The sequence below is a fragment of the Haemaphysalis longicornis genome, unplaced genomic scaffold (genome assembly GCF_048455015.1).
Source record: "Haemaphysalis longicornis isolate Haplotype H1 unplaced genomic scaffold, Haemaphysalis longicornis Haplotype H1 scaffold_6, whole genome shotgun sequence".
NCBI lineage: Eukaryota > Metazoa > Arthropoda > Arachnida > Ixodida > Ixodidae > Haemaphysalis > Haemaphysalis longicornis.
The window spans coordinates 137,240,730-137,301,917 of NW_027526407.1; the positions used below are offsets into that span (position 1 = coordinate 137,240,730).

General features: G+C 46.3%; 1 long non-coding RNA gene across 1 annotated transcript; it reads left to right on the forward strand.

Moving 5' to 3' along the window:
• Window positions 1–18,313: 18,313 nt before the first annotated feature.
• On the forward strand, window positions 18,314–30,923 carry LOC144141952 (uncharacterized). Its single transcript, XR_013316772.1, has 3 exons — window positions 18,314–18,444; window positions 18,523–18,599; window positions 30,846–30,923. It is a non-coding gene; the product is annotated as an uncharacterized LOC144141952 (long non-coding RNA).
• Window positions 30,924–61,188: the final 30,265 nt, after the last annotated feature.

Genomic DNA, 61,188 nt, shown 5'->3' on the forward strand with positions numbered 1-61,188 from the left:
GTGCTACATCGGCAACAAGGGTAGCGAACAGCAGGTGGCGAGAAACAAAACAGCAATGCAGATTTTGGTGTAATCAAATACAGTTGAATACCTATACGTAGCTCGTGTATCATTAAAAATATTCTTACATAAGAATTGAACAGAAATATACCCAACAGAAATCGTACCAAATACATGGCAAAGAGAATGGCAGAGGTAGGTTTAACAAGAAGACAAGATAACTACTGAAATATAGGCAACCGAAGTAATACATACACTGAAAGCACCTTATAAAACGAAAGTTTTTATCTGTTGGTAGGATGGCAAACGATCACAAGATTTGGGGAGACCAAATTTATTCGGCAGAGTAGGCAGCGCATAATTTAGCGTTTGAAATCCGTAATTAGTCCATGGGTTAGGCACATACCAGCGTTCATGATGACGTGTTTGATTGGAGTGTGTGTTCTTTCGTAAAGTAATTGTTTGCTCAAGAAAAGGCGCTCGACGTTTGGATAATGATTTGTACAGTTGAAGCAGGCGGAAATCATAGGGAGAAGTAAGTTTAATTATGTTATATTTTGAGTACAACTTGTCGGAAGAAGATATACTTGGCGCGTTTGATATTGCATTCAATGCACCGTTCTGTAACACCGAACGTTTACTAATATTGGTTGCAGTAGTGCTACCCCAGATTAAACTGCAGCATCTTATATTTCACTCAAATAATGTGAAGTACAAAACAAGCTTTGTTTTAACCGGCAGGATTTGTCCCAACCTCCTAAGTATTCCGACTGTACGAGGAGCATTAAATTTGGGTGACGTGCGAATGAGGAGCACACTTAGTGCTGACTTACAAAACCACGTTTATTAACCCAAAAATGTTCTGTACAGGTACCTTCAAAACTATTTGGAACACGCCCTCATGCATGTACATTAATTTCGTCTCCTTGTAACTCATTGGCAGCATTGGTGTGTGTTTTAAAGAAGTCCTCCTTAAAAGAAAAATGCTTCCTGTAAACCGGTAATGTCTGCCATAAAGCCAGTGAGACAAATATTTTGCAATATATGACGGTACCTGTACATGCAATTTGTTGCACAAAGATAAACGTACAAACACAGTACACTTGACCATTTAACTGGTGTGATTATGCGTAATCTACAGCGGATTAGTTTACCTGTCACTTACCTGTCATCGGATGAGGTTACAGCGTGTCACTTCCTCAATGCTGTCCGTTGATCTGTGGTATAGAAAGCATTTATAATTTGCAAAAAGCCTGTTGTGTGACAGCGTGAAATATATGGTTGCGGCCAGTTTTTAGCAATTTCGATAAGCTTTCTTCGAGCTAACTGCGTGGCTCGTGAAAAGTTGCCCGAAATAAAGATATTTTGTGCTTCAGCTTTGGTGGGGTGGCTAATACGTATTCGCTTTATCTAACGTTGACCAGTTTTATGATGACGGCAGGGTATTTCGTTTCGTCAAACATACCGAAGAGATGTGCGTGCTACACTGCACTCTCTGGGAAAACTTAACCAGTCGCAGATGAAAGAACACCTTACGTTTTCCTTCAGAATGCTGCCGTGTCTCACTCGAGTCAGGAATGCCATGAAAAAAAAAATTAGCAGTTGCTTAGCTCGGCTATCCCACGATATAGGTAGCGTGAGCTAAGGTTCAGATAGATATCCTTAGCTTTCCTGGTTGTGTAGAATTGTCGTGAATATCATGCTTACTGCTGCTTCAATGGCACGCACACGGTATACGCATCATGTGCCATATTTTTATCAAGCGGCTCTGGCGCAGCGTCACCACTCGCGCCAGAGCTAAACTGTTTGCACAGGTGCATGCCGTTGTTGCTGCGACCCACGACCCATTGGTTCTACACCCGGCCACGCCACATATGATCATCAAGTGGACCCTGCCGCCACGTGCGAAACGGATGCCGGCGAAGACGGTGGGCGCGTTTTGTGTGTGAGAGACGGCTGGCCGCGAGCAACGTTCTGTGCACTGTGTGACGTCTCTCCTTCTCGCGCATGCTAAACTGCTAAACCTCGGCCAGTGTAGCTCACACTACAAAATTACATTGCTCCGCATTGAGCGATTCCCAAGATGATCAAGCGGAGAGTGTAGTAGGACTGGCTACACCGCTACTCACTCTGAGGCTTATTTGATAACCCCAATTTTGTCTTTGTAATCAAAGCACGTGCAAGCTTTACTTTCAAGACATTCAAGACGCCGTGACATGTCCGGCAGTTTCAGTTTTAAAGAGTGATTGCTTGGTTTGAGTGCTTCAACATTAAATGTTGCTTCAGCTTGAGATTTACCCATTTGCCCATTTGTGTTGTCTTTTCGTTATTTCTTTAAGAAGTTGAAGTACAGTGTCATATCCTTCTGGCTGAGCTTCGTCCTGAGCTTCCGAGTCAGATCGTAAAGTCGCCTTTATGGTGGGCCGGCATTGGTCTGCACATCCTCTGATACTAGGACCAAAAGGGCCCCATCAATACATTCACACAACCTCTCACATAACACCTGTTGGCATGAGAGCAGTAAAAGAACGGTTTTCGCTTCGTCCAGCGAAGATAAATAAGCAGTTACTAATCCGGGGTACGAAGAAATGATGTGCCTGAGGCGTTGTACCAGAAGCGCTGCTCCCATGCCCACTGAAGGTGACATCATGGTGAAACCACCTTAAGTCCATGCTGGCTGTAGGGGTCGCTCCTAGTGGCTCCGGTTCCCAAAAGGAAGCGGATTTTTCGCACATAGCGCTCAGTCGAGGGGAACAGTAACGACGTTTGGTGCCCGCGTAAACTAAGTGGGAACAACCCGACAGTGTGCATAGCTCGTGCAAATGCCCTTTGTTGTAGAACCGTAAGGATGTGACTAATAAAGACACCAAGATGATGTCATGGCCAGGAAAACCTGCGGTCTGAGGAAAGGATGTGAGTGAGGGATGGGGCAACGAGTACTGCTCGCATGCGCAATCAAACTTTAATAAGGTACCAGAGTAGGTTCGGGGTTCTTGAGGTGCTAGGCCTTCCATATAAGCTCTCACACGTGCCAGGTCAGTTTACCCGGCTGAGATGCGGAGCACATTTGGCTGCCTCAACGTTTAGATTGATTATACGAATTCTTATTTTGCACTGGTGTCTATGTCGCTTACGTTTTCGGAGTACGCTGAGCCTAGCGTCCAAGAGGTCAAGTAAAGGTTACTCACTGCCGGGCTTTGGTCAGACGTTTTGAATAATTTTGTGGACTGTATACGTACTGTGCCCACGTTTTTATATTTACTATTGGTGCATGGGGGTCACTGCTCCGTCCCTTTCGTACCACGTCCGAGTTTGTTAACATTGCCTCTCAGAGCTTTCTTCAATAGTGGGCCACCTGGACTGTTGTGTTAATGATCCCATGATCACTCCCAAAGTTATTGTCATGGTTCTTTCAGCTAGTGCGCGGGGAACAAGCTGTAAGAGTTAGGTCTGGCAATGTATGCTGTTTTGCAGTGGTGGGGATGCGCGTTGCTACGTTGCAATTTGTATAAAGAGTTAGCTTGTCTTCGCGCAAATTTCTCAGAGGTTTCTGACTCGTTTGTTTTGGTTGTTCTAGCCCAATGCTTCATTTGCGGCGTTGCAGTCCCTAGGTATAATAAATTGATTGGAGGCTGCTAAACGTCTTGCTTGGCGGAGAATGTCGGCTCAACCTGGAGCGTTGCTTTTTGATCAGCAGTAGGTATTGAGGACAAATATAATCTTTTCCTTTGTTTTCTAGGAAAGGAGTGCCCTGAGAATGTCGTTGCGTATATTTCTCGAGAATGTTTGTTGAATTGCTGAGCATCCCGCATTTACAATGATGAAAACGACAAGAATGTAGGTTGTTGTTATAGGTTTTGTTTCGTATTTTAGTTTAGCATTCAGTAAAGAAAGGCTCTTTGTTGAAATAAGAATGAACTTTTGCGCACTTGTACCCTTACAATTTTTTTTAGGTGAGCTCCCCGATACCTGTGCATGACATTGTTACTATTTTTGACGCCTTTTCAGGAATGAAGTTTTGAGACGTTAGCGGAGATTACCAACAAAACATATACAAGCAGTTATATACCAAATATGGCGAACTTCCGCATTATCAAACTAAAGGATTCCCTATACCCTGCTACAACTGTGGTGACGTTTCTAGTATGGGCACATGTTCTCGTTTCGGAATCACGTCCCTACTCCAAGAGGCGGTCGCCCTACTCCCTAATATTCGAAGTAAGTGCAACACATTTCTTCATTTCTTGGCGTATATGAGATTATACTTGTTCTAGAAGCAACTTTCTCGCACAGTTGCACATTTGGTACCTAGGTTAAGGTTACCATTTTAATAGCGGAGCTCTAAACCACCCGCTTCTGTGACATCCCTTCGCGTTCGGCGTCGTTGTAACCGGGCTACCGAAAAAGACGCGAAAGATAAGCAAGATAAAGCGAGCAGAAAATGGAGGAGAAATAAATGTATGGCGAAGGTGTAAGGGGGAGGGTGGTAAGCTGAAGTAGCGCTAGACGTGCTCTCAGGTGGCGGCGTCCTGGAAGGTAACCCAGAAAATGAACAAGCCACCGAAGATAGCGCCAGCAGAAAAGTTGAGCATAATAGTATGGAGAAACAGTGGAGGGACGGAGGTTTACGAGGTGATGCGAGACATAGTTCCGCGGGGCGAAGCGCAAGAACAGAAATACAGACCTTTGCGCTGTTCGCTGATGAGGTGATCATTTCCCCCAACGTTGCACCTATGCGCCGTAACCGCGAAGACTGCAGTTCACGCTGCACTCTAATTTCGCATTGGAGTGTACTGTATTCGTCATTGGTTTTTTTGTCGATTTTATTCGCAAACAAGTAACTATAAGGACGCTTAACTGTGCATTGTGTATGCTAGGGCCCTAAATAACCTCCTCACATCCCGAACCCAGGGGGTAGAGGAGGGTAGACGAACCATTTGCATTCGGTCGCAATGAACAAAAAACGGCCATACCTCCTATTCATGAATAACTTTATCCCGAACTACCGCTCAAGTAATAACGGAACAAAAGTGCAATGCGGAATGTAACTTGTTTCGTTTGGTTATGACAGCAAAATGAGCTAACCGTAGTTTTTAGAGAGTGTGGGCTGCTTCAGTTTGTTCTCCGAAATACCTGAAATATATTTTATGTTTTTCTTTCACTTTTTTATACGTGATTCGGCTCAATACACGAAACATCGGCTGGGTAATGTATTTTGACAGTATACAAAAAGATGGGGATAATAGTAGCTGATTTTTTGCCAACTTATTTTTCCTTTCTTTTTGCGGAATGCGCCGCTGGTGGGCAAAGTCTCCGTGCCCTCTATAACCGAGACTCTTGTGTGTGCACATACTTCGCAGCACACAATAGTATCCTCACGTCGAATCAAGACCTAAGCAAGAAGTGAACAAAAGAGTGAACACTTAACTGGGCTACATTTTTGGGTATAAAATTAAGTTATAGCATATTTAAAGTCTGACCCTCGGGGACAGACCTAGCGTGTGTTAGGCAACTCCACCACTTGCACGTCCATCGGCGCCAATGCGTCTGAAGTGATGAGTGCCTTAAGCTGTCGGTCTGAAAATAGAGTTGAAAATAATTTTGCTTCAATACACCATATTGGTATTTCTAGTCGTTATTGGGAGGTCCACTGTACTAAAAACAGCGTCTTTAGTCTGGGAACTTTGTTTCGCAGCATACTTTTCTTAGTCTGGTACAAAGCAAAGAAGCGTATAATTTTACAGCATTTTTACCTATAAAGACTCTAGAAACATTTGTACTTAAAAAGCGCTTCTCATCAATCGCTGCTTCTCTGCTTGTAGAGCATGCTTAAATATTTCCCGACACATAAATCGCGACACCAAAATAAGCATTGATCGCGAAATAGCCTGTCAAAAAGAGAAGTACTTTTATTGTGCTTCTGATGTCGTGCTCCCCGAGAAGAAGTTTCGATAAAACGAAGGGAGATGATTACAAAAAATTGAATTATGGTGTATATTATCCGGATTTCGTAATTGAGGAAAATATAGTGTTTTTTTTTTTCATTATCTTCTGAAAGCAGTTTTATTGCCGGCTGCATCTGGATGAAAGAGAAGGTCGTAACGAAATATTCTTGAAATTCTGACTCTCTTTTGTGTCGCCAGTTAAGTTGCCGGCCAGAAAGAGGCGCAAAAGAACTCGAAGGAACATGACCTTAAATTTTGTAGTTCAAAACACATTTTTTGTAACACTCCTAGATGTCGGTGTCGCGCTGAATGCTTGTGAAACGTTCTGTGCCTATGTTCTTTATTCAACCACTATATTTTATTTACTGCCAGAAAATACAAACCCATAATCCTCAGGGAGAATGTAATAAATGTTTTTTAATTAGAAACGTGATGCCGAATTGTAACGCAGATACGGTCGCACCTTTTGCAGTTTTTACGTAGTAACAACTAAAAGAAAAGCTCACTTCTCAAAGGTTTTAATCAGTTCAGTCAGCAATCTGAACAAAAGCGTTTTCCCTTTAAAGAGCTGCTTTATAATATGAAGGCACGAAAACGGCTTTTGTTTGTAGTGTTATCAATAAAAGAACCATACCGCAATATTTTAGTGTAACGATACTACACTAAGATGAAGCCTCAGATAAACGCGTTGCTAGTGACATCTAAGTTGAGTGGTTAATAAATATTTCGCAATTGCACTACTACCACGTCGAAGGAGCATTTTTAAACGGAGTTGGTGCGTTTACCATTTATTTTTTGCCAAGTACCTAAGTTCAGTGACGGAACCTCGGTTAGTAACGTTGTTTGATGCCGGCGGCACAGGAAATGCTCAGGCCACCTACGCCTGTGTGGTTTAAGATGTGGGCGTGATAGGTTGCGGCTGCGGGGAGTTGGTCAGTTTGAGCGAGATGGCAAGAGGGTCAGTTGCGACAACTTCATTTTCTAGCGTCCTGGAATGGCAGATAGGCATAGTTTTATTACAACACACACACACACACACACACACAGAGAGAGAGAGAGAGAAAGAGAAAGAGAGTGACGTTTGTGAAGTAAATTTTAGTGCAAGTTTTGGCAAAGGGGGTGAAGTGGTAGTGTAGCATAAGAATGTAAACCGAAGTCCAGGGCTCAAAGCCAGCTGACGCCGACCCTGAGTTGACGAGATGATCAGATCGAATCTCATGAGTCAGTTTAAAAGAAGCATTTATTGTTTTAAATATCATTGTTTGATTTATCATGACGTTTACGTGCCACAGGCGATAAGGCGTGCCGTAGTGGAGGGCTTCGTATTATTTTGACCACCTGGGGATCTTTAACGCGCGCCAAAACTTCGGGCACATAGACGTTTTTGCTTTCCGCTTCCGTCAGAAAAGCGGTGCCATGGCCCGGAATAATGTTTAAGATGTCGATGTTGCGGAGCAGAAGGTGGGTGTTTCCCCATATTTAGCACAGCTTTAGGTAATGTGGCTTGTTTGTGACCAAACATCTTCGCGTATTTAGATTTATGGATATTTGCGTTGGTTTCTATTCCCCGTGGAGCTTGCAATCCTTCGCTGTTAACATCCTTTTCCCGTGATGGGAAAGATGGTGTCCTTAGGTGCCTAAGGACACCATCTGATGTTCTGAATTTTTTTCGTTAGGGTGAGTGGTAATCGTGGTCAACACGAAGCATGTCATGACATATCAGCAAGAACTTCCAGCCTGGCCTGTCTTCTGTGTTTCTTTAACTTTGTATCTGTATTTTTCGAAGGGTAAAAAGCTTTTAGGAAGAGTTTCTGCAATGGTGACATACCATCATGGCGTCTAGCCTTGCTTTCTGTGATAGCAGATACATTTTCGGCATATTGGCGATTGGGAGATCGGTTCCGTCTCATTTATTTAAAGGGGCTACGCAGACAAAGCACGGGTTTGGTTCATTCGAAACATTGCCTCATTAGACTCTTTCTTACACCACATTTAACGCACACTTCCCTCAGAGAACTATTTAATTAGGGAATAATGAAATCGCCACGCCACCCCCCGCTAATTTCCCACGACAGAACCTATGATGTTATATGCCCTGCTCCACAATGGGCTGAGACCGGCAGCACCAAACGCAAATCCTGCATAACTTATACGTTTACCGAATGCGGTATTTGCGCCTTAATGCAATGCATATTCATCTTACGCAATAAGTATGGTGGGGTATACAATGAAAGTTACAAAAATACACGTAAATACACAAGTGCCGACGCGCCCTGTTGTTGGTACTGGGCGCACTGTGCTTTATTTAGCTGCAAAGCTGCCGCCGCTTTGGAGTTGTCTTACACAGCACTGGCCTACTCGTGTAACCGACGTTGTTTTACGTTACCCCGTTTGTCAAACATACCAGTGTTGCCCTAAACGATTACTTTCTACCTTAACAAAAACAAACGATGAGCATATACGGTCGAAAACGAAGCAACGGCGGACGACGGGTCGCGGCTGACTATGTAAGCACCATCTCGGGTGGCTGATGGTAAGCAAAGCTGCAGAGCCTAATGACGCACTGGAAGTTCGTTTGAATACCCGCCCTTATGACTTCATGGAAGACGTAAAGAAAACACACGATGTGGCGGAAAGAGGAGGTGTTTAACCTAAATAAATTACTTTCTCAGTGAATACGTAATCGTTTGCTGTTGAACAATCGCTGGGGGCACTATAAAACGAAAATCTTTAGAATAAAACAAACTTGTATAATGTACGTATGGCCCCTTTGAGATCACGTCATTGATTCTTTAATGACTTTTCCCAGAATCACTTGAGGACGTATGTTTAGGGTTTTTTACATTGTCCACCGGGCACCTCCTATTGTTTCCGGGCACATTTTGTGGTGGCGACCAGTTCGCAACAAATAAAAAAAATGTTTTCTTTAATTCATGTATTTAGCTGCTGTGTACACGGTTTTATTTCTTATTGCGACCCATTTTATTTATGTTCTCTCATAATGAAGTGTTTCCTTGGCTTTGGACCGCCTGGCATTACTCTTTTGTTTCCTTTCCCAGGTAGCTTACGCAATGTCGGTGCCGGTATCAGTTTAGGTTGGAGAGGCCCTTTGGTGGTGCGTATGATTTCTGGCACGGGAGGCCACCATGTCTGCCGAACCATCGCCTGCTGAGCACGCAACTACGTCGCGTAGAATGAGCGTCACTGCGCATGCGAAGCGCCACTCATATCGCGACTCGACCGCACTTTCATTCTCCACCTTTCAGCAATCTAATTTTCACTGCTTTGTGCTCCTTATTCCGGCGGGACTTAGTACCTAGTCGCCCTCGTTATAGGTTCCGGTCAACACCGGGTATGTACGTCCGTGGACGCTTCATGTGCACGGCTGATAGCCGACGGCTGGCAGGCATTATTCACTGCAATGATCAGCCTAATAAACCTATTGAGTGAACAAAAGCATCAGAATCATTCACACAGAACACAAATTAGCCGAAATGGGAGAAAATGGTTTGTCACTTAACTATGTCCCCAGTTGGAATATACACTACTGCTTCCTGTGAGAGTATCAAATAATCCCACCATTGGCGGCTTAATATATTGGAATAATGGTGTAAGGATTTACTGTTACTAAAATGGCAGTCTTCAAAGGGAGCATTTGGAGTATATTATTTACGGTTTCATGACGTTTTCAGGAGGTGCTTTCGGAGAACTGTTTAGCGGAATTCGTAGTTTTTTTTAGATTTAAGGTGTTTTATTGGAGCGCTGCATGTGAATAGATGACGGCGTTTGGCAGTTGTAGTTATGCTCATACCCGGGTTTTATTTCATTTTAGGAGTGTCGAGAAATCGCATTGGGTATATTTTCCGGGGCGGAGAAGGGTTCGAACATTTCAATGGCAATTGTTCTTCGAACCCACACACGATGCTGACCTCCAAACCCCACTCCGGACCATTCAGTCACGATCGATTCCACGCCCGTTCCCCAAGTGCCCTCACACCGTATACTTGGTATGACGTCCCACGCAGATGGCTATGGGGCGGCGATTCCCCCAAAACTTCATGTCACAGTCACCCAGCTCACATATCTCATCCAAAGAATGTGCACCTATCGCCATGGCCTAAATAAACCAGACACCTGCCGTCTTGTTCAAGCCCTACTGATCAGCCGCATTACCTAAGGTACTCCCTACGTCAACCTCAAATCAAAGGAACATGCCAAATTAGACGCCCTTATCAGGAAATCGTACAAAATCGCCCTCGGCCTCCCGGCCTACACGCCTACTGCCCGCCTTCTGCAATTAGGTATCGACAATTACCTTCCGGTGCTCCTTGAAGCATAGTGGGTCCAGCAACACACTCGCTTTACCCTCACCCGTACGGGATCGCACGGTACTGCACAAATTAGGCTACCCCACTCCTCTGCCTTTAAACACCCCCACCTTATCTTTGCGTTACTCCGCGCTAATATCTTCGTGTATCCCATCCCCAAACACATGCACCCTTTCTTCAATCAAGGCAGAAGACAGGCCCGCGTAACCCGCCTCCGAGCCGAATACCACAACAAACCGGACACCCAAAAAACGGTCGTCGCTCTGTATACATCCCGCCCTACCCACGCAGTGGTTGTCGTCGACTCCAAATCGGTTCATATTAGCCCCCTCAGCCTTCTCCACGCAAGCAGCACGACGGCTGAAGACACAGCCAGCGCTCTAGCAGCGACCACGGCTTCATACAACTACGTGTCAATCCTCACAGATTCGCAACAGGCTTGCGGCAACTACTGTGCAGGCCACATCTCTCCCTCAGCGCTGAAGATACTATTCTCAATCAAGGATCACCCCACATCCAGATTGTGTGGACACCAGGCCGTTATTCCTTCGAAAGAAACGAGGCAGTACACGCCTATACTCGCGCTCTTTCATTCTGGGTGTTTTCGACGACGGCAGAGGACCGTTCCGTACCCTCCATCTATCCCCCGGCCACTCCCCGATGCACTGCAATCTTATATCATTATCGCAAACTGCGACTTCAATACCCTCTTCCTCACCCATCCCTAAGCACACAGGCGGCGCGCATTTGGCGTCGACTGCACACAAACACGTTCTACAACACCTACATCTTTCTCTCCACTTACCCCTACAAATGCCCCACTTGCTCCGTTGCGAACACTACCTACCACTTTGTCTGGGAATGCCCCTACGCGCCAACCTCCCCCGCACCCCCCTCCCAGTCCCCTGAGCAGTGGGAGCGCGAGCTCGCCAGCTGACGGCGCGAGGCCCAAGAACGCCTCATCGCTCCCGCCGAAGCAGCGACTATCTGGACTAAGAAAGCCACCCACTTTTATGCTCAATAAACGTTTTCCAGTGCAAAATTTCACTGAAAAACGTGGAACATTTCTTTTCGGGATACAGCAATGTATTTCATAGCAAATGCACACGTCCGCCTTTGTGATGGAGGGGAAAAGCAAAAACGACTGTGTGTACGAGATTTCGCCGCGCGTTATTGATTCCAAGGTGGTCAAAATTGATCCGGAACCCTCCACCATGGGGTGCTTCATCACCTGCGTTGCATCGGCGCGTTCAATCAATCAATCAATCAATCAATCAATCAATCAATCAATCAATCAATCAATCAATCAATCAATCAATCAATCAATCAATCAATCAATCAATCAATCAATCGATCAATCAATCAATCAATCAAATCAAATCAATCGCACACGCACAAAAATGGTTCTAGGCCCATAAATAACAACGCCATATAAAAAAGCACCACCAACGAAACCTGTAAAATGAGAATACAAGGTATCTAGGTAAGCCTTTTATATAGTACAACTCTCTTCAACGAAAAAGAATTCTAAGCCGAATATATGCCAAAAATGAAGTCGGACAGGCATCGATAGTTACGCCATGCGCTTGCAGTTCTTTCCAAAAACATTGGCTTTGCCCCTGCCTCCTGGCATGCTTCCCACGAAGTCACAGCATTAACAGGATAACAGAGCTTAATAAATCTATGGCAACAAATACGGGTGCATGTTGTACAGTGCACCTGAGAAAAAATGAAGCAGCACCGTAATATGTGGCACTTGTCCCTGTATGCTAAAATTTCCGCACTGTGAGAATTTTTATTTATTGTTACGTAAAATTGCACTTTCTTCGGAGACACCTCCGCTCACTATCTGGTGAAACCGCCGAGGTCAAGGCAAAATGTGTTACGATATGGAATGCGACCCTCGTTGTAACCAACTGCTCAAAATTCTTCCCCACCTCTCTCCACCCCTTTTGTGTAGTCTTGTGATAGTGGTTTTAGATGTTACCACCCGAACTTGCCCGCTCCACCCCATATCTCCCCCCGTTTCATATACCGAACTTTAGCACAGGACGAAGAAAGAGAAGGCCGAACACACGCTAGTCAGCTGAGCAAGCATGCTCTACGGTGCTTGCTAGGCCAACTTTAGCTTATCCTGCAAATGATGGCCGAGGATACTCCGTAACAAAAACACTGACTAACCCTTACTAGTTGACTCTCCCGATGGCTCTTCACAGCGCGGTAACTTTCCGTTCTGCTAGCCAACCGCGACACAAAGCTGAAGCTGAGAGGGTTGATATCCGCATTGCTTTCACATAATTCGGCCTCCCCAATGACATTCTCGGCATGGCGCACTGTCTCACGCACTGATAAAGCCTTGAAAGGCGGACAATTGTACACTACGAGGGCCGCAGGCCCCCCAAAAAGGCGGTCACAATAAAAAACGGTACAATTCTTACCTTAAACCGGCTTGCAAGGCACCAACGCATTGTTTTTAAGAAAACGAGCGAGAAAGAGAAAACTTTATTATGAACACATGGGTTAAGGAGACGGGGTGGCCACCAGGCTGTTGGCGACTAAAGCAGCTCGTTCAACCAAGAGCTCTTGGGTGACCAGGTCTGAGCGGTCCAGCGCCACCTCCCACTGTTCGCTGCTGGTGATTTTGGGGGAAACTGTCTTGAGGGCATTCCCACATGCAGTGGGTGGGTGATGCATACGCAACACAAAGGGGACATTCGGGAGAGAGGAATTCTGACGGGTGACTGTGATGGAGAAGGGATCTCGTTTGGAAGGCTCCTATTTGAAGGAGTCTCCATGTTATACTTTTTGTTGTTGAAGAGAAGCATCGGCTGGTGGGTAGAGACGACGGGAGAGGCGGTAGTGCTCTGTGATGTCGTTAAAAGTGATCAGCTTGTCTCTTGTGGACCTGGCGCCATGGTGGGAGAAGGAGTTCATGCCGGCCCGGGGTGTAAGCTCTCGGGCCGCCATGTCTGCCTCTTATTCCCCTCTATCCCTGCATGGGCGGGGGCCCAGACGAGTTCCACAGAGATACTGGGTGCATTTCGTAGAAGAATTTGGCGCGCATCCGAGGAGATATTGCCTCATGCAAAATTTAGAATGGCCAGTTTCTTATCTGAGATTATGATTGTAGGTTGTGGCCGTCAAGTAAGAGCCAGGGTGATTGCCATCTCTTCCGCCTTAGCTGGGGAATCAGTGCGAATGGTGATTGAATTAATAGGGGGGGGGGGGGAGTGCGGGCGGTTGGTAACTGCTACCTCGTAGGCATTTTGATGCCTGAATTCTGCAGCATCTGCGTAGACGATATCACGCCGGATGGGGAATTGTTGGGCGAGGGCTCGAGCCCTTGAGAGTCATCGTGGTGCGTTGTAAACCGTATGCATATGCCTGGGCAGAGGCCGAACGATAAGATTCCCTCGCAGATCTGTCGGGATGGAACATGCCTCCTGCACAAGGTCTGAGAACGGAATATTCTGCGACTTCAGTATTTCTCGACCTGGTTGTGAGCTCACTAGGCGTTCCCGCTGTGAGGAGAGGTGCGCCTCGATGAGCTCCTCAGCAGTATGGTAGACCTCAAGATTATTAAGCCGGGCAGTGGAAGCATGCTGAGGTAGCTGCATGGCCGCCCTATATGCTTTCCGATTGAGGCAGTTTATTTTAGTGAGCTCCGGTTTGCTTGCGCGAATGTAGGGCAAGGTATAGACGAGCCTACTAATGAAAAATGCCTGTACGAGGCTGAGTCTGCCTTTCTCGCCCAGGCCTCGGTTTCGATTGGACACCCTTCTGATGAGTGCGGTCAGCTGGTCTACTTGGGAACTTAATTGCCTTATTACTTCCGAATTGGTTCGATTCTGGTGAATAATGAGGCCTTACACTTTGAGTTTTGAAACCTGAGGAACGGGGTGACCTTGTACAAGAATTTCGAACTTACAGGTTGCAGAGGCTGTCCTTTTGGGAGGGAGAATCAGAAGCCCTGATTTCGTGGGTGTACGCATGAGACCTGCCTTATTAGCCTGAGTTGATACCACGTCTGCGCCAGCCTGAAGGGTGCTTTCGATGTGCGCGTCGCTACCCTCCGCGACCCAGAGCGTAATGTCGTCAGCATGCAAACTGAAACGGAGATTTGGAAGTTGTTTCAATTCGTGTGCTAGGGGAAGGAGAGGCAGATTGAAAAGGAGGGGCGAAATAACGGCTCCTTGAGGAGTGCCTCTGTTTGCTAGAATAAATGGACCGTCTTCAGTGTGACCAATCCGTATTGTTGCGGTACGTGCCGTCAAAAAGTCTTTGACGTACTTATACGTTCTGTGTTCAGGATTAATAGATGCCAGGCCGGAAAGGGTAGCAACGTGTGTCCCTGTGTCGAAGGCCTTTTTTAGGTCTAAGGCCAGCAGTGCTGTATTGTCTACCTTGCTGGTCGGCTGGATGACCTGGTTCGATAACTGCAGCAAGATATCTTGAGTGGATAGTTTTGGACGAAACCCTACCATTTCACACGAAAGCGCATTGGTTGGGTTTATATGTTGAGCTATGCGAGCTAATATGATATGCTCGAGCACTTTGCCAACACAGGATGTTAATAAAATCAGTCTAAGGTTTTCTAAGGCGATGGGCTTGCCTGGGTTCGAGATAAAAGAGATTTTTGCTGATTTGCACTGCTTAGGTAGTTCGCCCTTACGCCAATAGTAATTGTAGTAAGCTCTCAAATCTGAATCATCCAGATTGCGGAGCATCTTGTTAGTTATGAAATCCGGGCCCGGTGCTGAGCCAGGTCTGATGTTCCGGATAGCATTCCTCACTTCTGCCTCGGTGATGTCTTCATCTGGTGATGTGTTTTCTGTGCCACGAGAGTCTGGGAGAGTTGTTTGTTCGCCCCCCGGAATATAAATTTTACGAAGCTTTTTAATGAGATTTGGCACGGAGCCGGGAGTTTTGTGAATGAGTTTCTGGATGTGATGAAATTGATCTGTCTTGTTTTGTAGGGGACTAAGAAGGTGTCGAAGAAGAACCCATGTTTTCCTCATACTGAGTGCTCCTCTTAGTGTATCACAGATACCATGCCATTGTTCTCAAGCTTGTTGCTTCGTGTACTGCTGTATCTTGATTTATAACTCGGCAATCTTTCGGCGAACGGTTCTGTTGTGCTTGTTTCCCCTCCACCGTTTTTGCATGCTGCGGTAGGCTTTCCAGATGTGCTGGAGTCGTGAACCAACCCGACAGGATGGTATGTCTGGGTCTACTGTGTTGCTGGCTGCGTGCGTGTCTTGGATTATCTTTTGGGTCCAAGTGTCTATGTTTACTGGTGTGGACACATCATCGTTTGCTTGCTGTGTTCTAATTTTGCGGAATTTATCCCAGTCTGTAATGTATGTATGTTTGGGTGGTGTCACTAGCTGCTGCGCGGTAGTAATCTCGGTCTGAATGATCAAGTGATCACTGCCTAATGTTTCTCCGTGCATAACCAGTGTGCTTGTGTGATGCGGGCTGTAAGTGCGAGACCTGGTGTAGTGTCACGCTGAACACTAGTGCCTATTCTAGAGCCGTGTAAGGGTCGGATTCAGTTGTGAGGTGGCACTTTTGAATTTGTTCCCCCAGCAGTCTGCCCTTTTTTTTAGTGTACGGGTATCCTCAGGCAGTATGGGGGGCATTGAAGTCACCTACTACAATTATTGGATTGCCGTTTGCTTTCTTTTTAACTGCTGAAAAAAGAGAGCCAAATCTGTGATGATGAGCTCGCAGGCTACTGTAGATATTTAGAATGAAATAGCTGTGGTCTGTCTTTCAGCGTGGAAATATCCTAACCAGATCGTGTGGGATCTGCACTTCATTGAGCTGGATAAGCCCTGCCGTAAGATTTTGTTGCACGAGAATGGCTGTAGGAGATTATTTAGAACCCTAAAGGCCTTTATAGCCGGGCAATTTAACTTCTGTCCCCGCTTCTTGTATGGAGGAGGAGAGAGGGGGAAAGCGTGTTTTTTTTTTCATATATATATACTCCCGTGAGGATAAGCGTGGTATTCAAAGCGAGATACTACGTTTTCCGGGAAGGTCAATAGTGGTAAATGCGCCAACCAAACACGGCGCTTGGCCGGAGTAAACTGATAGTTTTTCCACCGTCTTACTACCGAACGTGGGTGTAATGCGCTGCCGTTAGGAGTTTGAATACGTATTTCACCCAAAAAAACTCCCATTCAGGCCCACTTGTGTTCCGTGTGTACTGAAAACGTGGCGGTATATAAAAACAGCCTCGTTTATGCTATCTACACCAGTTAAAAAAGGTTTAAAACTCCCGTTTTTACAATAGCAGTATTTTTGAAGTTTGCGAGAAAGCAGCTAGCGAAGATACCTTAGTAGTTATCAAAAATGGCATGGATTTCAAATACAGCGTTACTCGTTTAATTTCTGTGCATTAGCTTTCAATATATGGACCTTTACAAATGAAAGCTATATAATGACTCCGATTTACACGAAAAATAAACGATATCAAAAATTCAATTGCGCGAATTTTAAGTAACATAGGAAGTACTCAACTGCCATGGCTTAACTCGTATCTACCGACAAAAAATGCAACACCCGCACGAATCAAGCAACCTTGTGGTTGTGGTTGTTCTTTCTGTGCTCTGCTTGGCAATGGTAGAATTAGTAAGAGCAGCGCAGTAGCGACAATCTGAAGTGTCACAACAATTCTTTAATGTTCTTGATGGTTCCTTCTATGCGTGATTTTTGTTTGATGAGAATAAAATATATGTGGTTGATCTCTCTTTATTAGGAATCAGTAAAACAAAAAAGTGAAATGAGCCTTCACAGAGCATTTGAATATTTATTGTTCGTCGATATGAACTTGCAGATGGGTATTTATGTCATGTCGGTATGGCCCCGATAGATGCATCAACGTTAGCACTGGATTGCACGCGCCGGTGCATTGCGTAAATCCCATTGAAACCACAGCAGCGTGAAAACCGTGCGATTGAAACCCAACGGTTTATCACCGAATCGATGGGGGATCACACGAGTCCGCTGCAGTGAATAAAGCTTGACTTGCGTGCCGGCATCTGTCTTGTGGGTGTTCTTGGCGAGCAACATCGTGCTGGCGGGTGGCTTCGGCAAAGGGCGACGACTTCGGTTGTGCTCCGTGACGTGAACGGCAGACGGTTGCGTAGCGGCAGGCACAGCTTCTGGAATGCGAGAGTTAGAGTTCATACCTTAGATCGCAGATGTGTTAACTCGTTTCGCTTACCTCTGGCGCCTCTCTTTTTGCACCAAAGCAGAAACGAGCGCGACATTCGCCAGTCAACATCGTTGTCCTTCTGCGGCGCCTAATGCAAGTTTTCGTACACGGGTACATCACAGCCGAAGCAGTAGGTGGCCGAGGGGCCTCGATTCGCACGCGTCCCCGGTAAATTAAGGCGATGGCATCGAGGCGCAATTGTCAGCACTCATTAGTGTCATGATCCACTATTTACCTTCGGCTCTCCCACACGGCAGCACCATCCTAATGAAGGCCATAGAGAAGAATATAGTGCGTCTTCGAAGACCTATTTACACGTTAGTTTTTAGCGGAGTTGGCAGGGCGCTTCGTACTTCCCGTTCTTACGAGAGAGTTCGTGGACCCGAATCTAGCCGCAGGTGTGTCAATCTCATTTCCGTGACGGATATTACGCCTGTAATATCTCGGTTAATCCCAGCATAAAACTTTCATGTTAAAAGATTCCATGATAACTAAACCGCTAAAACGCTGGTTTCAGAAGGAGGGGGATTTACGTGATATTCCCACCAAAGGACGTGCTGCCTTATTTCAACCGGGAGGCTTTCTATTCGCGTTCCACAACGTACGTCCTGGTTACACAGATCCGCTGTTACAATGAACGCTCTCACATCCATTTGTCGATTCTTTTGTCGCTCATTCGTCAGCCTAGGTTAGTTGGGGTGTAGTGGTTCTAAAAAGTTTTTCTTCTAATCAAATGTAATATCGGATATCTGTTCTTCTTGTACTTTAGGGTGTTCAACCAAATAACTCGTTATGTTTGCTTCCTTTCCCAGTTTATGGACGAACCTGATCTTGTTTGGACGGAGTACGCGAACCAATCACTAGATATGGAGTGCAAGGTAGACGTCGTTGTAACGGAATACAACGGCACCTTTCAATTTGATAGATACAGAGGCCCTTATACTGAGAGGTAAACGAGCTCCGTATTTGGATTTACCTTAACCAGACTGTTATTCTGGTAGTGGCTAACGTTATGATCTTGTTTTAGGGAAATTCGGACACTCACAGCCGTCATTGGTGGGAGGATGGGCCAACCCGGCGAACACATGAATATTACGGACCCAAGTAATATACATACTTCATTATCAAATTTTGAAATAATATTTACAAATCTTTACTTACACTTTCTTTTATGTTTTGTGCCGTCTTTGTATTCGCCGCTTCTTGAAAACTTGTAGTTTCTTGATTAAAAACGAATCAATAAAAAAGGACGTTCTTCGTTTTTTTGTATTTTGCAAACACTTGTCTTTGCCCCCGTCCTTTGCTTTACCCTGCCTTTTGCCTCGACGTGTAGGTTTTCCAACTTAGAGGAAATACCCATCTGGGTAATTTACAGACAGTCTGAAGGCTAAAAAAATCTTCCAAGTTGACGAAATAATTTTACCCGTTGTTTGTTATTTTTTGAGGGAAGCAATATTTAGTGCTCAGAAATGTTCTAAACATTCCTAAAGCCACCAACGAGTTTTTTTGTGATATGTGTACGTTAAAAGTTGATATTCTTTTCTCTTTACCCACAATCATTTCTAAAAGTGCAGTTGGTGGCTTTAACTGCTCACTAAAATACTTCACTTGACTTTGCGAACTGCTTCGTTTGTGGTCATGAGACATCCAACTGTTGTGAATGTTTTCTGTCACTGTAATGTTTAATCACTTCTATTACTTGCAAAGTGTGTGCTTACGCTGCTTTTATTGCTACCTTCGGTGACTGAAAAGTTGTGTTTTAAAAACGAAATTTCAGTACGTGGCACTGCTTAGTTGTGTGTAATAGTTATGAGCGGACAGATGTTGCTTCTTATTTACAGGTTATCTCGCACAAATAATTAGACAGCGACATGACTTCTGCCAAGTTTTTTTTATTTCCCACTACAAAGAAGCTATCACTTTCTTAACAAACTCTTTGAGTGTAAATATATTTTGTTCAGTAAAAGCGACAATCTTCGGCGCCCCTAAGAAGCCATAGAAAATTCAGACGATGTTTTCATTTTTTTTGTAATGCTATAACCCCAGGGTTATCATCTTCTTTATTAAGGTTCTTAGCCCTCCATAGCACTGGCTACCTTGCAGACTTCAGCTTCGGCGACAACAGCTTCCAGCCTAATTAGCGCCTTCTGGAGCTTCAACCTCACTAGCTGGCCTGGTTGTAGGAGAACCCAATCAAACCTATCTGACCTCGACTTTATCAATTTTCCTCCCTCGCTGCAGGTATTTTCACGGGAAACAACTCGTCCATTTTGCAAATTGTCAGCTAGCAGTGCAAAGTTCTGCATTGGCAGACTCTCCATCGATCAGGGCCATCTCTGCTCTCACAACATTCTGACATCTCCAAGATTTTCAAAGGCGAAGCTCTTCTTGGCCAAGGCTTTCGTGGGGTGAAATATCGTAATGAGATCGCAGAGATCTTGAGAATGTCTAGAAGTAGCCGTACTAGTAGTAGTAGTATTAAAATTTAATGAGCCATATACAGTGGCAGTGGTTCTCTAGTCCAGGAATCCAAGTGATGATCATGCGACCGACGCCCTAGATGCCAGTAGTTGTTGGACGTCCTGGTAATCAGGTTCTCCCACAGCTCATGGAGGGGGAGTGGGGAAGCAAAGGGTGGGAGGTCTGGGTTGTGCGCACACTCTAATAAAATGTGGACAAGTGTGCGAGGATTAGAGCAAAAAGTGCATTGGGCGGGAAATTGAATGGGAAACATGTCGTGTACACGAATTGGATTGACAAAGGTATTCATTTGGATGCGACGAAGAGACGTTTCTTCTGATTTGGACAGCTTGTAGTGAGGTTGAGGGAATTGTTTTCTGTGGAGTCGGTAATAATGTGTAATGTCCTGAAATTTATTCAATGGTGTGGACTCCGCTTGTTCTTCTGGAGACTTGAAGTAGAGTGGGCAGGCTTGATGATAGGCAAAATTATTGCCCGTCAATATATAGTGGGCGGGTGTCCAGACGAGGGTTACGTTTCTTTGTGGCTGATGTTGCGAGTGGAGGTGGAAAGTTGGTGGGGCCACCCTCCCCGCCAAGAAGCTCCGACAGGCAGCTTGGGAGTCGGTTCTTGGTGTGAATAAGTGCGAGTGCGGTCGCCAGTTCCTCAGCAATTTGGGCGGATGTCGTGGTAATTGAAGCACAGGTTATAAGGGCCGACTTGGTGGTGACGGTTGCATCCTTGTGCTGCCCGCCTGGATACGAGCCAGCGTCTGTATACGCGACGTCCAGATGGTTCCCATAGATGTTCTCGTGTGCTTGACTCCGTGCTTGTCTTCTGCCCGGGTGGAGATCAGGTTACATGTTCTTCGGTATTGGGCGTACCCGTACAGCAGATCTCTAAGCCCCGGTGACCCGGGGAGGACAAGAAGAGCAGGGGGAGATGCTGGGTCCGCGAGTCGTAGGCGTTTGAGTAACCCAAGGCCCGCAGGTGTTTGAGAGAGCTGGACACGTCGGCTGGCAAGGTGGCCTTCAATTAATTCTGAAACCGTATTATGAAGCCCCAGTTGTAGAAGCCTATGAGTAGAGGTGTTCATAAGCAGGCCCAATGGCTGTTTGAATGCCTTGCGTATGAACTTGTCAAGTATGTCCAAGTCTCCTTTAGTGAGGCAGAGGTATGAAGCAACGTAGGTAACTCTAGAGATCCGAAGTGCTCGAACCAGTGTAATCATATCTTGTTCTTTCAGGCCCCGACGGTGGTTACAGATGAGTCGGAGCATGTGCGTAACTCCAGTGAATGGCTTGGATAATTTGGCTAAGGTCAGATCGTTCCGCGTATTTGCTTGTATTGTGAGACCGAGATTCCCTGATAATGCGTAAGACTGCACAATGTACGTGGCTTCTTGGAGGGCATCTTGTATGTTTCCTATAGGGTCAGTATCTGTCCACATGGTGATATCATCTGCATATAGAGCATGCTGTTTCCTGGGGAGGGCATCCATTTGCTTAGGCAAGTCGAGTAAGACCAGATATAACAGAAGTGCGGAAAATACGGAACCTTGCGGCGTGCCTCGATTACCAAGCAATATCGGATCCGATGTGAGGTCGCCAACTTTTAGGATAGCCTGGCGTTGGGTTCCAAAATTTGAAATGTAGGAGTAGACTCGATGGCCACATCCAGTCTGATTAAGCCAGGAGAGAATAGCTGAATGTAAAACGTTATCAAAGGCGCCTTTAATATCAAGTGCTAGGATGGCCCTCGGAGAATTACGGGTAGCCGGCACCAAGACTTGTTCCTTCAAACGAGGGAGGATGTCGTGTGTACTCAGGTGTTTGCGAAACCCATACATGGTATTGGGGAATAGGCCTCCATTCTCCAAAAATGGTTGAAAACGTCTCAGTATAAGCCGTTCCACCAGCTTGCCCACACATGTTGTAAGGGATATCGGGCGCAAGTTTTCCACATCTGGTGACTTGTTGGGCTTAGGTATGAAGCGTATCTCCGCGGTTTTCCATTGGGGAGGACGGCGACCAGATGACCAGTGGGAATAATGTGGTGAAGTAGATGGTCTAGGGAGTTGCAGTCCAGGTTTGCCAGAAGCCGGTAAGTTGACTGGTCTGCTGCGGGAGCGCTATTATTCTTGCATTTTGAGAGAGCTGATTCGAATTCGTAAAAGTGAAAGTTCCTGTCAAGGAGGTCACTCGGCAGTCCTGTGTTTGGGGGCAGGGAAACGTTCTTGTTCGTGTTAAGGTATCGATCTGTTAAGTTTTGCACAAGGACTTTTGGGGAACCTTGAAACAAATGTATGGAACGAATCATGATTCTTTCGGATTCACTCTTGCTAATTAGGGGGTCGATCAGATGTCTAAGTAAGCGCCAAGTATTACGTGTGATTAGGGTCCTTTGAAAACTATCGCATAGTTGAACCCAATTTTCTTTAGATAGTTGTTTGGCATATTGAGCATCAGTTTGATCTAGTGAGGCGATGTTATGGGGAAGTCGGCGATTGTGGCGTTGGCGTTTCCCATCGCTTAGTGAGGCTCCGACGGGCTTCCAAAATGTGAAGGAGTTTGGGGTCGACGCTGAGTGTTTGATAGGACATGGCGATGCTTTTGGTATGCACTCGTACTGTTGGCACGAGGTCGTAAATTCATGGGCTAAGGGGTTGAGTGGTTTCGATTGAGCGCGAGGATGTAGCCTTTCGGAAGGCGTCCCAATAAGTAATGCGGGCCACACCTGATTTGGCGTTGTAATGCTTATTCCGGATGGTGAGTTGAACAATGTCGTGGTCAGAGACCAAATTTTTATGAGTTGAAGTCCAGGTGACATCTAGATGCCCGGCTTAAAAGGTAACTCGGGAGTTGTGTCCCTGGCAGTACTTGTGCCGGTACGGGTGGGTGAATCCGGGTGATTGAGCAAGACAAGCTGAAAATCTTCTAGTGCCTGGGCCAGCATGGTTCCTCTTTTTGTTTTGTACGTGTAACACCACTGCGGGTGGGCAGGGTTGAAGTCGCCCGCTATGATGAATGGTCTGCCATTCACAAGGAGATTTTTATCTCTTATAGTGGGGGCGATATTAACTGTTTTTTGAGAAGGGCGACAATATACATTCGGGATGAAAAGGCTAGACTTAGTTTTAGTCGAAGGGGAGAGGAACCCGATGTGGACTTGATTGCATCCCTCTTGTGGGGTGATTCATCAAGGCCTAGAATATTGAAGGGGTGAGGCAGCGCCAAGCACGCATCAAGCAAGTTGAAAAATCCGTGAGCGAAGAACCTTTATAGGCAAAGCTTTCCCAAACTACTAACACTGATAGCAATGTGAATGCCTTTAAACGTTGTGCAAAAAAAAAAACAGCACGCTTATTGAAGGCACGGCATCAATACGTAAGTGATATTTGCATTGTGCTTTCAATTAAAACTACAATAAAATTTAAACTAAATGAAATATAAACTAAAAATAAACACTGCTTGATTTTTGCGATGTAAAACAGAACTATCCCATGAAACAAATGCACTGGATATGGCCCTCCCACAGCGCTTTCTAATTTTTAAAGCAAAAAAAAGGTTCCACTAGACCGCGGCCGCAGGAAAGCACGGCAAAAATAAATTGTGGCGGACGGGAATCGACCTCTTGGATTTAATAAGATTTATGAAGCCTGAACGTCTGCTAGAGAACGCCAAGTGCTGGCTTTGCTTTTAACATCAGCGATCGTAGCGTTAAATCAATGAAGCTTGGATAACTTCTGGGTTCTAAACCTGTATTTCTGCTACTTCTAAGTAATGTCGGAAAACATCACCGCAGACAGTGCAGGTCCAAGCGTGTGGTGCATATAGCCCGCATGTCTTTGAAGCAATGTAAACCTCAAAGTCCAGGAATCTATTGTATCACGGTAGTCCTCAGAACTCAGCGGCATATCACTGCAGAGGTGAGTACAGAAGCGTATATTTTAAGTCAAAATGAAAAGCACTAAAACTAGACTTCGGCCGCACTAACCCGTAGGTATAAGGCAATATGACGCAAATAATTTGTATTACCTAAACACAAACTTGTAAGGACGTTGAGGAGGTTATGGAGGTGGGCGTTTTTTCTTCTTTGCTTGTGCTTCCAACAGACTGTTGCCTTCGAAGTGTCGCCTTACATTTGACTGTTGATGCACAAACGAACCCGGAGATACCCTTCTACAGTATTGAAATCATCTACCATTTGTCTTGAGATTACTTGCACGAGGCCACAAAGTGCCCAATCATCCATGTGCAGTTTCGTCAGAAAAAAGGGCAGTGATAGTTTGGTGTGCGCAACGCACCAACTGTAGCCTTTTAGAAAATATTTAGTTAATACGTGTCTCACTCAGTCGCTGCTTCTCCAAGCCTATAGCCTGTATTCAATAGCGAGGCACGCCTGCAGGCAACCATGTAAATGCGCCGTAACTGCTTACGTCCAGCTCCGCGGGATGGCGGTACTTGTCAGTGCTAAGCGCATGATATGAATTGGACATTCCAAGTTCTAGCCCGCCGAACGCAAAGTAATGCCTCGAATCCAATGTTTATTTATTATGTATTTATTTAGAAAATATTGCAGGCCAAGAATGGCCCAGGCAGAAGTGGGGGTGGTACAATACAGGAAGCATGACCAAAAAAGAAAACAATTCAGAGGAGGCACAAACTAACAGGCACATATGCAACGTATTATGGTACAAGATCAAAGTCACACTTCACAAAAACTTTAAATACACCGTAAAATGTTTCCAGATTCAAAAATGTGATGTGGTAGTTCGTTCCATTCTGTTACTGTGCGAGGGAAGAAAGAGTACTTGAAATTGTTAGTTCGAGCAAAGATAGGAGTGAAGTTTTGGGAATGATGGCGCCTTGTTCGACGCGAAGATAACGGAGCAAGAATTTTAAGTGCGAATGCACTTTATAAGCGACCCCAAACCATCCACCGCCGGCGGCGGCGGCGGCGTCCGCAGTGCTCCTCTTTATTTAAAAAAGAAACAGCATGCGGCGCCAGGTTTCGATCCGAGGACTTCGCGGCGGCAGCGCGACGCTCTACCGACCAAGCCACGGACGCGACGCTGATATCACTGTTAGTGACGCGCCTTATATCTTTAACGCATTCAAACTACTTCGTCAGCGGCGTGCGTTGGCGACTCAGCGGCGTTATAGCGGCTTGATAACTGCGTGGTGTACACGTTATACTACAAACCCGATGGAAGAGATGGAAGAGAAGGCGGCGAGGCGGTGGGCTGCGGGGGCCGAGCGCAAGCGCCGCAAGCGGGCCGACAACCGTGCATTCGCCCTTTCACATTCTCACCCTCGGGGAAATGCGGGGGAATTTTTTGATAGGTCTAGCCATTTGTTGCCGGATAGATAGAAAAGAAGTTTTAGTCTTACGGTTTTCCGGCGATATTCTCAGGTTTTAATTTTGTTATCATTCATTTGTTGAGTTGGGGAATCCGACTGGCGAAAGCGGTTGAAAAAGAAACGGACGGCTAATCTTTGGATTTTCTCCAGATTGTTAATATCTTTTTTAGTATGCGGATCCCACACCTCACATGCGTATTCCAAACCAGACCTGATTATTCTATCGTACGCGAGCAGTTTGTGCGTATAATAACAACTCTGTTGAAACCACCGTTTAGAATCGGGTTGAAATGGAGCAGATGACGCACGCTGGTGTTAGTTTTTACTTGGGCGTGGGGCCACAGTGGCACAAGCCGAACAATGTCCGTGGCGCTTCGGCCATGTCCGTGGCCATTTCAGTGTTACCAAGCGAAGAAATTGACAGCTAAATTTTTCAATGAGTACCACCCATTCTTTTCGAAGCGTTCTACTTTGGTGGCCTTTATTTCTTTATCCCGTTAAGGAACCCTTATTCACAGCTGTGTTAGGCTTCCTGCATATCGAGGTTTGTAGGATGGCGTCCGAAGGCACTAGAGAGGGTTCGCCACAGGTGCTGCTCAGAAATTCTCTCAATCCTGAAGTCGCGGGTTAGGACATTAAAACAAAGAATCCGTCAGTGCCAGTTGTTAAAGCTTCGCTGGGTACCACACTTAAAAGTCTAAAGCTGCGGCCCTTTTACAGTGAAGTGCGCTGCGACTGGATTTTATCGAAAGCCATCGTACAGGCGGGGACGTAATATTCCGGACCACGCGAGCACGTGACAAAAACCACCGATGCGCACTCTGGAGGCCTGGCACCTGCTGTCGAGACCAGCGCGGCGCGCATGCGCGTCCTTTTTTACTCGCAGGCACGCTGAATGTATCGCTTCCTTGAACGGTACTGCGATGGTCGCTTGAGCACCGAAGGGTGACGCCTTTGTAACATTGTCTTCATCACGATGACACATTTGCGGCCTAATGTGACAATTGCGCCAACTTTGGCGCAAGTTGCTATATAGAATCAACTTTATTTGGTCGCCTGCAGAGCGACACCACCATTAAATGGCGCCGCAACGCGGGCCCTTACGTCTTCTCAGCGGGTGGTCTTTACTCGACTACGGCGCGTGCTACTCCCGCGTTCGGTCGCCCTTGGGGGCAACGTCCCGGCGGTTTCGCTCGGCCTTTGTCTTTCAAGAGCCGCCGAGACCTGCTGGACGGCCCAGGCTTGGATTTCTTGGTCATAGCACTTCGCCGCAGCCGCGAGCCGCGGCGGATCGTTGTACTTGTCGACGCTTCGTTTGGGGAACTCGGTGCAGTCCCATAGGATGTGCGTTAGGGTGGCCCTCTCCCGCTAGCACACGTGGTTGCTAATAATTTTTTACGGAGAATGTTTTCTTTGGCATTTTTACGTTTTGTGCTTTGTAGTGTACAGACGCTGAGACTAGCGGCTTGCAAACGGCATCGTCGAATTAGGTGTGTGTGAAGTACAATTACAGGTTGCCGCGGTGTTGACGACGAAATGCCAGTGACATGAGTAGGGAACCATTATTCATTTTGTGTATTTTGTATACTACTCGACCACTGAACTTGCCTGTCAGCTCGCTTTCCGCTGCCGATAAAGTAGGCAGTTTTCGAGTTTATTACAAGAAAATAGACCTGTTTTTTTATGTCTAGTTCCTTACTTAAAAATGATCCAAGGAAATACTCACCTAATTTTCTGTCCGCTGCGCACGTCGGCATTCGTTAAAATGGCACTTCGGGTTCAAATCGCAAAGCGCCCTAAGTATATTCGATACTTCTAGAAGGCATTCCTCAAAGGGAAATTTGCGGGCTTAATAATTGGTAGAGGGATGCTATTGGCCTGGCAAGTCATGCCGGCAGGGATTAAAACCGCCGGCTTGCAGCTGGCCAGCGGAGCGGAAGGACAAGCTGAATATTACTGCAGTGGTTGAATACCTGCTTCTTTGTGTCAAATGAATTCGGAAGGCCCTAAGCTTATAATCTTCCGGAAGAAGAAGTGAATTTTCTGAGGGAATTCTTGGATGGGAACCCATGGTGCTGTTTTGACGAACGCTGACGTGATGAGCAATCCGAAAATTTATAGGAGTATCTCTTTGGATCAATTTTAAGGAACTATACAACAACAACGAAAAGGAGATAATTTCCTTTAGAAACCGTGGAAAATGCCTACTTTAGCGGCAGTGGAACACGTGCTGAAACGTATGTTCAGTGGTCAAGCAGCATACAAAATAAAGACGACGAATACAGGCTCGTGATTAATCTCGCAGGAAGAATTTTGTTGTCGCTAGCACGGCACCCTGCGATTGCGGTTCATACACGTCTTATTCGACGGCACCGTTCGAAAGCCACTAGTATCATCGCGCACAAAGGACAACAACAAAAATATAACCAAACAAACCATTCCGCCCAAGCATGATTGAGGATGCCCGGAGCATATGCCTCAAATCTGGCGCAATTGTCACATTAGGCCGCAAATGTGTCATCGTGATAAAGGGAATGTTACAAAAGTGTCGCCCTTCGGTGCTTCAGTGACCATCGCAGTACCACTCCAGGAAGCGAGAAAAACAGCGTTCCTGCGAGTAAAAAAGGAAGCGCATGCGCGCCGCACTGGTCTCGACAACAGGCGCCACGCCTCCAGCGTGCACACCGGTGGCTTTTGCCAAGCGCTCGCGTGGTCCGGAATAAGAAGACCCCGCCTGTACATGTCGGGGCTTCCCAAAATGAAGGATAGAAGAGTGCTGTAATAAAGCAACGGGTTAAAAGGAAACGAAGATACATTGCCGCGTTGAATGCTGATAACTACCGCAGTGAATACTTGTCAACGCGTAAATGTGGTCTAGTTGGTTCGAACTGTGAAACATGGGTACGTAGCGCTGTAAAGACGGGACAAAAGAAGAGACCACACAGGGCTAGCGCTAGTCCTGTGTGGACTCTTTTTTTTTTGTCCCGTATTTCCCGCGCTACGTAACCAGGTGAGTGAACATCGAACGGGAACTGCGCTGTCTGATATTTTGATTGATTGTGGGGTTTAACGCGCCGACGCAACGCAGGCGATGAGGCGCGCCGTAGTGGAGGGCTCCGGATTAATTTTGACCACCTGGGGATCTTTATCGTGCGCCGAAATCTCGTACACACGGGCGTTTTTGCTTTTCGCCTGCATGTCCGATATTTTCACAGGAAACATTAGAATCTCATCGACGCACACACGAATGAGGTAGGCCAGTGTCACCTTGGCAGCGTCACGTCCGTGCTTATTATGCAGGCACGTCTGAACAAGCCCCTGCAGTCGTCAGTGTCATACGCTGATCCATAGGGCTTGGGTGAACGGCCGTGTTCATGAAACATCGATTCTGTAGCCTGCCGAAGGGATTTAGGTAGCCTTAGACGACCGGTTCGGGATTTGAGACAAGGAGAAGGAGTGGGCGATGTATGGTATGGAGGGCACAGTCTTTTTTTATGCTAGTTTGCCCAACCAGGACAAGTTTACTGAAATAATGTGGAAGCCAACGGCACTTATCTGCTCATACCGCATGGCCGCCTCCATCGCAGACACAATGTGTACCTCGTCAACGCGACACTGCCCAGATCACTATGATCGATAGTCCTTATTGGGCTACATAAACACCACACATCTGATCCCCGGGTCCGTCTGTAATATGTGTCCCTCGATGTAAACCGAATGTGACGGGCCTAGCCATAAGTGTGGATGTGGCAAGGCATGTTCTGGACAGCTTGCATCATCCTCAAAAATGTCTACGTTTTTGGGTGGATACGATCGGTTCATTTACTTTTATCACTGTCTCAATCACTTCTGAGGTCCGGGATAAAACGCTGTGTTCTCTCACGAGGAGTGGTGTCCTAATCTGACCATATATTCTGCCCCGTAGTTTTTGGGGGGATGGCGGGGTAAACAACCAACTAAAACAGAACCAGTGACTTAGCAAGGCTATGCCAGGATTTCCGTAGCGTGAGCTAAGGTTCCGGTGGTTATCATTAGTTTTCCTGGTTGTCTAGGATGATCTTGAATATCATGCTTACTGCTGCTTCAATGACACACCTACACAGTATACGCATTAGGTTAAACAGGTATGTTTATCAAGCGGATCCGGCTTAGAGTCACCAATAGCCCCAGAGCTAAGCTGGTTCCACAGTCGCACGCCGGTATTGCTGCGACGCACGAGGCGTGAGAGACGCCGGCCAGCCAGCAACGCTCTGTGCGACGTCTGACGTCACTGCTCCTCGCGAATGCGCAGCACGGCTCTCCAAGAGCCACGCGAAACTGCCCTAGCTTGGCTGTTGTAGCTCAAGCTTAGAAAAAACAGATGTTTTCCAAGGACGCCCAGCGTCACACCCCAAGCGTTCTGTTACTGCATTGCTCAAAAGTGTCTGAAGAACTGAGGACTACGAGTCTTTGCAGTGACAGTAACAAACCCTCTTCTTGAAAACCCCTATAGTGATTTGCCTTAACCGCTGTTCTGAGTAGCCTAGATTAGCCACCTGAGGAATTAGGCAACGGCGCCTCTGGGTGACACCAAATGCGGTGAATCTTAAATACTTAGGAATAAGGTTTAAATACTTCACTTGGGACTTCCTCTTTAGCCATTCTGAATTTATTCATTGATTGATTGTAGGGTTTAACGCACCGACGCATGGCAGGCGATGAAGCGTGCCGTAGTGGAGGCCTCCGGAATAATTTTGACCACCTGGGGATGTTTAACCTGCACCGAAACTTCGTAAGCACAGGCGTTCTTGCTTTTCGCCTCCATGAGAAAAGCGGCTGGCGTGGCCGGGATACGAACCCGCGTAGTTGGGCTCAGCAGCATAATGTCATAGCCATTGAGCCACCGCGGAGTATTTCTTTCTGAATTCACACATACAAAAGCAAGAAAAAGTTAGACGGCCGCATTTTTAATCCAAAGCAACAAATCAACAATGTATCCACACTGAATACGAAAGGTTATATTAACTTATTTCATACTGCAACTTGCCAAGTTGATTTTATTTCTATCTCATTGTAATGATGCAGGAGCTGCTATATACGCACCCTGCATACGAAGCAGCATGCACGAAAGCGAAAGAAATGCAGGTGACTATAAGGCAGACGTGGAGCCGGCTTTCCAGATATGTGTCCACCGCCTACATAAAAAGCACCCATAGTCACCACTACAGATACGATATCATCATTCAGACAACTTTTCGAACGTGCCTGTCTGGTGTTTTTAGGGTACATTTTGTACTAACACGGAAGAAAAGGCGGTGGAGGTATTTTTATGACGTGGTGTTCGCCATTTAATTGTTGCATATAACAAATGAACCTTGCCTACTTAATCAACTGGGTAAAAAATATGTCTTTGGCTATGGTAAACGGAGTAGCTTGATACAGAAAACCATTTTTAATCGTGTAAAACGTTTATATGCGTTTATAATTGCATTTGAGATTTTAACAGCCTTCGCGCCGATATAAACGCCAACCTCAATGTTTCACGCAGGGAACAAAACGTGGACGGAAACGTTGGTGGAGATTGCAGAAGGCGAGGTGTGCGCAGTGTTTATTACCACATTTCCGAAAGAAGGTAAGATCAGCAGTCCAGACTAGAGTAAGAAGAATGCCAATATCTTCAGTAGACTCCGTTTTGAGGAATGCAAAGCGGCTACACCATCTTCTTGGTTGGGCACTGGGAAGTTTCTCAGTTTTGATCTGTAGAACGGCACTGACCTTGCAATACGTGCACGAGTGATCCAGGGGCAAAAGTTGGAAAGATAGTAGCACCAACGTGTTGTATGGAACAGTAAGGGTGTCACCAATTTTCGACCCACCGCATTTCCTAGGGACGAGAGGAAGATAAAATAGCCTGGCTTCAATGAGGAACAACCGAGCTTTTGGAATCTCAGCACCTTGTCCTCCCGACTTACAAGACAGTAAACAAAAACTTTTTCGCAGAGTCGCTTGGGTAGCGGAACTCTTCAACACTGCCGGCAAACGTTTTCCCTCTTTCCTTTGCGGGTGGAACCTCTGCGAAAGCTACATGTATCGCAAGCCTACAGCCGCACTGCTTGATTTTCTCGTCGCAGCAGAAGCACCTTCGGTTTCGGGTTTGGTTTTTCTACTTTTTAAAGTGGCTACCAAATGCATTCATTGCTCCAAATCAAAGAATGCCGGCCAACCGTTGCTGCATTGGTGAAGTCACGAGATTGAATCATGCTCCTAGAAACGACAGAAAAGTTTTAAAAAGTTTGTAATCTACCTGAGGGGTATAGAGCAAATATTTCTAGCTCGATTACTTTTTCCCCTTATTTTAGCCCGGAGTAGGTTCCTGGACTACGTTCTGACAGCATTTTAGATATAAAAAGTGATAAAGAGTGTTGGAAGGTCTTGTTAACAAGCTAGGTGAAAAATGCGGTAAATAAACAGCATCATATCTGTTCGAGCTAGTTTGTGAACCATTATACGAATTTGAGCGCATAAATTCAAGCGCGAAAATCCTGCTACTGTACCAAGCAGAGGGGGAGTCTGAGTGACGTGCCAGCAGCCAATGAACAAAACAGGTTTCTGATATGGCGTCGGCTCTCAGCCGAAGGGTGGGGAAAAATGCGCCACGCACCTTCAACAAAAGCAATTGAATGGGAAAGACAGACTGCTGTCGAACAGGTCACCCGCGCTTCCGCCACAAATCACACGGAAACCGCAGCCGGCTAGACGACATATATATGTTCACTGCTCTGAACTGCGCTGTTTTGATAATTATTTCTTTGAAAGACTTCGTGGAACTCATCGCATCAGCTAGAACACCTGAAACAGCTTCGCCGGGAAATGCGCCCTTATAAATTGGTGGGGCCAGTATATTTTTCTCTTGAAGATTTTACATTATTTATGATTTTCGTCACAAAGCGGTGTGGACACCCGGAAGATTAAACATTAAAAATAAAGCTAGCCGTTGTTCCAAAAGGCTAAATCAGAAGGAAAAACGTTTCAAACGCCATATAGGCGGTTCTAGTTAGACATATCGCAGAAAATTATGGACGTTCTCAGAAGCTCCTACTCGGTAAAACCAGCAGACCAAGCTCGCCTCAATTACATTTTTAGAGCATTTTTTTCCCCTGAGAAACGTGCAGTAGAACCTTCAAATAAGCAAAGGCTCCATTCCAAGTATTGACGTTTCTGCTTTTGTGTATGCGGTAGCCCCGCATTCCGGTTTAGACGCACTTACAGCCACAACAACTGGGTGCTGTGCGCCACCAGAGTATGAAGGTTACTTGCAACGAAGACAAGCTTGCACCAATACCTCATGAAACCCACCGAAAGGTCAGCATAAAATTGGTGGTAAACAATTTCAAGCCCCCTGAAGCAATTCCTAAACAACTTCCTTATTCATCCTACCACAAGCAGCATCCATAAAGCTCCATATACGGCACGCCGTTAGCAATGCAGGGTTTGTCTTACTTGCGGTCGTCGTGGTGATCACAACCAAAAATCAGTTTTGAAGCGATCAGGGAAACAGAACACAAGATTCTTGTCCGGACTTCTTGGTGGAGGGGAAGCCCAAGGTGAGAGCCCGCGGTGGCGACTACATTACACCATGTTCACAAGAAAATGAACACTTTCAAAAAGTACACAAAACCGGGAAAGGACAGTCCCAATCGTCGCTGCTTCCTGCACGGGGAGCCATCTTCAACACCCGAATCACGCAGTCTTCATACCAGAGAAAAAGCTTCGAACGGTTACTTATTCATTGAATAATTTTTACTGTGCCGGAATCTGGATTTGGCCGTTTATTTTTAAAACGTTGCTCCAAGTAGAATTGCTGCCGGATCCCTAATACACATCCGTGGCTTCTCGTGGTATCTGTGATCCGCATGATTCGCTATTCTTATGTTGTTGGCATCATGAATAAACGAGCTACAAATACTACAAGCGCTTTTACCGAGAAAGTATCGTTCCCTCACGTGACTAAGCACGAGCAGAACAGTACGCAGTTGCTGGATGCCCTTCTAACCATCGGGTATGCTAACCTGGGGGGCGCTTCTCTCGAACCTCCAGAGCTCGCATATCTCCTTTTCGTTTTACCCACTAGGAAAATAAAGTCAATTTTAAATAAGGTGGAGAATCGTTCAATCAAAGCAAAAGTTAAACTCTGTTCGACGCAGAATAAAATCTGCTAATACATAGAGCACTCCTTCCATTGTGTTGGCTAATACATAAACAGGCGCTCACCCGAAAACGATCGCGCCTTTGACACGTACATTCTGCGGTTGGAGCAAAGAAATCGGCAGCTAAACGTCAGCGGCCGTAGGCTCCGTTCGTTCTCGTTCCCCTGGCGTTAGGCGCATGAACCCGCCACTGCGATACCACTGTCTTCTACAGGTGGGTGTGGGAACCGGTTTATGTGAGGTCATTGGCGGGTCTAGGAATCTTTTCCTACGTCTGCGTAACGCTTCATGACTTTTACAAAAAGGTCCTACAAAAAGTCTTTTTAACAGCTCCGCTGATAAAAACGCACACCCGCCCGTTTTTGAAAGAGGTTCTGACAAAAGCTATTCACGTTGTGACTCATCGGACTAAGGTACAGAAGCATGTAGAGGCACTCACTAATAATAAGTCTACATGCAACCACGAATTAAAACGGACCATACACCCGCCGCGGTGGCTCAGTGGCTAAGGCGTTGCGCTGCTGAGCACGAGGTTGCGGGTTCGATTCCCGGCCGCGGCGGCCGCTTTTCTGATGGAGGCTAAAAGCAAAAACGCCCGTGTGTACGAGATTTCGGCGCACGTTAAAGATCCCCAGGTGGTCAAAATTAATCCGGAGCCCTCCACTACGGCGCGCCTCATCGCCTGCGTTGCGTCGGCGCGTTAAACCCCACAATCAATCAATCAAAAAACGGACCATACAGCGTTGTGCGAAAACTATTACCACGACATCCACTGGCCCAGCGCTGTAGTGATATAGCTGTGTGCGCGTGCGTGTCCTTCTGTTGTCAAAGCAACCCATTTTTATATCAGCCGCAGCGCCTCCTTTTTATTGAATGTAGCATCCAGCAGCGCCTTGGGTGGCGCCCCTAGCAAGTGACACGATTCTTCATAGTGGCTGGCATGCGCAGAAGCCGTGGAACGACCTTGTTTATCTTTGAGATAGCATGATCGTCAGGTTCTCGTCAGTGAGTTTCTTAAAAGATATTGCCGTGAACCACGCATTGTATTTGTTTATTTACGTTTTTTTTTCTTTTTCGCATGGCTGTTCCCGCCCGTGTTATCTTTGTGCCAAGTGAAGATCTTGTTATCCATTTTGATAGGGAGAGTGCTTCGAAGTAACGTAACCAGCGTAGACTATTCTTGTGTGAGCTGCAGTGTTTTCGATGTAATTTGACGGTTCGAGAAACACCCGCGCCGTAAGATAAATACCCGCAGAGCAGACACCGTGGCATTCGATTTGCCGACACTCGCCTGCGCACGTCACTTTGTTGACTGCTGCTTCGCCGCCTATGTATTCTCCGGGTTGTTAGGGGAGCGCACGTTCGCTCCAATGAACTTGTTTTTCCTTGAAGACAACTGCGTGGTCTTTGGCTTCGTGACAATATACTAGGGAGATAACTGGCGCTACAACGAAACGAAACCGTGTGAACTGTGTTTAAAGCAACTTTTTCGGCTTTACTCCCTAAACATCTCGGTTGTGATGTTTAACAATTGTAAAAAAGGTGCAGCAAAATTGCGGTCAAATAAGGTAGTTTCTAGCCAAAAATGTAAACACCAAGCACCAGCTATTCGTGGCGCATTTCTTTCGTTTTCGTTTTTTGGACATGAGGTTTGGGTGAAAATTATTGCTCTGATTATCTTAAACGCGGCAGGCCGGCTTTTCGAACGTACGTTGAATTTCGCAATACCTTAAGATGATGCGTTTTAATCCTTCTAGTGTTCTTGTAAAAGAATAAATTATCAGAATAGCTCGTAAATGTTGTATACATACAAAATTCTTTTGTCCCACCTTGAACCACACCTAAGCAGTTCAGCTTAGACCATTCGTTTTTAGACCAGTTTAGACCAGTTTTAGACCAGTTTAGCTTAGACCATATCTGGCTGCCGCAGCGCCTTGCCATAAACTCGCTTGTAACTTCAGTGGCTATCAGCCGGCTGCACTGGATGTATCGAAGGTTATGCATTCGCGTGTTGTTCTGAAACGTTTTGACCTCTTTGCATGCCATGGCTTACGCAGGCATATCGTATATTACTGCTCAGTTGCTTGGTAACACTCCGAGCTGATAAGTTGAACATTTCTTCAATAACGTTGGTAAAGTGAATTTCTTCTTAGTTTCCAAAAATAATTTATCACTGCAGACAGAAATTTAGTGAAATGTCTGTTTGTTTCCTCGTGCTTTGCTATAAGAGCAGGAATTAAAGGTTCAGGAGGACTTTTATTGTTTTTTGTAGTGTCTTTAAATGGCTACTTTGGCGTTTGTGCCTATATGCCGTAAATGCGTCAGTGCAATATCGTCGCCTTTATGAAGACTATTTAGCCAGAGCTTTTGTGCCCAGTTTTAGATCGTTATTTTTTTGACCGGGAAGAAGTTAGTGTTCCAAATTCTATGGAATCCACCATAGTTTTATAGTTCAATTACTGCCGAAAAATGACCGCTCGTAGCACGGAAACATGACGCTCATTTTAAATATCAAAAGGCTCAATTTGGAAGCGAAATTGCGAGGTGATGTAGTGCGCTAATGTATCCACAATTTTTTTCCGTGAATAAAACAGGAGAAATAAGCTACGAAGGTTCAAAAAAGGACTTATTCGACCTCTTGTTTCTGGCCTAAACGGCTTTACGATGATGAGAATTCTGTCACGGCTGTATTCGTTACAAGCGCTATTACAAGCAGCACAAGGATCATAAATGTAGCTAGTATTGTGTCCGCGTGATCACCATAGGAGTTGGAATGTGTTTGAAGAAATGACCAAAAAAATAATAAACCGACCCAAGCCTTAAAAGGTCACTGCAGCAGGTGGGCAACACGCCTCATAAATTGCAACCCAAAAAACATGTGTACTTCTTCTAGGGCTCCAGGCGATGCTTCTGCAGTATAGCGCTACGTTCATCTCCCCTGCGTTCTGCAATGTGCAAGCGGCTGCTTTGAATGTCCAGCTGTGTCCGCTTTGTTATCACTGCGTCTGTGCAAGTAATATGAAGTGTACGCACAGTCCAATGTATAATGAGATAGACGCTAGAGATGAGCCTAGCGGTGAGCGCTTTGATCACAATCCCAACCTTGAACTTACCCCGTTAATCTGCAGGTGAACCTAATGCAAAACATCGGGATGAAAAACAGAAGCACTGCAAGAATGTCACTCAGTAGTTTGGACATACTTATGCCGCCTTTCTATACAATTGGAAACGGAGCTTGCTACACCTCCGTGCAACGTAGGGACTGTTGCCCCACCCATTTGTTTAATCATGTTAAGCGGTTCTGATAACAAGGAAACCTACACGTCTTGTACTACTACGGCACCTACTGGTGTACAAGCTCACAGCTGTATAACCTAACTAGGAACAATGGTGCGCTATGTGAAATGAAGAATTCATAATATGTGCAACAGTCTTTAACACAGCCACTCATTCCCTCAAAAGAAGGTGCCAAGCTTTCAAACGAGACCGACCCCCACTCCCCGCATAATATTGAATACAATACCTAAAACCACGTTACATATCTTTATAGGAAGTGCAGATAAAAATTTTGAGTTTTAGCCCTGTTTATACTAAACATGTTTGCCTGTTCACCCAAACAATAACCTCCGCTGCTTTCAGAAAGACCAAGAAAACGATTTCCTAATAGGAAGTTTCACACGTTCAAGAAGGGTTGTTTAACCGTTCACTTTGCGCTGTTCCCTTACGTTTATGGTGTGCGTCTATGCGTATTAAATTCACTTGTGTTCACTTGTACATTCTTAATTTCAGAAAAGCGTGGACTCTTGTGTGAGATGCGAATTCAAGGCATTGCACGGTGCCACCAGCTGGAACAATGTGAGAACATGTATCAAAGAAACTGCGGAAATGCAAAGTACAAAATTGATTCCGAGATGTGTGGAAATCGAAGTGAGCACGAACAAGTAATGGCGTACTCTAGGTGTTCTGATTAGCCAATAAATTTTTAATGTTGGTCTTTTTATTGTCATTTTATACGGGATCACCAAGAAAACGTATCATAAAGCACCTGTTGTGAAAGTGTTCGGAATCAATCCGTAAATGTAATACTCAGCTTAGAATCTCATACTACCCCCCAGCATGGCCCAATATTATTTCGAACTTCATTTTTATTTCAGCCTTGCGTGGACAAAAAATGGAAACCAGAGAAAACATTTCTTTATTTTTATACCATTTGTAGACGCCTGCTAAAAATACTATAAATATTGTCCTCTGCTCAACAGAATGTCCCAGTTCCTTTTTTTATCACTAGAATTATACGCAGTGATTTTTTTCCTAAGCATTTATATCGACAAAAAAGGTTTAGGCAAGTGTGTTAATGTAAGGATGTAAATTTGTGAAAACATCGTCTAGTTTACTACTCAGAAACAATATTCTCAATTTGGACATTATTTCACTATGATCCCAGACGTTTTTTTTTTTGGTGGTAGCCAAAGAAAACCACTGAAAGATTTTTCTGTCCAGTCAAGAAGAGGGAAAAACACATAACAGCGGTTGTAGCGAAGGAAAAGAGCAGAGGGAGACATGAGTGATGTCGATAGAGATATCGTGAAAATTTCTGACTGGAAAAGACGCATGATTGAAATGCAGATGAAGTGAGCTGATTTAAGTGTAGAGAGGGTAATAATACAGGGGCGATGAGTTAAGTGATTAAGGTTCTTTCACGGAAATCTACAACAACACTCTCGGTGATTTTGACACCAGGTAGGGCTCCTGGCCCAAAGAAGTTTAATGTATAAACTGAAGGTTCGGCTGAATGTATATACAAATAGGTTGAATGCACGCTCTGTTGAATAAGCCATATTCGGTATATAGGAGCACTCGTGTGTCGGGTCTTATGAACAGTCTGAGAAAAAGTGCGCATCGGTGCAATTGATTCACGACTGGCGGTGGGATACGGCTTTCGTGGTCTGCGTTGCATACAGCATCAAAATAAAAAGTTGGTAATAATATTGGCACCGCTGAAAATTCGCTCAGTTCACGGCAAAAATACCGCCCCTAAGCCCGGCCTCGTAGCTTCATTCCTCAACGATATCAGCGCTGCTAGGCATGACGCATGCTTTGCAGGTACATAACTTTCTTTTTTTGCTTCTAGTAGTTGTAATGGTCAAGAGAAACACGATCTAAAGACAGTTCTCCACGGCAAAGCGCTAGTTACCTCACCGGCGACTCATCGGGCACCATATTACCCGGCATGTAGACCCTCTGCAATACTGACTCGCAACTGCTTGAGGTTTCCCTGGATACTTCATCTCGCCGTAAGCCAAAGACTGCTTGGAAGGCAAGAGTTCTTTTCTCCCGTAGTCTGGTCGCTCAACCAGTGCAGAAACTTGCATGTTACGGTTGATAGGCCCCGTACCGGTAGCAGCGCTACCAAAAAGCATTGACATTGACTACAGTTTGCGGATTTGATTTAATGGTGCGTTTCCTTTACTCTGTTTCTTTAACTTACTTTTCAATATTTCGACTGTACTTCTACCTTTAACACGTAATCGACATTGCCCCCAAAAGATTAGGACAAACAAACTGTAGTATGTAAACCTTTTAGCATCAAAGCTCTTGGACCATCGCCAATAGCAAACACATGGCGCTAGTTTAATTCCGGAAACAAACACTCTGAGTACAACTAATAATTTTGCGGGCTGTACATTCGAAAGCGCTAACGTTCCCTTGAGCGCATCAGACGCCTTGCTTCCCTCTCTTCCAGCCGAATAGCTTTGCAATCTCGCCCCTTCTCGTTTTTGCCGCCATTTAACGGGAGACTTGACAACAATGGTGAACATACTACTTACCCGCTGATCGATGTAGTTGTTCATCTGCGTTGTTTCTGTTTTTAAAGCAAAGCTTTCTACCTCTACCCCCCAAGGGTTCTTTCGCGACCGTTGGTTTTACCAGAAAACTCCAGCGAACAAATAAAAGAATTTGCTGGCACCGCCGGGAATCGAACCTGGAACTAATAGCCTAACAAAGCGAGAGCCCGTTGTCTTACCGATTCAGCTACCAGCCCACGCGAACACGGGAAGACAAATGGTGTACTCACCAAGCACATCTACGGGTTTACCCCCTGCCTTCTCGTTGAATGCCACGTGAAAGCGTCACACGACCACGCACGCCCGTCTAGCGGCCCTGTGCGCACCTTGCTCATGTGCTAAGAGTTACAAAAATTAAAGGAAGCTCACACCAATCCAAGGAATCTCACTTTTAGTACGCCAATGTGCTAAAGCCTGTGGCCTCCAGTGTTCACGTAAAAAATCACAGCTCCTTGTCGTCCGCCCTCACTCCAAATCAAGGAATACATTCAAATACTCCTTCATGACCAGGCCATCACTCCAAACCCTAGCATCAAGATCCTGGGCCTACATTTCCAGGCCAACACCAAGAGTGACGTCTCCTTGCAGCGCCTCAAAAACAGCATTAATGTAATCATACACATGATCAGGCGAGTTGCAACCAAGAAGCGAGGCCTAAAAGAATCCCGTACCTTTCGGTTAATTGAAGCTTTTGTCCTCTCGAGAGTTCCTTACGACAAACCCCTATCTTCTTCTCGACGAGGAAGACATAGAGATGCTTTATATAATGATTACAAAGGTGGTTGAGGAGGCCATTGGTCTTCTCATGAGTGCGTCCACACTGAGGCTGCTTAGCACGGGCTCCACAACACCGTGGAAGAGCTGATAGAAGGCTATCTTTCTAACCAGAAGGTCCGACTCAGAACTGCGGTGGGTAACCGCATGCTTCGCCAGATTGGCGGGGCAGCCCAGAATGTCACTCTGCTTGACGTACTGACAGACTCTTGGCGACTAAAACTAAAGATGCTCCCTTTGCTTAGAAATATGAACCCCTCACACGACGAGCGTCAACGAAAAGCACGGTCTCAAGCGCTAAACACCACCCTCGGTGGGGCTCATGCAGTTATCTACACAGACTTCTCCTAACATCGAGGGCAGCCACACGCCATCATCGTGGATACCTCCAGAACCAACCACCTTGCGTTTACCTCGCTACGGACCCAACAAATGACGGCAGCAGAAGAGGCAGCCATCACCTTGGCTCTCACTCAACCAGGGGTTCGGAGGGTAGTCCCCGATTCCCAGCAAGCCTACTGGAATTACCAGTCGGGTTGGGTGTCCTGGCCTGCACTGTGCGTGCTAAAAAACCACTCCCCAAACGGTTCCATTCAGCTTATCTGGACACCGCCTCACGCTTCAATGGAGGGCAACAAATACGCCCACCCAACAAGCCTGCGCTTTTACCTCCCGTGCTATGGAGCTGCACGAGGACAGTCACCCGCTGGGTCACTTCCAGGGAGATAATCCAGCATTATCGCCTTCTGAGACAGACCGTACCTTCGCCTTACCCTGCCCTTTCCAGAGAGAACCCTACGGCTCATACAATCCGGGCTACCCGCCGCGGTGGCTCAGTGGCAAGGGCGTTGCGCTGCTGAGCACGAGGTCGCGGGTTTGATTCCCGGCCGCGGCGGCCGCTTTTCTGATGGAGGCGAAAAGCAAAAACGCCCGTGTGTACGAGATTTCGGCGCAGGTTAAAGATCCCCAGGTGGTCAAAATTAAACCGGAGCCCTCGACTACGGCGCGCCTCATCGCCTGCGTTGCGTCCGCGCGTTAAACCCTACAATCAATCAATACAATCCGGGCTCCTTCCCACAGCCTACGCCTCTACACGTAATGCATCCGAATCGCTATGACGCTGAATGTAAACTTTCCTTAGAAGTAGGAATACTCCGGCTCGTAATCGGGGTGTGCGACTTTAGCCCTGAGCACCCTCCTCTCTTTCCGTCAACTACCCAACAAGAGCAATGGGAGATGCTGCTGTCCACGCCCTCTCTACCTACCCAGCTTCAGCGGGTGGACAGAACACAGGCCGCGCGGACTGCATATGGGCCCCACAGAAGAAGGAATCACTCCCCAAGGCTGCATTCTCGGCCGTTCAGAAATCTAAACAGAAGTATTTCTTCCTCCTCCTTCTCAGCCGCAAGTCTCGTCGCCTCCGTCCGCGGCGCAGAGCCGGAGAAGTCAGATCGTCTAACACCGGGTTGGCGCTTACTTTTATTTTATAAAAAAAAGTTTCCACTCTTTCTACACCAATACAACTCAACAAAATACCGTTCATGCATCATGCATTGATGTAACCTTACCAAGAATATCTCTTTGAAGTAATAAATGGTGTGGTTAAGTGCATTTCACTTTTCTCTGGTTTTACTATTTGTAGAGCGATGTGAGTGATTTTAAGTAACGTCGCATGAGTAATCGTTATGGGTGCCGTTTACAGCTTTGCTTTCCAACCACATTCACGGGGTGGATTGGCGCAATTTTTTTTTAATCGCATGGTTGAGCTGTATGAGTGAAACGCCGCGTGCTAACGTACTCTATCGAAAGAGCGAGCTCTCGCTTAGGCCGAACTAGACTGCAGCGACTGCAGGCAACGTCCGAGAGCTCGAGCACGCCAGCCTTTTTTCTTAATCCGACAATCAAGCCTACCTCTTCTTCATAATTGCAGCCTCAAGCAAAAAGTCGCTGTCTGGAATTTCATATCTCTAGAAACAAAAGTCTCTCAGGCCTGCTATTACCTGTGGCATTACAACTTTACACACTGAGTATTGGACTATCCTCAAATAGCACTACATGCAAAGGTACAGTAGCCAGACTTACGACAAATTTATTACGCATTCAGTAAAAAGCGGGGACCCCTTGCGCCGCTTTGACAAATTTTCTACACCAACAATTGGCTAATAGCCCCTTTGATTGCGCGCTCTGTGCCAACTACCTGCCAAGCGCGCAATATAAAGCAATAAAGCTTAAAGCATCTACATTAACGCATGCTGTAACCTTTGCAGTAGCGAAAAATGGTAGTTCACGTCAGTATACCGAAGATACTTGAAAGCTCGACAACCTTTTTGAAGAACGAAGCTACAAAGAGCACTCAGCGGCCTTCAATATACATTTCATGTTTCCAACTCACGAGTGCTTAGCTATATTTTCCTTGATCGTGCGGAAACAGTCATGGCCTTCACAGCCGGTTTTAGAAGCCTCTGTTTGGTGTCTGCTTCTTTAAGCATTTTTGTCAATCGTTCCGTTATGTCCAAGCATCAAACGCTTGTGGTTCCAGCGCATTTGAGAGACACGGCGACGCTTTCATGCGACGGCCACTCGTTAAGCCAAAGGACAATCTCTGGAGAGTGTGGTGAGGGGAAACTCCTTCGGGGGTTGTTTTCAGATATTCTGTGGCGACTGGGACCTGCCAGAGTACCAATAATTAGAAGAGGGCGCTTGACAATGGCAGTAAAACATGTATTCCTAACCCAATACACACACGCCAAGCAGCAATGACAACTCAAAGTTAAACGACAGTCATATAAAACTAGGAAATCCAAATTCTAGTTAAAATATAAAGTACAGTCCCCACCAAATGTTCAGGGCGATAGAGCGTTGTTCGCAGGGTGTCATGGGTGCTGGTGATGATGAGGGGTATGGCATTGCGGGGCTTTGATGATGGCGTTGCACACGCTGGAGCGTCGAAAATAAAGACACACCGTTGTCCTAGTATACAATGGTCTGCTTGGCCGCCGCTCACAATATGGCGCCCTGTATCAGCGGGCAGGATGCAACCGTGCACTGCCGGTCGCTGACGGGCAGCGGGCGGCGGGTCGTCCTAGGGGTGGGGCACGCCGACGTTGCGCGCCTCCACCAGTCAGGAGTCGCGCGTCGGCTCAAGGATGCCAAGGCGCCAGGTAGACACCTCTCGAGCTCGGGTCCCGAAAACCCTACGAGCTTCCATTCTACCACCTGGACGTCGCGTTCCTCTAACCTCCTCCGTCCACTGCTCCCCGTGTTCTCTGTTCTCACCTCGGCACCCAAGCTCTTCGCTTGTGGTCACTACCCATTGGCCCACGTCAGCCTCTCGTGTGGTTTGGCATTTCTTTCTTGTGGGCGCAGTCACACTAAGAGCGATATTCCCGCACGAGTACTGCGTTGTTCCCGCGAGGTTGTCGTTGTCCACGTTACAACGGGAACCTCACTCCACCGAGAGAAAGCCCTAAGACAATTCTAGCAGCTCGGCGTGCACTAATTAGGACGTTCCTTCAGGGGTAATAAAGCCCAACAAAAAGATAACCCAATGGTTTACACGGTATTTTGGGACTAACCTAATGCTTTATTGTCTGACGTCGTAAGCCGGTACCTAATGCATAAAGTTTTCGTTCTCCTTAAGGATGCGGATACCGATTGGCATAGTACAATTGGTAACGAGCAGTTAGGCTTACAGTCCGCTTCAGACGGAACATTGCATCTTGCAAAGTAGTACACACACCACATTTGCTTTTGCGGGACTGGTAGACGCTTGATAAGCTTGACGCGCTCTTAACCGTTCAAAAAAACGTGAATTAGTAGTACAATTTAATTGCTCAGTAAAAAGACCTTTGCCGTACTCTGATTGCTCTATGCGTAATCTGAATTCTACAAACATTTTACATCTACCATATAATCACAAACCCTCTGTTGGTGTTTCATTGCCGCAACAAACGCCTTCACGTTGTTTATGGGTGTGGATTCAGTCTCCCTTTCCACGACGTGGACACAGTGGAAAGCTTCTACGACGGTATTTTAGACCCTACTGCATTCTACAAAATGTTGGCCAACTTAACTACGAAGTGATCCCCGATGGTGATGGCGGAACTTCACGACGAAGCGCGCTCCCCGGAGTCGTCCACGTGGTTCGCTTAAAACCCTTCCACGCAAGATGACGGATTTTACTTCTTTTTTGTTCGGACTGTCACTTTATTTTAGCATCAGGTGGGTGCACTCGTAAAGGGGGTAATGCCGCGAACCATGTATTGGGTTGGCCTGTTTATGTTTGTTTATATTGCGCGGCCATGCCCGGCTTTGTTATCAGTGTCCCAAGCGAAGCGCGTGTTCCATTGTTTATTTTCATGCCGCACGGGCGTGCGCACGGGTTATCCCATTCTGATAAAGAGAGGGTTTCTCCCTAACGTCACTAGCCTAGAATAGTCTTCTTTTATATACAGATTTCTCGAATTCGATGGTTCGGGAAACACCCGCGCTGAAATATAAATTTTCGCAGAGCCGACGCCGAGGTATTCGATTCCCCGACACCAGCCTACGCACGTCACTTTGTTGATTGCTGCTCGCTGCCTCTGGATTGTTTGAGTTGTTAGGGGAGAACAAGTTCGCTCCACTTAACTTGTTTCTCCTTCAGTACAACTGAGTCGTCCTTGCCTTCCTGACAATAATAAAGTATTAAACTTGATAAGACAAATGATCGCTGGTTTCGAACGAATACCGAATTGTTATCGCTAAACCATCCTAAAAATACCTAAGGTACCATTGTTTTGGACAATTATTATTAAGGAATTACCACTTTTTCTATGAGCTGAAAGAAATTAAAAATATTGGTAAACCGCCAAATCATTTATAGAGCGTGCCACGATATATACAAAATACAATAATGCACAGTTTTTAAGCTGTATTAAAAACCGGATATCTAGGACAAATAAAACCAGTTTGTACCGCATAAGTTTGAGAAGCGCCGAATTTAGAAGAGACAGTGGAGACAGATCTGAACGATGCGTCTAGATTATTGATTACCTATAGGGATTAGCGCGGCTAAACTACCTAGGTCATGAGGAACGACGAACTGAAAGCTACTGCATTAATTTTTACCACCTGGGGATCTTGAACGTCCGCCGAAACCTCGAACATACGGGTGTTTTTGCTTTTCGCTTCCATACGCAAAGGCCGCCGCGGCCTGCAATCAAGCCCGCGTCCTCGAGCGTCTCGAACGGCGCCCTTCATGCCGCTTTGGCGGCCTAGCACTAGGCGCGACTGAAGTTTATTACACGACGCTTTGAAACTAGATTGTTAGGAAGGGGAAACGCAACGAAGTTTCGTAGCCTCAAATTTGCACAAAAGTTTCTACCATACGTCAGAAGCTCAGAGCAACAGGTATACGGTACGAACTCGCCTGTAATAATATTTTCGCAGTGTGCCCCAACGACGTACTCCTTGAAGGGGCAATGCAGACAAAATAGAAGTTTGTTTTATTCGAAAGATTTCGTGTTTTATAGTGCCCGTAGCGCTTCTCCGGCAATTTATCTTACCATTTCTATTCTCCCACCAAATCGCGTGTTTTTGGGACGCCTGCAATGACGTCATAAGTGCGCGTATTCACCAACTCTGTGCTCTGCTCACATTCATAGCGGTGTTACGAATCGGCCAGCGCCACGTGTTTTCCCGCATCAGCGACCACGTGGGAATCGACCATGTGCGCCCGCGTGTCGGTGAATCGTACTTTCGTGTCTCGACATGCCGGGTCAATCACCTCGCTTTGCAACATGCCTCCGGCGGCTGCCAGCGCCACACCCTTCAGGCACCTGCGCGTCGGAGAGTCCCGCCTTGACCTTCCCGGCTCAGACGTTTCGCTATCGGCACGATCAGCAGGTGATAGCGCGACCCCGGCACCTTTCAAGGACACTCTCTCCCCCCCTCTCGGACGCCATGTGGGATGAAGCCAGGGGTGACTCACGAACTATGGAAAGAGTGTGTGTGTCTGTAATTTCGTGGCGTGTTACTCTTGGGGGCGTTTTTTGGGTATAAAAGAAGCAGCACAAACGCTGATATTCATTCCTGTCTGAGCAGCGAATCCATGCGGTCGCTCTGCTCGTGTCCTGTATTGTAACCTCGCCCGTCAGGGCATTGTATGTTTTTTTGGCTTCGGCTCACCTCTCGCCATGAAGTAAACAGTTACGTTATCCTACGGCTCTGGACTTCTCTTCACGGCTGCAACACCGGCTGGCCGCTCGCATCATACACGCTACCCATGTAACCCATCGGCGCATGGATGTAAGTCAGCGCATGGATGACACGGTCGCAACAGGGGCCACCTGCTCGCCTTCACAGTGTCCTACGCATTTCGCGCTCCGTTCACCCTGGTTGTAAGGTTTTGTTTTTCTGCCTGTCGCCCTTCTGGGGTCGTGGCGGTGTGTCTCGGGCTGGGTGTGGTGTGCTGCGTGTTTCCCCTGGCTGCCGGGGTCGGTGCGCGTTGGGTGTGCCGGTTCCGCGCGGGTAGGGGGGAGGCGACATCGCGCATTCCAGCTCCCCCTCCATTTACAATCATCAATCCCGTTTTACTACAATTCACCGTAATTACACTCCTTCTCTTCCTCCATTCCTTCTTCTTCACTTTTTACTGTCCCCCTCCTCGCTTCTGTTCGGCTGGTTGAGGTGTCGGCGTAACGCCAGACAGTTATCGGCCTCTATTCCCTCTTCCCCCCACCTCCAACAACCACTTCCTCCTCCTCCTCCAAGCTAACTTCCCATTGCAAAATTCGGATTTGCAGCCTTGCTGGCCGTCAGTCCCCCCAAATAGCGCTACCATACGTACACACGGACCGTTTACCGCCGTTGCTTTGTTTTGGCCATATTTGTTCCTGGGTTCTTTTGAGTGCGGTAGAAAGTAATCGGTTCATCGAACAGGGGGTATGCTGGACAAACATGCTCACGTAAGACAACTTCGGTTATGCCAATCGGCCAGTGTCGTGTAAGACAACTCCAAAGCGGCGGCTTGCTGTGCAGCTAAAACAAACATAGTGCGCCAAGTTCGAACAGCAGTGCACATCGGTACTTCTATGCTTGCGTGTATTTCCTAACTTCCATTGTTTACCACACCATCCTTGCTGCTGTAAAAAGGATATACATTACCTTTATTCGCAAATAGCTGGCTCGGTTAGCTTATAAGCCCTGCCTAAATTGCGTTTGCTTTTGCCGACCTCAGCGAATCGTGCAGCTAAGCGCGTATGATTTCATAGGTTTTGTTGGGGGAAATGAGCTGGTGGGTCGTTTGGCCAATCCAATTTTTCTAATTATATAGCTTATCTGAGCGGAGTGTGTGCTAACAGTGGTTTCAGTATGGTTCTGACAGGGCAATCTTTCGAATGAAGCAAACCTGTGTTTTGTTTGAATGGCTTTTTTAAGAGCGCAAATAACCATGCATCTCTAACGACCTAATATAGCTTAAGCAAAAAGGGCTAAACTAGGGACAAAAATACAGCTGTTAGTCTTCGCGGGCAACAGTTCATCTTCCATGGGAGTATCTGTAGCAGAGTGTGTGCCGTGTGCACAAATCCGGACTAACTGTTCGTCCCCGCCGATCTATAAGGAGTAAGGGGAAGACGAAACGCATGCATTTAGTCCCTTTGCTGTGTCGTTAATCCCCTAATGGCGTAGTCGTTCCCATTCCGCACATATATCTGTGGACAGTTTCAGATTTCAAAAACACAAGTCATTGCAGTCAGTGGGCCCTTTACATCGTGCCACTGGGAAAAATCTTTGTGTTAATTATAAAAAAAAGCGCCTAGTGTCAATCGAGCGACGCGTAATGGCAAGTAGCGGAGATGCGTGATCGACAAAAGCTTCTCGGCGAGGTTATGGTGATACGCTGTGTTGCATACGATTCGGGCGAGGTAATAACGGCCAATGAAATATTTCAAGCCCGTCAACAATACCACAAATATTACTCACAATAGCAAACGTTGATCCCCAAGCGTAATGAATATGTATGTTTCACAGACGCGAAAAAAAGCATCAGTTGCTGATGACAACAACTGCAAAATAAAAATGCTCGCTACAGGTAAGCGTCTTGGAGTTATCTTTTACACTCGGTACTGAATTTGATTTCGCCGATGCAGGAAAATATGGTCTGTTTCCCCATTCTGGCACTCACACAGACTACCGCTTTCACACACAATACCTAGAGCACTTAACGCATGTATCGAACATTAAAAATACACTTAGTTTGCCCTAATTTGTGCGTAAACAAATGAGTCGTCCGATCACCCAGCCATCTATCTCAACAGGCGACGAGCTGATTGCTCTTTACGAGAAAAAACTCAATGGACCCTCAAGTTAGCAAAGCGCTAAGCGAAAAGCGCAAATCGGTGTCACGGTCGCTTGCACGGATAAAACTTCCAGCACCAGTTGAAATGAGCCCATCACACGGCATAGCACTACATACTGTACACTTGAAAATTATCTACTCGACCATTCGTCCGGCGGCGTGGTGAAGTGATTCTGCTTCGGGCCACCACCATGAACGGACGCAGGATGCAGGGCTCCTCAGGAGCGGTTAATGCGGCCAGGTCTGTCCCCGGTATCAGGTTTCTTGCCCAGGACGATGATGAATACCAGGTTTCCCTGCCAACTTTGCCAACAGGTCGTATTGTTTTTAATACTGTTTTTTTTTGCATGGTGATATGAAGGCCCGCCTGTATCACGTCGAAGATTTCCGAGACGCGTTGGCTTGTTTGGAACTGCTTGCCGAGGTGCTTTCCTTGGGAGCGTTTCATATGAGTCACGTTTGGGCAGTGACTTTCAAGAATGAGCAAGCTGTGAAGAAGATGCTCGAAGGGAAGGACGTAAGAGTGAAGAGACGGCAGTGTATTGTCATCGACCCAGCGAACCAGGACCTCCGGCTGAAGTTGCATTGGTTGCTATACAATGTGACCGAAGAACACGTCGGTGTTGCCCTCGCCCGGTACGGCAGAGGCACCGACGTTACCAGGGAGAGGTGGAGAGTTCAAGGCATCAACGACAAGGGCTCGACTACGCGGTCAGTTACCCTCAAGCTCAAAGCCGGCGTGAGGGCCGAGGACCTTCCACACCGGCTCCGAGTGGCGGGCGAGTCAGCGCTCGTGGTCGTGCCCGGGAGAGCCCCGCAGTGCCTGCGCTGCCAAAGTACGGGACATATGCGACGGGACTGCAAGGTGCCGCGTTGCAGTGTCTGTCGCCGCTTCGGCCATGAGGCGGCACAGTGCACGAGGACGTACGGCGCCGTAACCGGACCCGTTCCACGCGACAGCTCGGCCGAGCTTGTCATGGACGCGGAGGAAACCGAAGAGTTGGCTGCGGGAAGTGAGCCGCCACGACAACCGACGCAGGAGGCCGGAGCAGAAGTGCCAGGGAGTTTGGCTCCTCCACCCATGGACTAGGAAATCGTTCGTGAGGAGGAGACTACATCGCCGGTTGCGGCAACGGTTTCAGCTTCCAGCGTCGCACCGGAGGTCACCTTGTCTCAACAAACGCCGACGCGAGCAACCGAAGGCGCCGGGGACGCCACCAGTAACAGCGACGCTAATGAGGTGAGCGGTGAAGATGGTTCGGCGACGAAACGCCCCCGGCACGAACGAGACGACCAGGCGGCGAAAGAGGACACGGCTACTGACAGGAAACCGGCCCCTAACGGGCTAGCGACTCGTCGTTCGTCCCTCAAACCAAAACCAAACAGTAGGCCGTACGAGCGAACGCCAGCCACAGCCAAACCGCCGTGAAAGTGTGCGTCCATCCAGGTACCCCTCCACCGTTTTTGCTTTTGTCGCATTCTTGGCTCATTGACAACGCTTGTTTGACATTTACCAGTGTTCGCTCAATATGAAGAATCAACGAGAAGCGTTAGTGACTCCTTCGGCTGTTTGCAGTGTGGCGCCAATGTGCGCAGGTTCCCTCGAGGCGTTTCCCCCTTTTTGAATGCGCCATATACGCCCGCGTGTCCTGACTTTTCGTTGCCTTGAAATGCTAAATTTTAGCACCCCTGTTCGTATCGCCACGCTAAACGTTCGTGGCCTGGCTGACAGGCGTCGGCAAAACTAAGTTTACCGCTTGGTTGCCGATAAAGAACTCGATATTGTGGCTATTCAGGAAACGAAAGTCGGGGGAGAAGGGCAAACGCAGCGTATGGCGCAAACTTTCAATGCGCACCACCATGTTTGCGTAAGTCACGCAGTTGGCGTTTCTGGGGGGTGTATGCTGTTAATTAAACAGAGTTTGGGCGTTGCAATTCAATCCGTCACGGCTGGTCTTGCAGGACGGTTCTTACAGTGGCTAAGGCGTTGCGCTGCTGAGCACGAGGTCGCGGGTTCAATTCCTGGCCACGGCGGCCGCTTTTCTGATGGACGCGAAAAGCAAAAACGCCCGTGTGTACGAGATTTCGGCGCACGATAAAGATCCCCAGGTGGTCGAAATTAATCCGGAGCCCTCCACTACGGCGCGCCTCATCGCCTGCGTTGCGTCGGTGCGTTAAACCCCACGATCAATCAATCAGGACGGTTCATAGTTTGCGATTTTAAATTTTTGTCGCGCGATTGGCGTGTTGTAGTTGTGTATGCGCCGACACGAGCGAACGAAAGGAAAGTTTTTTTCGAAAATATCCGTTCACGACTGGACACTGAACGTATAGTTGTTTTTCTAGGAGACTTTAACTGTGTATGCTCTGCACGCGACAAGTCCAGTGATACGCCATTCCGTGACTCGAGTATCTTGGCATTGCTTGAGGCAGCATCAGACTATTGTTTAGAAGATGTCGGGGATGTGCTTCTTGGCGTAAGACAAGTGCATTTCACCCATTTTCAGGGCACAAGCCACGCCCGCTTGGATCGGGCTTATGTTTCGCTCGAGCTCTTACCTGAGTGCAGAGATTATTGCGCGTCACCCGTGTCGTTTAGCGATCACTGCCTGGTTTCTTTCACCCTTGGTGGGCGCACGTCAAGAGAAAAAACGTTTAATTGGAGTCTTTGGAATATGAATAGTAAATTATTGCAGAAGGAAGAATTTACAACTGAAATAAATGAAAAAATACGGCGTTTACCAGATAGGAAAACTAGCTGGTCCTCTAGGTGGGGAATTTTCAAACAAGAAGTAAAGTTGAGTGCGATAGAAAAATCAAGTGCACCGAAGTATCGTGAGAGACAAAGAGAACAACTTCTACGTAGAAACCTCGCATTGCTTACTAATGAAGAATGCCAGTCGCCAGGGTCGCATACGGAAGAGATTAAAAGGGTTAGATAGGAGCTTGAAGTTATAGACTAGAATAAATACCACGGTGCCCTGGTGAGAGCAAGGGCGGAAAAGTTGCTATTGGGTGAAGCGCCCACCAAGAGAGCACTTGCATCGGAAAAGCGCTACGCTTCTAGAAATCGTATAGTCCAAATCAAAAATCACGGAGTGCTAACGAGTGACCTGACGCAGATAGAGGGTGCATTTAAAGATTTTTATGACGCCCTTTTTTCTGTTCATAAGGTCGACACCGATAGTTTCAGAGACGAATTCTTGAACTCACTGCCTAGAACAGAAGACAACATGAAGGCTTCTGTTGAGATGCCAATCACCATAAATGAAATTTTGAGTGGCATTGATGATTTAACCCAAGGTAAAACGCCAGGCCCAGATGGCCTAGGCGCGTGTTTTTACAAGGCCTTTAAAGAAACTCTTAGCGCAGTGTTATGTGAAGTTTACGCCGAAGCGTACGAAAGCAACAGACTGCCACCATCCTTCACTCTATCTCGCACAGTTCTCATCCCAAAGACTAAAGATGCCATTAAACTTAGGAATGTAACAGCGTACCGTCCAATTAGTCTCTCAAATGTCGACTATAAGATAATAATGAAGGTCTTAGCTGCTCGGTTGCAATTAGTAGTGAAAAAAATAGTCGGACCACACAAAACTTGTTGCATTAAGCGTCGTTCTATTAGGACCAATACCCACGTAGCCCGTAGCATCCTGGAATTCTCTGACAGCCTTGAGCAAGGAGTAGCAATGGTACAAATAGACTTAGAAAAAGTGTTCGACAAGGTCTCCCACGAACTGCTATTGATGATTCTTGAGCACACAAACGTAAGAAAAATGATTACGGATGGTGTACGCATGGCATACAGGGACTGTAGTACAAGTTTGGTGGTCAACAAGTCGGTAGGCGCTCCAGTTCAGGTCAGCCGTTCTGTGCGCCAGGGGTGCCCACTGTCCTCGCTGCTATTCTGTATGTTTATTGAAACGTTTTGTGTAAACATCCTTAAAAATAAGAAAATCAGCGGGTTTTCATTACAGTCCGGCGAAGTTCGTGTGCTCACTTATGCAGACGACATTGCTTTGTTTTTCCAAGACACGAGTAGCATCCACGAAAGTATTAGTGTCCTTAAAAGGTTCTGCCTCTACACTGGTAGTTCCGTCAATTGGGATAAGTGTATTGGTTTCTGGCACGGAAGCTGTTTATGGAAGCCACGTACATTCGCAGGTATCAGCTGGGTAGACACGCCAGTGAAGTACCTAGGTGTCCCCCTCGAAAACTATCGTGACAGTGATCCTTTCTGGCGCAGGCAAGCCACCGAAATCCGTGATAAAGCGGAGAAGTGGGGAGGTAAGCAGTTGTCCGTGTCCGCGCGAGCGGCTGTGTGTAATCTATTCTTCGTGTCAAACCTTTGGTACGTGATGCAGGTTCTGCATTGCTCGCGTGCCAATGTTCAAAGATTGCACAGGGTGTTTGCTGTTTTTATTTGGTGTTCCACTTGAGAGCGCACAAGCCGAACCAACCTGTTTAGACGAGTACGCTGTGGGGGCCTTTCTCTGTCGCACCTTTTTCTACGCCAGGTAGTGAACCGCTTTCTTTTTCTACGTGATGTGCAAAACCCTTTTCTGCGCCCCGTGTGTCAAGTGGGCCTAGGTAGAGTTTTGCCTGAATTTTTTGTTACTTCTTGTGTGCGTGACGGTGGCATTCATGGATATCTACGTGAGGTGGTACTTGCGGCAAGATTTTTAGTTTCACGGTTTTCTTTCGAATATCTGGCTAACGTGCACAAAAAAAAGCTGTATAGAGGCCTTCTTGACATCACTTTGCCGACTCCTTTGTACCGATCCCTATACTGTGCAGGGCCAGGACGAGATGTGTGTCAGCGTGTGAAACAAATGACTGTCCCGCCTTACGTAAAGTCTTTTTTTTTAATTACACGCGAGAGTATTACCTGTTAAAACTTGGATGATTGAAAAAGGTTTGTTTGTTCCCTGGGGCCCTGACTGCCTGGTTTGTAAAAAGCCAGATACAGTAGAGCACGCATTCATAGACTGCTGGGACCGGGTTTTCCTGTGGGACGTTTTGCAGAGAACACTAAAAAAGGATTTCCCGTTGGATAGCCATGGAATCAGGTTCTTGGCTGTTGAAAACTACGGCGGTGTCCCGTATGATCTTTTGATGTTGCTGGCCCTGCATAGTATATGAAAATCTCGAATGGCAGTTCGCCATAATGATGTTGATGTGAAACCGAGCAGAGAGTTGTTCTGCCAGAGTGTACGGGAGATCTTAGAAGTGTATAAAGCCCAACCATCTCCACCTGACTGGTTAAATGTGTTGGAACGTGTGGCAAGGCTTCGGCCTTTTTAACAATCGCACACTAGCAAGTGGCGTGCTGGTGTCTTTTCGCGCTTTGTAATTTTTTTGTTTGTATTGTGCATACCGAAGATAAGCAATAAAGAAAAAAAAGGCGGCGTGGTGAATTGGTAGCGCGTCGGATTCCTTGCGTCTATTTGCGGCCGTCGGCGGTTCAATCCCTGTTGGCGGACGTCTGTTTTTTTTTTCTGAGACCCGGCAGTTCGTCCCTTGGGGAGTATCGGAAAGGACCAACCGGGTGGCGGACTAACCGTTCGTTCCCTCACAATTAGTCCCCAAAGGGACTACTGATTATGGCAACGGCCGTTAGTCCCCCAAAGGACTAACTTTGAGTCCTTTTTGCCTAAGAGTGTAAGAGCGATGAATTTTTCTACTTTAATTTCCCATACGATTAACCACCCGAGGCCTCTTTCCACCGAGCACCAGAGCTTACAGAGCCCTGGTAACAACAGAAGAGTAAATAGAACAGTTATCGGTCGGCAGCAGGATTTTTGCGGAAGGGTCGACCATATCAACCACATCATTTACGTATACCAATAAAGCAATCGTCCCAACACTGACACTTGTGGGGTACAAGGACAAATATCCTGAGATTCAGAATCAAACCCATGAAACTGCTGGATTTTCGTTAGGTAGGCCTCCATTCACTTTAAAATATTTTTGTTTATTCGGTTTGTAAGGGCGTGAAACGCAATTTCGGTGTAATACTCGGTTGGAAGCTTTCGCAAAAAGCGTGCATATTACGTCAGATAGTTTCTTGTTGTCTACCGAAGCGCTAAAATAGGGGAGAGCTCAAACGAGTGGGGACACGATTGAAAGCACTTGTACGAAGCACTGCTGTTGCCTACATATAGGCTCATTGGTCTCCAAGAAGAAAACCATGTGTTTTCCATGACATGTTCGCTATGCTTAGAGCAAACCGACGCAGAGATAGGGGCTTGTAAATCTCAAAAAGCATCCTATTGCGACTTTTAAATTGCGGGTTGAATGGACAGTGGCGACACAACGCGTTTGGTTCACTCGACATTTCTCCTCGTTAAAATGTTACAAACTGTTTTTATCGCAATCTTCAATCATATGGGCTATATAATACGTTACAAATAGAATGGGCGGGCCACATACCAGCTCATCTCTCGCACTAGAACGTATGACAGAATAAGGTCATATGCGCGACTTGCTTAAGCAGGCAAAAGTTAAACAAAAGCTTGCAGAACGAGGTTTTCACGCCTAAATATAATGCGTATTACTTCGTAGCGTAAAACATGGCATTGCAAACAATGTAAATAACAGATGTACACGTAAATATAGAAGCACGAGTGCGTACTGGGAGCACCTGCTTGTTATAACTACAAAGCACTACAATGGTTCGGGGTTGTCTCAACTAAAACTGGCCAATTGGCGCAAGCGACATTCTCTTACGTTACACTGTGTGTCGAGCATACCAAATATATCCCGAAAATATTGTGATCCACCCTAACAAAAATGAGGCAGCTGCAAATCCTGTCAAATACAAAGCGAGTATGGTCAGCGGGCCTGACAGGTATTGTGGCAGCATGTACAGAACGGACGTATGCAAAGCAACAAAGCATGTCCTTTGTTCCTCTTCTTAAAGCCTTGAATTAACAATCGTTTCAACTACTTGGTCTGAAGGAGTCATCGGTGACGTCACAAAATACACAATTTAGCGGGATAATTTACGAATTTCAATAAACCAATTTTATCAGTTTCCGAAAGTTACACATGAACGCTTTATACAGAAAGCGGTCTCAAGGCCAGAGACTGAAGTGCGACCGCTTGTATAAAATAACCTAAAATACACTGAATAATTCCACGAAACGATGACACAAGAGGATATGCACACGAATGATGTAAGCAGATTTGATAGGAGGAAGTACATGTCACAGTAACTATACAGGAGCAACTTCAAAAATGTTGAACCATGTAGCTTTGGGAATAATCATGGTCATGCTTTAGGTACGGACATAAAGTATTGCTTTCTCTCTTTTAATATTGGTGATCTCTTAGAAGATTGAATTTGTTTTAAAGAATTCCGTAAAGATATTGCCGATAAGTGCACTGTTTTTCGACCGTTGTTACGTTTTACTCTCGGCAGGATGAAATTGTTATCAGAAGCAAACCTTGTGGCGTTTGTATGAACAAGATTAGTGGCCAAAAAAGAGAAATTGGGAAACTACTTCAAAATTGATTGAAAACTGATAACACATGAGTTATATGGGGCAATGAATGAGCATTGGCGGTATACGAACTACATGAGAATATTCGAGTAGCTGGATTTTGAATTTTTTTCTAATTGTACAAGGGGAGGTTTATATGCTGTACAAGCACGATATGCAGTATAAAATATGTGAATGAATATATGAGAAGTATAATGATCCGAGTGTTACGGGCTTGAAGGGCTTAATTAACACTGCATGCGGCATAAGCCATTTTTCTAGTTATGTTACCAATGTGTTGAGGCTTGTGAAAAAGGAAGAGTGTTCACTAGCAAGAATATTTTGGTCGGTAATAGTAATATATGGTGCGGATATCATGCCTGTTTGATGGGAGTAAAGGCACAAATATTTGATTTCGAGGCAAGCATTTTTGGCTCCTTAATATTAGCCCAGTCTTACACGTTTAACAGAATCGATATTTTTTTAACAATTAAGGGTTTAACAGTACTATCGAAGTTGTAAAAAGAAGTATCGCCTGAGTACAATGCTACTTTGAGGAGGAATAACAAATGGGTAAAGTAATAACGTATAACAGAAAAAGTAGCGGCCCAAAGGTCGAACTTTTCGTTACGCCAATGCTAGACTTTGTCACCCAGTATACGTCTGCTATAACGACAACTTCAATATTGTCTTCTAAATTTCTTGAAGGAGCAATAAGGCTGGTCCACAAACACAAGCAATTCAAGTTTATTGAGAAAGATAAAGTGATTTATAGTGTCCAATGCTTCAGATAGATCGATGAAAACTGAACTACGAAAAATGGCAGCATCTCTACTTTGTGGATCATGGTGAGGGTGCGGAGTACGGGGACTCGAAATGATATCCAGGTTGCCCCCCGAACGTTATTCTATTTCAGCCTAGAGTTGCACCTTGATTACTCCCTAAATGAAACGGCAACTCACGGCTCAAATCCTATAGCGCTTGATTTTCACTTGATGGTTGTGTGCGAACGGATGAACGCGGACTGACATTGGAATGTCCAAAAATACCCCGCACTGTCACCAGCGAGGGAGTAAGCCGTTTGACTCTCGGGTACTGACTCACGGTCGTAGCCCAGTGGTTAAGACGATTGGCACCAACTCTGTCTGGTCTATCAGACACAGGCTCGAATTCTGCCGGTGCCTGTGGGATATTTTGTGATTGTAAATGCTATGCGTACGAACGCGGACGGACATTGCGCGGTCCTAAGGTACGCCTCACCGCTTTCATAATTGAATTCTTTCACCCTATCTGTAAGAAGAGGGAAAGTGGACTAGCCGGGTCACAAAGCAAACTGGCATAGATAGAGCACATTGGGTTTACTTCAACAGATTCTAAGACGACTGGCGCGGAGATTTTCATATAATTTACTGAGAAACGGTTGTATGCCTGTGGGCATGTATATAGGGAGCAATTATCAATCACTGTTCGTAGGACAGGCACAATTTTGCTTTGCTTAAATTCCTTCAAAAACGCAGAGCTTTTTACATAAGGTATAGAATATAAGAAAGCACCTCTGAAATGGGATAAGCGATCATTTTTATTTGGCTATGTTCGTTGTCAACCCCGGCTCTGGTTATATTTTTGTTGGTATGTTGATTGATTGATTGATTGTAGGGTTTAACGCGCCGACGCAACGCAGGCGATGAGGCGCGCCGTAGTGGAGGGCTCCGGATTAATTTTGACCACCTGGGGATCTTTAACGTGCGCCAAAATCTCCTACACACGGGCGTTTTTGCTTTTCGCCTCCATCAGAAAAGCGGCCGCCGCGGCCGGGAATCGAACCCGCGACCTCATGCTCAGCAGCGCAACGCCTTAGCCACTGAGCCACCGCGGCGGGTTTTTTGGTATGTTACTAAAAATTTGGAGGGGGGGGGGGGGATTTAGTGGAAAAAAAAAAAAACGAATGGGGCAGATCCAAACACATCCGATACCTTCGTGCAATATTTTGGAGACGTGATGGAGATGCAGGCGTCTACAATAGACAGAATTTACAAGTTCACATTTTCTACTTGACAATCAGTTGATTATCAGAGTGATTCAGTAGAAACCGAGAGATGAGTATAGAAAAACAGGACCTAATTGTCGATGGAGGGACGCAACCGGGAAATTCTGGGAACAAAATTCAGGAAACAAAAATCAGGAAATGCAAATCAGGAAATGAAACACGTCGAATTTGGGAAACAAACCTCCATTGAAAATTGAAAAAAACGTTTTAAAAATGACGAGGGGAAAAATAGACTCGTTCGGAGGGTGACAAGACGGGTCGGAGATCGATGGGAGAGGCCTTCATCCTGCAGTATACCCAGTGTGCTGCTGCTGATTTTGATTATTCAACAGCCGGATCTCCGATGAAGGGAAAGGGGCCGCCACACTGCGTCAGTTGCTCCCGCCTATGACATTCACAGTACTACTATCGGTGGTTACATGCTACAAATATCTTGGTGTACTCTTAACTTCTAGCCTCACCGGGAATAGACATGTAACGTACATTATCTGAAATGCTAACCGCATGTTAGGTTATTTGAAACGAAATTTTAAAGCTGCAACGCCGTCCGTGAAGCTTCTTCTGTATAATTCATTTGTCAGGTCCAAACTTGAGTATACCGCACCAATTTGGGACCCACACCCCAAATTACTAACGCAAGCACTTGAAGCGGTTCAGAACCGTTCAGCTCGTTTTATTTCTGTTAACTATAACCGTCTAGCTAGTGTCACCGCAATGAAAAACACATTATCACTACCCAATCCTGCATTGCAGCGCAGCGTAGCACGTCTTTGCCTATTCTTTAAAATTTATCACCAGAACACAGACCTAAAAAATGCACTCCTAAACGCTCCCACTTACATTTCACGACGCATTGATCATTCTCGCAAGGTCGGCATTCCGCGCTGTCGCACTGCTGCATATTCCAATTCATTTATTACCAACACAGCATCAGAGTGGAACCACCTACCTGCATCAATTGCGCTTATCAACGATTTTGACGAATTCAAAAGCCGTTTGAATGACCTGTATTCCATCAGCTAAGTGACGTATTTCATTCTATGTACAATGCTTCATATATTCCGTTACTGTACTTTGTCTTGTAATTCTTTTTCATGGGTCATCTGTTGACAGTAGCATTTACACTTTGTCCTTGTCATGTCGTATTTGTTTTTGGTACGTGTTTCATTACGAGTATGAACACGCTTACAGGTTTTTGGTTCTATTACTATCTTTTTTCCTTTGCCTTGTATACGCGTTGCAAGTTGTCTTACGTTTGTCCTTTTTTTGTGTTGTACTGCTCATGTACCACTCCCCTCAGTAATTCCCCTGGGGCCATGAGGGTATCTTGAATAAATAAATATATAAATAAATTAGCGCAGGTCGGCTTCACGACAACGCCCCAGAACGGCCATTCAGCGTGCTTAAATGTGCGAATTCGGCAAAAAAGGACGCCCAGCATTCAATCAATATAAAAACTAGGATCTGCGCTGGGACTACAGCACACACGCACGCATTGCGCAGTTGTCCCAGCGCAGATCCTAGTTTTTACTTTAATCGCATGCGGGGCCTCGTTATTCGCCAAACTCGTACATGTAAGCACGCTGAATGGTCGTTCTGGGGCGTTGTCGTGAAGACCAACAGCGCCGATTTCTTGGACTGCAGCTCTGGTACTTCGGCAAGCTGCGCCATTTTTTTTTTGCAAAGATTATATGGTGTGCACATGGCTAATAGCCGTGTAACGTTAATCCAGAAATTATGTGCAACTGGAAATTATTTTTATGTTCTTTTTTACTTTTGGCTTACTGCAGTTATAAAGTAGGCATGCTGAAATCATCAGTAAAACTGGGGATAGGCTCTTTCTGTGGCGTTCTTCGCGTGATTTCCGACGAATCGTTTTTTTTTCAATTTGTCCAGGGACCTTTTCTTTGTATAAACTTATGCATGTAAAGTGCAACAGATAGAGACGAGTGTGATGAGGTGTCTGCAGCCATTCAAAAGTGGCCAATCTACAGAATATTATGGGTGTGACCCACGAGGAAGAAGAAGAGAAGGTAGAGGGAAGCTGTTCGTTTGAGGAGGCAGCAAGACGGCCACCCTCGTGGTGTAGGCCCGAGGACCGTCACCGGCTCTCCCTTCCAAGCCACAACTAGGGCTGTCAACAAGACGTTGGCCGACAACGACGCGACAAGACGCTGGTGCGCCCGTCGGAGTGATCGGGGTTATGGTGGCAAAGAGCACGGGCAGCGAGGCCTCGCTGCGGACCAGGCCTCAGCACTTCACTCCCGCCGCTAGCCATCGGCAACCATCACGTCCCTGCCAGCGAGATACCACCTCAACGACTCCAGTAACCGGCGCTGTGGCCAGCCAGACAAGTGTGTCTCCGAGTCGTCACATCCAGGCAATCACGTCCGGCGATCGCCGTCTGTGAGCGTGTGACTCCGTTCATTTCAGCGATTTTAGGTGGGTTGGTGTCTTTGCAGATCGGGAGCACTTTACAGTCAGTTCTTCTCTTTGACTTAATGTGGGCGTTGTCAGTCCACAAAACCATCCGTATTTTTCCTTCTTTTGTACCAGTGCTTTGGCAAACAATTTGAGTACATATCTATTGTTCAGAAGACCGAATTTGGTACGTTTAAATCGGGGATCAACGTTGGGCTGCCTTCCTGTCGCCCCCAGAATACCACAGGGAAGTGTTTTTGGGATCCGCTTTGTTCTTTTATAAATCAATAATACGAATGCTGTATGTTCATATGTAAAATTCCGGCTTTTCTCCTAACATTGTTTGTTATATAAATAATTACTTGCCTATAAATACGCAACAGCCTAAGCACAATGTGATAAATGTGTTTAAATAGTGTAATTGTTTGGTGAATGTTTTCAATTTAGATAAAGCTGCATTTATTCGTGTACCCTTAAGAAAAACTCACGCGAATATCGCCGCGAACCATGCATTGCGTTTATTTGTGATTTGCTTTTACCGCCCGGCTGCGCCGGTCTGTGTTATCTCTGTGCCAAGGGAAGCGCCTGTTCCACTCTTTTTTCTATGCCGCATGTGTTATCTGTTCTGATAGGGAGAGCATTCCGATCTAACGTGAACAGCCCAAGAATAATCTTCTTGGATCTACAATGTTCTAGATGGGAATCGACGATTCGAGAACCACGCGCACCGAAAGATAAAAAGCCTGCAGAGCAGAAGCCGGGTTATTCGAC